Source organism: Diadema setosum, chromosome 12 (genome assembly GCF_964275005.1).
Source record: "Diadema setosum chromosome 12, eeDiaSeto1, whole genome shotgun sequence".
Classification (NCBI taxonomy): Eukaryota; Metazoa; Echinodermata; class Echinoidea; order Diadematoida; family Diadematidae; genus Diadema; species Diadema setosum.
The window spans coordinates 33287215-33347977 of NC_092696.1; the positions used below are offsets into that span (position 1 = coordinate 33287215).

The 60763-nt window shown below is 37.0% G+C and overlaps 3 protein-coding genes across 4 annotated transcripts; 2 read left to right on the forward strand and 1 right to left on the reverse strand.

Moving 5' to 3' along the window:
* Positions 1-5075: 5075 nt before the first annotated feature.
* LOC140236231 (patatin-like phospholipase domain-containing protein 4) lies at positions 5076-10203 on the forward strand. Its single transcript, XM_072316196.1, has 6 exons — positions 5076-5183; positions 6862-7069; positions 8129-8248; positions 8846-9076; positions 9346-9411; positions 9862-10203. The coding sequence occupies exons 2-6, from the start codon at positions 6884-6886 to the stop codon at positions 10201-10203; spliced, it is 945 nt and encodes a 314-aa protein (XP_072172297.1). The 5' UTR covers positions 5076-5183; positions 6862-6883.
* Positions 10204-15656: 5453 nt separating this feature from the next.
* LOC140235637 (ropporin-1-like protein) lies at positions 15657-26376 on the forward strand. 2 transcript variants are annotated; one of them, XM_072315647.1, is made up of 6 exons: positions 15657-15788; positions 17367-17534; positions 18452-18575; positions 20135-20296; positions 21945-22120; positions 24139-26376. In XM_072315647.1, the coding sequence occupies exons 2-6, from the start codon at positions 17395-17397 to the stop codon at positions 24206-24208; spliced, it is 672 nt and encodes a 223-aa protein (XP_072171748.1). In that variant the 5' UTR covers positions 15657-15788; positions 17367-17394; the 3' UTR covers positions 24209-26376. The 2 variants fall into 2 exon arrangements, with proteins under 2 accessions (XP_072171748.1, XP_072171749.1); XM_072315648.1 differs by having other exon boundaries at positions 15726-15788; positions 17364-17534.
* Positions 26377-28150: 1774 nt separating this feature from the next.
* LOC140235644 (uncharacterized) lies at positions 28151-55350 on the reverse strand. Its single transcript, XM_072315653.1, has 19 exons — positions 55313-55350; positions 54627-54701; positions 52288-52432; positions 51045-51145; positions 48243-48263; positions 47617-47643; positions 46465-46532; positions 45605-45756; positions 44090-44193; positions 43081-43091; positions 41758-41896; positions 40799-40883; positions 39708-39790; positions 37116-37232; positions 36159-36388; positions 34687-34885; positions 32869-32967; positions 31277-31324; positions 28151-30546 (listed from the first exon to the last, which is right to left on the reverse strand). Exons 2-19 carry the CDS (start codon positions 54669-54671, stop codon positions 30451-30453), a joined length of 1770 nt encoding a protein of 589 aa, XP_072171754.1. The 5' UTR covers positions 54672-54701; positions 55313-55350; the 3' UTR covers positions 28151-30450.
* Positions 55351-60763: the final 5413 nt, after the last annotated feature.

Here is a 60763-nt window from a genome sequence, read left to right on the forward strand (position 1 = left end):
TCCATCATCAAAAAAGAAAAAGACAACATGATTCAAAATGGTACAAGTTGTAGATTTCTCTTTCATTCGCCTGATAAGGACTTTTTTTTCAAATACAATGTAAAGTATAAGCACGAATGATGACATAAAAACAGAAACAATGCACTTTGTCATGGCAACAAAAATAGTAAATAATCATAACGATGGAAAACAGTGTTCTACTAAAAAGCCAAGCTTGTAAGACATGGAATGCTGGAATAAAACAACGACAGCACCAATTTGTTATACCAATAAAATATATTCTGTTGATGGAGCTCCCGCTCAACATATACATGCAGCAGTATATCAGAGTTGCTCACAAGATTTTTTTTTTGGAAAACTAGAAGGAAAATAAGTGCATAAAGTTGGTTTTGTTTTGTTTTTTGCATTCCTTGATCGTTCTGCTTATAAGTTATCTTCAATACATAAAAGTAATGTAGCTTCCTTTCAAGAATGTGCCTCTACGTCGACTTTGATAGACCTACACCGAAATCATGAATGATGAGCCCTGGTGAGACCATTTCCGTCCAAGACATCCCACTAATGCATTTCAAACGCTCCACGTGCTATCTTGAACTACCTTTATGCCTTTAACGCTGTAAGGATATAAAACGCAATAAGGATACAAAATTATGCCTCGAAGAACACAGACACTAAACAATGAAATTTAGTATGAAAAGGGATGCGTTTGTCTGTGTGAGACAACTCACCTTCCTGGTATGCTAATATAGAACTGACTTCCCACTGGCTGCCCTATCCAGATAAAAATTGACTGAATTGACAGACTAGGCTAGATCGTCCCGAACAAGGGATCAATCCAGGTTACGTGCTGCCTCGCTCGGAATGCGTTGCGTCTCCTTAGCAACGGCACACGCCGAAGACCCGCCATAACCTGGCACACAACTCGGATCGTTTGTCCCTGGAGAGCGGTTGACCTATTAAATCACAACAGAGAACGGGGAGGATCAAGGAGCATATAAAAAAAAAGACACCTGCTCGTCCAAGGCTTGCTATTAGATCTTCTCTTCATCATTACATCGATTCACAATACGTTGGTTTTTACATCTTAGCCAGCTGCAATGATACTCCAATATCAAGTCAATACGTGTTAATGAATGAAGATATTGCCAACCGCTGCGCGCTGGTTTGAAGTGTCCATATCAAGCTTGCTATCTGAAAAAAAAAAGTTCAGTATGAGGCCTCTCCCTTTTCCTGTTTTATTCACTCCCTGTGTCCGTTTCATGAAAGTCATATGAAAGACGGAAGACTTTATAAAATGGGTTTTACTTCTCTCTGAGAGTCTCTTATACCTACTATGAGCGACTTTGGCCATTCTACGTAAGACATGTAAGATTTATGTTAAAGACTTTAATGTGATGAGTTCATGAAACGGACCCCCTGTTTAATGCCCTCTCTCATTCACTCTTAACTTTTTAAAAATAAATATCTATCTCTCTGTCTGTGTCTTTTTGTTTGTCTGTCTGTCTCTATCTCTGCCAATTTCAATATCTATCTATCATTCTATCTGTTTACAACAATGTTTTTCTCTCTAATACATTTATGTGATGATGATTTCATTATGATCATAATAATACTATTATTCCCTTTCTTTCTCTGTCTTCCTCTCTCTCTCTTTCTCTCTCTCCCTGTCTTTCTCTGTTTTGTTCAATTTTGTCTCATTTTCCTTGTCCCACATGACGTAACACTACAAGATTATTATTTTCATCTTTTTGTCCGAGTTGCCATTGTTGCATTTCGATTTTATATTTGTCAAACATCCGACCATTCACAGCTTTGGTAGAAAAGAAAGTTTGCATTTAACTACTATCAATATAACAAACAAAAGCTGAATAAAAGTTTTATGCATTTTCATCATGAAGATGCATTTTCGAAGTTAATAACTCTGACAAAGATGATGAGAAAGATCTAGTACATAAAATCACCATAGCTAACTCAGGAAATGGCAGACATAATTTTGAAATGTCTTTGTATCAATAGCAAAGGTATCTTTTTTTCAATCTGGTTGCTGTTGTACGATGAGAAGAAAGTGTGCATTTCTTTTCTTGTCTTTCCTATACATCAGTTTGACAGAGACAACAAGAGTGTTAATGCCATATTCGATTACAAAGCATTATCTGTCGACTTTCAATTGTATCATGATTTCTCATTGTTTCTCTGTTTTGGCTAAGTTTTCGACACTGAATCTTGGTTTGATTGAAGAAAAAATGATTTATTGCAATCCATTACATTTCATGCAAACACATTTAAATTCGTGCGCAAAATATATCACATTGAAAGATTCAACTCTCTTTAATACAGCTTTCACATATTCAGTATGCGTATTCGGACATTTCAACATCAAAACTCGTCTAGACAGCAAACAATTCCATAAGCTCTTAATTGAACTGGCGTTAAGAAATGAGTTGTACAAATCACATAATTGCCAGCAGGCGCTTATGAAATCAAAGAATGTGGCAACTTGAGCATGGAACTGCTGCTATCAGGGCGAACAAAATCCTGGTACAAATCCCAGACGTATATAACATCCCTGAACAAGAATCTGTGATCATTAATTTGTCTCTTTAACCCCGCTCTCTGCCAATGAGTCAAATGTGCATAAATTTCACTATGCAAACCAATGGATAGGAGATTATTGTGGCACTCAGAGGATTAATTGACTCAGGCTTGAGAGAAGACTGATATGCTCACAGCACCCATAGGGCCATGTGTTAACAATACTGTAAAGAAATGAATATAATTATGGACTATTAATATACCGATGAACATAAGAGATTAATGGACAAATAAGATGGATTGTTAGATAAATCAATAATCCAGTAGGTATTGTATCCAAAATCTATGTAGTCATGGGTTATATGAGATCTCTGAAAAATATGAAGAGTTTGTTTGCAAAAACCGATAAGTCCATTTTTGAAGATTTTGAAGTACGGTCTCTGTAATAAAGTACAAAATAATACCTTTTAAATGATATATTGGTCACTACATATAAATGTACATTTTGGAAGTTATGGTCAAAAGAATCACAAATTTTCTTGTTATTCTCTTTATTTTTTTTAACCTTTAATCGCAAATATCTCCATTTGGCAAATATGGACTTATAGATTTTTGCAAACAAACCCTTCAAATATATAATTATTATGAACATGTAACGTTTATAACGCAACATGCTATTCACGACACTGTTTGAGATCTTGCAGACCCAGTGGCTCTATGATTATGTCACAATAATGTTTCAAACTACTGCTCCCTGTATGTAAAACATGACGTGAAAAAAAAAAAAAACATAATAACTGCATATAGCCAGAGCAGCTTTCACGAGAAGTGCTATCGATTTACACACGAACTTTGGGCTCAATAAAAGTTCTGAATACTTGCATGAATTTGTATATCCTACATGACATCTTGAGCGTAAATGCTGGGTTATCAAACTTATGTGATCCGATAAACAGGTAGTGGTGTATTATTTTAATAGTAATTTTCTCTGGCCTCCTATGCCTAAAGGAAACGGAGCGTCTAATTACTGTGCTACAAGGCTTGTACGGTGGTTCCGTTGGGTAAGCCTCATGAATAGGGTATAAACCGAAGGGGTACCTTGCTTGTCTGTTTGTTCGCTCCTTGAACAGATACATAAAATCGAACAAAGAAAGAGCTGGTTGTGATTTTAGAGAGAAGCTAAAGAAAGAGATTTGGAGGTGAGTTCTGTTTGAGCTGTGCCGTTTACAATTGTCTTCCATTTTCGTTCTCCCCTCCCCCCCCCCCCCCACTCCCTTCTCTTTTTCGATGTTATGGACGCCATGCCTTTGTGTATATCTGTGTGCCTCTGTTGGTTCTACGTCTGCTCTGTGTCAATAGGTCGCGGTGCTGCGCTGAGGTTTCATATAGGCTTAAAGGTCGAATTCCTCAATATTACCCAGCATTGAGGAGAGTTTTGAGCAGAAAAGGTGTTATTGTGATCATGCCGTGGAAAATTCAGACTTCCCTCAAGCACTAATAGCAAATGAGAGGCATTGAATATTTTATTAAGAGTAAACAAAGACTGAATAGTATATAATAGTGTGTATTTCTTCTTTTGAAACAAACAATCGAATATAGTGTGAATTCAGCCTTTTTCACTTCGCATAAGGCTCTTTGAAAAAAAAAAGAGACTTTAAAAATGCAAACATACACAATTTCACATACGGTGGTCGATTATAACGATTTCAAAATCTTCAAAGACATGTTTTGTTTTGTTTTGTTTTGTTTGGGTTTTTTTTTTGGGGGGGGGTATCGAAGTACGAAAGATACCTATATGCTCTCGAACGAAGGTGAGAATATAAAAATGGATAAGGGTGAAACTGAAATATTCATAAGTGTAGGGAAAAGTGTGATTAGGTGTCATAGTTTTCAGCGTGGCAAATATCGAGCTCTAAAGTTTTGGTGGGTTTTTTTCCAATCTCCATCTCCATAAATACCCTTCAATGATGTTTTGTTTTGACTGTCTTTTAACCTGTGAGTTTTTTAACTTGTGAGACTTGAAACGAGAGCCTATTTAATGGACGTTCCACGAGCAGAAGAAAATACTATAAGTGAGTGTATTTTGACACCTATATCCCTCCTTTAATGCCGCACGCAACGCAGCGTCAATCATGCATGGATCAAAGCTATCTCGGTTCAGACACGGTGAGGCAAAATCACGGCAACCGACTCGAACGAGCCCCGAACCCTCCGGCAACATCCCAGGACCAGGAGTTTCACTCTGGCAGTCGGTGTAGAATGTCATCGTTCACATTGGTATAACACTATATAATTGAGGACAGATATTTCATTTCGATATATACATGGCGACCACATAATCCTTTGACTAAAGGGCAACAGGTGATTATACAAATATTGACCGTGCTCGTCTAAAGCTGTCGCTGCAAATATAAATCAGAAGGCCCGCGCGGATATAGTATGTGAGATAGTTCGTCGTGTTTGTATATCTTCTTCCTACAGTGCGAAATATTGTGCAATGACAAAGGATATAATATCGCCCGGGTGCTCAGGTTCGCGGGCGTAGCAACGGATGATTCTATAGCGTCCGTTTCCCGGGAGACCGACGCGGTAGTGAATAGTGACTGGCGGACTGTGATTGACCTGCGTTTTAGATATTCTTTCAACGCGAGGTATGTGTACATCAATTTACGTGGTGTTTAGTGTGTTTATACTCTATAAAGATAGTGTATACTGCTAGGCAAATGGAAAATGTCGGTGTCCATTTTATTGACCGAGTGACTCATAATCAGAAGCACGTGACGAACATAGTAGGCCCTAATTCCTAGTATCTATTATCGAGATCATCATTACATTTTCTTTCAAGAGAGGCATGCATATGTATGGGCCATTCACCAGTCCTTGCAAACAAGAACAATTGTAAATCATACCATTTCGCTTCATGCTGGAAGTTACTGATCCACTGTTTTAAGAAAAAAAAAATGGAACTGATATTGTTTCCCTGTAAGTGTTTCTGCTACTGAGTGCACTTATAATCACAATACACGCTTAAAACCAATTACCTATCAGTTCCAATCTATGTAGGCCCATAGCCTTTCGTCTACTGTCACGGCAACATGTAGGCCTACCACTTAAAGGAAAATTGATAATGTACGTTGTTACGATAGATTAGTCAGAGGATGGCAAATTAGAATATACATTAATATATATATTTTTATGATGATCCTACTACAGAATAATTAATGACAATTTCAGTGATAAATTGTCAATACGTTTGATTTGATTTGATTTGATTTATTCACAAAATGCGCATACATTCATTATATACAAACATGCACATAGTTTGTACATGGAATATGTTATAATCACATTTTGTCTGGATTGTCAGATGCTATAAAAAGCTTGACTGGGACGTCAAGTAGGGACAACTTATAGACATAATTTCGTATATAAACATCATTTTTCTTTTAAAAAGTGTATTATGCATGCACGTTCAATGGATTCATGGACAGGGAAATGAGAGAGAAGAGAGAAAGGAAGAAAAATAAAGAGGGAAACTAAGAAGATGGGAATAACTTCATGACGATTAAAGGTATACAAATTAAAAAATTTAGGCAACATTCAAAGTCTCGTTACGTGCTGACAAAATAAGCCCATGAACCTGGGGGTGCAGGTAAGAACCATGCAACTGGGATTGCTTCATCATCCTCCTTGTATAACTGCTACAGTATACTGATAACATTGATGAAAACCATGACATTACTGTGATAAAATAAATAAGATACAAGATTATTTTTTTATTTTTTCTCTAAGAAAAACATTCTGGTTTGCTTGGTTGTAATGGTATAAGGCAATTACCAATGGTAGGCTATCCGTTGATTATAAGAAGAAAGCCGGAGAAAACAAACAATATACTTCAAATTTGATATCCCTGATCTTGTGCTGTAATGTTCTCCATATTTTTGTCATAGCTTTTAAAGAAAAGTATCAACATCAGTCTGCTTCTGGACAATATAATATTGTATGAATGAATACGTCTCAAGAGGGGATTAGCACTGTAGGCCTTTCTGCACTCTATAAGAAAAATAAGTTCAACTTTGCATCTTTACACCATTGTCACATTGAGAGAATTTTTACAAGTGCAACTTTGTACCTTTCAGGACAGGAATGTGCAAAGTTGCACCTCAAAGATGACCCCATTGTGATAAACGGGTCTTAAAAGTGAAAATTTGTACCAGTAAAGGTTGAACCTGTTTTTTCTTCTTTTGTATATAAAGTGTGTTCTTTTTCATCAATTTGTCCCGATACCTCAAACAATAAAAACTTTACCACCTGAATTGTGAATCGCAGAACTAGATCCATCCAACCCACCATGGAACGTGGCCCGTATCGACTGTGCTTTTCGGGGAATTCCTTCTTGGGTCTGTACGACATCGGCACGGCCGTGTGCATTCTCGACCACGGCAAACGAGTGGTCAACGAGGTGGCCAGCTACGGGGGAGTCTCGGCCGGGGTGATCGCTGCTGCCATCATGGTTTCCGCACCGGAACGTCTCTTGGTGATTGTTTGATTTAGTCTTATTTCTGTATTTATTACAAAGTGAACATAACGTTATAAAAAAAAAAAAGCGGTCAAAAATATTTATACATTGGGAAAATGCATGGAGGCCTACCAATCATACAATAAGCGTAAATCGCAGTAATTCATGAACTACTGGCAAATTATTCATTATTCAAATCATTGTGATACACATACATTATTATTTCATTACAAGCGCATGTATAATAATAATAGATTCATTCAAACATACGTACACGCACGCATACTTACATCATACATCACAGTATGCAGAATCCTTAGACTTAGCGGCGCATAGTACATTAAAAGATTGTTGCGCTAGATATTGATTCTATAGTAATCGTTTGGCGTCGTTTGGGGGTACTTACTTCTCTCTCTCGTTATAAAAAAAAACACCAAACAAAACATGCCTACATTATCATTAGCTCAAAGCAATTACATTCATGATATTCATATACACAAACCAGTAAGGGGATTGAGAAGCAATATCAATGGGTCTAAATTTACAGTTTAAGGACGTTAAGGTTAAGGACGTTATCAGGATATTGTTATATCATGCTAAACACGCAAAAAAAAAAAAGCTTCAAAAGTTAAAAACTTTGTAATTGATTTTGTTCTGGTTGATTGGCTTCAGTATTTGTCTAAAGTTGATTTTGTTTCAGTGGAAATTCTACGTAATTAAATTTCTGATCCTTTTAAATACAATAAAATGCAGCATAACATGATAGAGTAAGTTAAAGGACAAGTTGTCAAGGTTGAAAGGTTATCTTTCCAGGATGATATTTACTCATGCTATGGTTGCATGTTTTCAGTTCCATATCCTAGAAAAGTGGCACTTGCCAAGTGTTTGCGTGATTATGTGTCCGCGGGGAATGAGAATTCCGAGACGTATAAAGTCATGCTCATGGAAATGCAAATGAATCTTTCCTATGTATACCAAACGAAAGATGATCAACAATTCCATGGAATGATTTTTTTTTTTCAATTTTGACTCGTGTTGTGAGATGATGTGTTCTTATTTCTGTCTTTGTTTTTGCAGCAATACTTCGAAGCTGTAACATCGCTGTCAACCCGTATCCACAGTCTTCCCCAGGGTGCAATGACCCCTGGGTTTGACCTGATGCAGGAACTACGTCACATATTGTACACAATATTAAAGGTAAGGTTTAACACTGTACTCTCGAAACTGTCCATGCGGTTGATAAAAAAATATGTAGAACCTAAGTCCATGGTTTGATATTTTCCAAATTCATCTGAATGTCATGTTTGCTTAATTGTGTTGGTAAGAAATCATGCATTATCACACATGCTGTAAACATGTCCACGTGATGCATGGGCCAATGATTAAATCGGACATGATAGCCACAATGCAATATGTGTTTTCGGTTTGTTTGTTTGTTTTTGTTTTTTTTTTTTGGGGGGGGGTTATTCTAAAAGTGAATAATTTTTCTTTTTGCCCACAGTAAAATCACTTTTTACTCTGATGTTTAAAATGTTACGAGACAAGGCTGGAAAATGAAAATGGCTGGATCCTCGCTGAAGATTCTACCTTACATCAATAAGACCACTATATCACCACTGTTATAATATCATTATTTCAACCTTTCTTATACTCTCAGATCGGAATAGCTAATTTACAAAGAGGTCGTTTTTTGATTCAGCAAATCATACTATATCCGTTGCAGACTAAATGGCAACTTATGTCGAATTTCTAGCATAACCAATCACCAGATGTCGCTGCACTTTTCCTTTAAAGGAGGACTGCCATACGGTCTGCTCAAATCGACTCCATGTCCCACTGCAAGAGCTCGTGACGACAGACGACATTCCCGTGCACATGCGCAGAAGAGATGAGACCCTGGAGCAGGAACTTCAGCCTCTCAGACCGCCCGTCAAAACGGATATCGTGAGGCTTGCTGGGAAGGATTTCAAATTCGGGCAGAAGCACGTTGTCACAGAATTCTCAACTAAGGCTGCGTTGATTGAGGTATGTGGACCAAAATTTTCCCATTGTTATCTGTAGGCTATCACATTCTTGTTCTGTTTGATTGTCAATAAATTCAGATTTATGAATGTTTGATTCTGCGGTAAAACTCAACCCCAATTTGTATATAAATGTAATTATCATAAAGACAATGGAGGTCTCTATGCATTATGTATAATCAGAGAGTGAAACTGTGTCGTCTTGAAGCTAATGTGACATATTATTTTGTCTTTGCTAAGCTCATTTTCTATTATTATACTTCATCCTTCCAGACGTTGGTGGCAGCTGTCTTTTACCCGTCATTGCCATCTTCGACCCCGCCGCAGATCATGGGAAAGGTGAATATGAAATCTCGAGTCGTCTGCTATTACTTTGCATTTTCAAACCTTAAAAATCACAGGAAGTTCGTAATATCAATATGCAAAATTAGGCCCTTCAGAACCAATATAAGCAGAGGAAGAATAACGTATTGAAGTAACTTCAATTTGAGCCATCACAAACTGGTATGATATTATTAGACTTTTCAAAATAATCTCCACAAACTGACAAAGCAAAGAGTGTAAGCGATCTCTCGCATCATTTTGCAATGCATCATGTGTTTAAGTGTGCATGTGTGCATGTGTGTGTGTTTTTGTTGTTGTTGTTGTTGCTGCTGTTGTTGTTTTTGTGGGGTGTATGAACAGATAGTGATGGAGTACTGGTGTCATAACACATCACCATCAGGTGATAAAGATCGTTTTGCATCAACGTCATTTCAGCGTCATTTTGCTACTTTTTTTAACGGGCAGTATTACATCGATGTCACAGCGCTGTCTGGTACACCTCGGGATGGCGCCGATTGCGCCTTCCCACCAGCGGGTCACGTGATCATGGTGGCGCCGAACAAGGCGGCCGGATACGCCAAGACGCCGGACAACCTCACACTCGGTCTGCGCGACATCAGCCGAGAGAACCACCAGGCCCAGCCTCAGCACATGTTCCGGCTCGGTGACGGACTCTATCCGCCGCGCAAGGAGGAGATGGAGAAGCGGTTCCTGGACGGCGTGCAGGAAGCAAAGGAGTTTCTTCGGAAATTCCGAATGTACGATGAAGGACATGATAGCTTCCCATATAAGAGCACGATATACTGATGCCACCAAGGGTTTTATCTCTATTCTGTGCGGCGAACTTGTGAAGATTCGCCATCCACCTTTCTTCAAAAATACCGTGAAAGGATATGACACGTAGATACACAAACAGTGCATGCTCGTCGACGCATAATATCCACAGTCACATTATGCTCTCACCCTGCTAGGGATTGGTCAATTTATGACATATAAACATTATTTCTGTGTTGTATGCTTCATTTATTTCTCCACCGTACAGCAATACAAGAAAAAACTTCACTTTGATATCTGTGCGTCGATAATAGAAATATCACTGATATCGTGTTTCATGTTCGAGTTTATCATTTGTGTGACAGCGTGTGTGGATGAGGAGGGGCGGGGTGCCAGATAGTGTACCCTAGACGGAGCAACTGTCTTCTCTCGAAATCTTCATTTTGTTTTTCCTTTTCAAGGGAGTATTTCAGAATTTTTGACAATAATTTTAGCAAAATTTAACAGAAACAACGGGTGGGTGGAATCTTTTTGTTATTATCAGCCCAGACGTGTTATAGTGTGAATTATGGCATCTTTTCTGTTCAGCATGTGCGTAATCTTATTAATTCGTAAAAGGATATGTGTTATTTCACGTGTATCTTCCTCTCGATTGGGTTTGTATTTCTATATGAAGAAAGAAAAATGTATAGCATCCACTTATTTTGTGCCCATTGCTGCTCCAATATAGACAGCTTCCAGGTTCGCAATCAAACACGGACGAAATATTGTGGGTGCTGCATTTCCGTCAGTATATCATTTGCTGACACTTTTTTTTTCTTCAACCATAATGTTTTCATCATTAGAAGCTTTTTGATATTATAAGGACTATCATGGAAGTGCACGTTTCACCACTTAATGGTTCAAGAATGGCACGTATGTATGGCTACATGAATGATAAGCAAGATCTGCGGTGCCTCTAGGGGGAAAATGCTTATAAGAAGATGCAAGAATTTAAAAGACCTCCAAAACTCCCTTAAGTTCTCGTTTGTGCGTCGGTCATTGGAGTCATTTGGAAGACAGTGTCATTTGCAACGCAGTATAATACTTTGAACGTTTATCAAGAACTGGTCACCCGTTCCAAGATTTCACTTTCAAATTCTGGGCTGAGCTCTGTTTATGTCGCGAATTTTGTATAAAACAATGCAATAGGACTTGAGATATCATGCGTTGTCTGTCCCTTGGCATTTTAGGTCGTCACCAAACAATTTTAGTTGTGTATTCAGGGAGGAGCAAATAAAGCAATTCATTATTTTTTGTTCCGTCCTACTTTATCAATGAACATTATGCCGTTAACGTTCTGAAGTCAACAAAGGCAAACTATTTTGTTGATATTTTGCTAAATGGTGACTCTGTCCAACCCAACTCAAATAAAAGAGGAAATCTACCATTTTTTTTTTAATGAATAGTGTCTTCCTGTGCAGTGCATCTCAATCGTTAATTATTTGCAAATAATCACAACTCCCGGTGATATTAGTTGATTTGTAAGAAGTGTATTTTTCATACCAAAATTTTAATCTAATCTAAAATGATAACATCTAGTGATACACAATGATTGTGTGCGTAATAAGGTGTTTGAATAAATGTGTGTGATTTCTGATATACTAATCGATGTGCAGATTATATGGTTTCATTGTCGTTAAGATCATCTGTGACTTTTTCTTTTAATTTCAAAAGAAGCGATTATGCTGTTGTTTTTTCATTTCATTTGATTTTATCTATTCTCTGTATGTTGTTGGTGATATGGCATTGCTTTGCAGCTCCTTATTTTCAGCGTTATCATCAAACATTATAATACATGAAGGCCTATACACATAACATGATACACAACATGACTATATGTCGTACAATTTCAACAATTTTCATTACACATAATGTTATATACATCTTTAACTCAATTGTATACCTTTTGTATCAACAAGCGTGATACATTTCCATGTCGAATTGTTGATAACAATAAGCAAACAACTTGACTCTGAAATAACCGATGGTAGATTATTTTTTGAGAATACATTCTTTCATGACCTTGTGAAACAAAGCAGATGATGAACATTGCAAAATCGAAAAAAAAAAACGAGGTTTGATGCTAGAAGTATGTAGCAACAAAAGATAGATAGAGAGAGAGAGAGAGAGAGAGCAAGAAATGATGCTAAGATGAGTTATGCTAATTTGGCAACTACCTATGTACTGATCAGGACATTTCTATATTAAAGTCAACAGGAGCGTATGGCCTGTAAAGTGTGCTCGCTTTTGCTGATAAATCACAAATGAGTACACACGCACACATACACACACTTTTTTTTTTATAATATTCTTTTATTTGAGTTTCATTCAATGTGAAATCCATATTAACAATAAAATTAATACATCCACCAACAAAAGAAGAAAGCAGCTGTATTCTTCTTTCTTGTGCTGCTAAATCATTTTTCAAACATGCAGTACAATATATTTGATTCTTTTTACCAAATCATACCCTGTTTTTATAAGGGAAATGACATAAAAATCTACATAATTCTCAGAAAAAGCTATTTTGATCAGCCTAATCAAGCCAATCCGAATGTGCCTTATCACTCACACACCGACTAAGAAATGTGTGCTACTCAATCACTTTTTCACTTAACTTCCTTTTTTTTTTCTTTTTTTTTTGGCAGAGCACGCACTATATACATAAATATATCAGATAAAGTTTAACTCTTAAAGGGAAAAAAAATCTTGATCAACTTGATCAGATTGCTCAATATCCACTTCATTATATAAATTCTCTTACACTCTTTTGAGAATACAGCAGTTCCTAAAACATATAAAAAAGCATTCTTTACTTAACCGAACAAAACTCATCATTTTTTTTTCCATCTAACCTATCAACCACCCCTCCCCCCCCCCGTACAAGCACAAAATAACCACACGCACACACACACACACACACACACACACACAGACACATAGTATTACAATAAATGAATGAAGGGATTGCTTGCTAAACGACTTGACTCCATTCTTGTCAATTTGAGATAGGGCTATTTCAAATTAAACTTGGTAAAAATAAAGAAAATATTGACCTAGGATGTTTTTATGATGACTTCAAGAATATTTTTGTTATTCAACAAGTGAGATACCGCCACGAGCTACACAGTATCCCTTTAGGAAGAATGAAATAAAAACACTCCATTATTATCATTGTTGCTATTATTATTATTATTATTATTATTATTATTATTATTATTATTACTACTACTACCATTATTACTATTATTATCATTATTATTATTATTATTATTTTACACCACTGAAAAAAGTTGTTTTGTTTTGCTCTATCTACCTAGATATTGTTTCGCGATGAAACTATTCATACATAATCACATAAACAAATAACACAAAAAAAAAACAAGTATTACTTCCCCCTTATGCAATATCATGAAAATATCATAACTTTTTAGCAAAAAAAGTTTTTGAGCAAAATAATTTGGCGGGGACATTTCTACACGCGTTTACTAACTTCTGTCTGATAATGGGAAAGATTTGTTTCGTCATTGAGGAGTTTTCACGAGAGATTTATTCAATTAATTTCCAAAATATTTTGCTTAAAATGCATTTATTCAAAAGTTAAACTATTTTGATTAAGGGGGAATTACATTAGTTGATATAAATATATTTATCTATTTATTCATATTTAGAGAGTCAAAATTTGATTAGACCTATAAGAATCATTTTAATGACATGAAAGTGAGGAAGTTTTGATAAGTTAAAAAAAAACAGCAAATGAGAATAAAGTAATATTTTGAATCAGAGAAGTTTTAATCAAACCATTTCTCCGTTTGGGGATAAGGAACATGAATACCTATCATAGACAATAACATGCTGTATGTTGTGAATATTCACCTCAATTCAGATAGAAGACTCAACTGATGACACAAAAGTGGAAATCAGTTGAAGACATGTTGACATAAAATTTGATAAAAATCATTCATTTTGCCATGATTATACAATCGGCTGTCCCCACCCCCTCTGGTCCTGATAAACATGTGAAGATACATTTCACCGCATAAACAAAATGATTGTATGTTATTATTGCTGTTATTATGATCGTTATGTGTATTAAGATTCTTTCAGGTAACAATTAACAACAACAACAAATTAAGCCTGTTCTTTTATGTTACAAAATATGACTCAAGAAAACTGCATTTTAAGGAGGCAATGCTCCTATAATGAAGAACAATTAAGAAGGAAAAAGACAAGAGAATATAAAGGAAAAGGATCAGGAAGTACGAAAAAGAAAAAGAAGCAAAAATAAGATCAAGATGCAAGCATAAAGAAGCAGAAAAGAGGGAGAAAGGACAAAAAACTACAATTATGTCGAATGTCATTGAGCAGGGCAGTCACCATATCATATACACTCAGTAAAAAAAAGACACTTTTTCGAGTTCATACTTTTCTTAGAAGATTTTGATGAAAATCGATGTATTATATGCCATATTAAAGGTAATTTAATTCGATATTAACCTAGTAGGTCAATATGAAGCGAAACTGTATACATGGGTGAACACATCCATTTTTGTCCTCCAAGGCACAAAAGTAAAAATTGCAAAAATTTACATAATTTATATTGTCTTTCATTTACAAATCTTGAACGGCCTTTAAAATAACAATGATAACAAAAACCGTTTAATACAATAAGAGACATGAATGAAATAGCAAAAAAATAAGTTTTCGTTCTCTTTATCTCTCTGTAACCTCAAACAAAATCGAAGTGGGAAACTTAAGAATTTTATGACAACTCAAACTTCAAATGATATAGGGAGTAAGGGCACAAAGATTATTAAATGAACAGAATATCTTTGTTTCATTCATTCAATATAGTTATTAAAGAATTCATGAGACAAATTGAAGAACCAAATATAATTTACGATTTTCCTAATTTGAGAAGTCAAATCAAAATCCTACCATGTTTTCAATATAGGCCTATATGCTTCTTCTCTCATTTCATTTGAATTTGGATTTGAGAGAAAGCTTAATTTTCCTTCATTATTTTTAGCCTTTATTGATATTTTTGGCTTCAAAGATATTTTAGAGATTATAGGTATATTTTTACAACTGAATTCATTTTTTTTTTAATTGTGTTAAATTTATCTTTTGTTCTTATTGTTTCGTGGAAGAGCATTTACGCATTAATGACAACTTGTTCATTTTTGCAATTTTTACTTTTGTGCCTTTGAAGAGAAAAACAACGGTGTTCACTCATGCGTAAAGTTTCCATTTTCATTGACCTATCACGATGATAGCCAATGAAATTACCTTTCATATGGTATATATTCCATAAACATTTAGGGGGGGGGGAAATCTAAGAGAAATGTAAAGTTGAAAAAGTGTTTACGTTCTTTTTTGCTGAGTGTAGATTCGTTTGTCGAGAGTCGGGTGGTCGAGGGCACAGTTCTGTGGTCGAGGGCCATGCCACACGTACCGAGGAACAGTGCGAAATAGCTATTGCGCATGCTCAATCTTCAGTGTTGCCTTGTCAACGCAAATTTCCGCAGGAGTATTGCGAAGTCACGACGCATCCAATTTTATCAATATTTTGCAAGGTAAGCATTGTAACGTAATTCAAAGCTTGATAATTTGAGTGTAACATCGCTAGATTGTAATATCAGAATTTTTATTTAGTTGACCAAAGAGATGACTATGAAGTTTAGTTAAAACTTCGATACGATCAGATTTTATGTACAGTCCCACATGTGGCAAAATAGTGATGGTTCCATAACTTGACCGAACGGCTCCAACGCAACGTCAGCCGTGTTGTTATGTTAGGTCTTAAGACTAAATTTACTGTTAATTTACGTAACAAGTCTATCAGAATGATAAGAATGAGTAGTAATTTGCCTGCTATTAGTAGTATCACTCGAATTTGTGTCCTGCAATATATATCTTCTTGCGAATTGGAGCCGACGACGGCCTATTTCTCGGCATGAAATTTTGCCGAAATTTTCACTAATTGCCACTGCATGCTCAACAAAACCTCAACTGGCTGTGCATTCAGCAACATGGCAATGAATGACGCTGTTGGGTCTATAAATTACTACAAGTGAGTTTACAGGCGAAATCTTTCGCTTGCATTTTACTTTCGAGTATCCTGGCTCCTCGCAAAATTCACTTAAACCTAACACTAACAGTTAAACGTGCACTTTTATGCATGTGAAAGTTTCTGATTCTTGTTCTGCTCTAGAATCTATTTATTTAGAAACCTAACAATAAGTTAGAACATCTCTAGAACTAACTGTTCACGGTAGAGTCTGTTGTTGCCGCATAATTTTACATTAAGATTATTAAAATTTGCTGTCCTAGTTGTCTACAGTGAACTAACATAAATTCAGGCTATCTCTGTAACGTTAGAAGTCTAAAATCTAGACCTACAATCCACATGTTTCATTGTACTGTAGGTCCTGCACTGTAATTAGATTTTAGAGATCTAAAAATTAAGAATCTGAATCAAAGTGTCCATGATCTATTGTCTATGCTTAGACCTAACGTTAGTGTGTTGCAATGCAATGATTTATGTAACATATTTATTGAAGAGTTCTGAAAAAAAAAATGTCTTGCCTTGCTTGTAACTTATAACATTTCACTGCAAAAATGTTATCCAGTCACACTAGATTACAACGTGCATGCATGCGTTCAAAGTGTGTGGGCCCTATATACACTAAGTTTCAGTCACATGAAATGCTAATGTCATTTCAAATGAGTTGATTAATGATATTTGCAAACTAGTCTCTAGACTAAGATTTTTTTTTTTTTTATGAAAACATTGTGGTTTGTGTAGGATATGATTGTGGTGCTAGCAAGTCTGACAGGAGTAATGTTCTTTTCCTTCTCCTCATCTCTGACCTCTTCCTCTTCCCCTCCTCTGCTTCTATAATCTCCTTTACTTCTCTTTTCTCCCCCCCCCCTTTTTTTCTGTTTTCATCTTGTTGTCCATCATCATCAGTGGTGTTGTGATATACATGCTCTGTAATATAGAAGTGATTTTTCTTCTTTTTTTAAAGGAAAATTTCGATTGCAAATAACTGAAACAAAGTAAAAATTTACCCACATATTTTCAGGTTTATCATTCATAAGACATCTACATGTATGACATGCAGTTGTCCTTCATCTTATATTGTCAGCAGATAAATCATTTGAGAGACCTCTTCCAAGATGCCAGGAGTTGGTGATGACGTCCCAATGTACTGCTCGCAGCAGATCAACATTCCCCCAGACCTTCCGGACATCATGAAGCAGTTCACCAAGGCTGCCATCAGGACCCAACCTGCCGATGTTCTTCAGTGGTCCGCCGCGTAAGAACCTCCACTCATATTACGCCTATAGATGTCCAAAACTCCTTTCTTGGATGCTCTTTTGTGAGAAGATGTGGTTTCAGCAAAAGCAATGTGTACTGCCCTCATACTGGGATTTGTTACATGCATTATTAAACTTTTTTTTTTCCTTAACCAGCAATATAAACATTGATGTGCCAAATGATGTGCAGAATACCAGTTGTTTGTAAGGTACAGCTGTATTTAAAGATGTAATGTGTAGTTCTTGTTGTGCACAACCTAATCAGAGTGGACAAGATTTGATGTAGTACATTGGTATCGCATGCCTGTTCTTAACCCGTTGAGGACGGTTTGATTTTGCTACAACACGCATTTCCCATAGACACCTGCCCGAGTATACTCGGGACTCGTCCTCAACGGGTTAATGTAGATGGGTACGTTTTCATTGTATTATCCACTGTGTGGATGGAGCAAAATGCACACAGCATCATATTGGATGAAGTTTTGCAAACAAATTTTATTTCCTTCCATTATCAGTTGCTTGAATTGACAACAACCCAACCAACAAGATCCAAAGCATGTTCTTAGATGGCTTAAGTGATACAGCAGAAACCACTGTACTGTTTATTGTGTGATATGTCCTGTATATAACACTGTACTTCATGTACATGCTTTAATACAGTGGACTCCCGTTATAACAAATTCCCCTGGATTGGCAGTTTTCTTTCCTTATCCTGAAATGTTGTTATGTAGAAATCTCATTATTACCAAACAAATAAGCAATAAAAAACAAAACAAAGAGAGGATAATGTTGTGGCCTGAATTTTTAACTAGTTGTAACAGGAATTTCGTTATAATCATGTTTGTTATTAGGGAAGTGCACTGTAGTGGATTCATGGATTGTGGATAACGTTTCTGAATTTTATTATCCATTCCAGATATTTCCATGCCCTGTCAAATGGTGAGACGCCACCAGTGAAGGAGAGGCTTGAGATGCCAGTGGCGACGCAGAAGACAGACACGGGACTCACGCCGGGAATTCTCTCAGTTCTTAACAGACAGGTAAAGAGGCTGGTGTTGCCTAATCACCATCAGGTCAATCAAGTGAAACAAATTAAAAACACAAACAAACGAACACCCACTCAAAAAAAACCCACAAAAAACACAAAAAAAAAACACACCAACAAACCAACATAGTCAAGTCCTGAGGTAGCAATGGCTTACACGAAAAGGACCAACCCTTTCGGTGTCATGTTACATTGACTACACCCGTGCCATTCATCCGGAGCCCTTTCTTTTCTTTTCTTTTTTTTTTTTTTTGTTGCCTAAACACTGTGTTTGGAGCGTTCTTGCTTTGAAATATGTTGATATTTTGTGAATAATGATAATAACAACAAGATGAAAGTAATAATTTGTGTCAAATTGTGCATCAGGAGAAGAACACAAAAAAAAAAGAAGAAAGAAGAGAAGATGATGAAAGAGAAATGTTAAGTTGTCCCGTTCCGTACTGAATTCTGAAATTCCCATAGACTTTAATACACAGACCACCAGGTTCCCGTATGGAATGGGCTATTGTAAAAGTGGTTTCTTTCGCATACAGATACTTTCGCGGTTTCCATCGGTGCTGACTTTTTTGCGTGTGTTTAAATTCGCAGTTGGCAAAATCTGTGAATTCACAGTCGGCAAAAACTTTTATTTTGCACATGAAAATCCAAATTATTCTTTTATTTATCAACTAGAAATTAAAATCAAATGCAGGCTTACGAAACCCCGTCTCTCGAGTACTTTATAACATGCTTGTACCATCATTGCGCGGTATCACTGTGTGTGTGTTGACCATCAATACACTCAATGCGCGGAATCTTCATGTGTGCATGTGTGCAATAGCGTTGTAACAAGTGGTGAGTTCAAAACATTTTCGCGTGATGTTAAATTCGCGGTTCAACCGAAAAGCGCGAAAATAAAACCACCGCGAAAGAAACCACTTTTATAGTATCTTATTGTTATAATTGAAAAGACATAGCGTGTGTTCAAGCGATCAAAAGCGAACCGAACCAACGCAGACCGTACCATGCTATGCTATATTTGGAGCATTTGAGCCTCTGTTGAGAAAGTGTACCTCATGAGTTGCTTTGAGAGGGAGTAACACATTTTGTAGCAAGAAGGTCATTCACCTGGCGCGCTTAAACTGCTTACAGATGTCCTGAACAAAAAGAATGAACTCTTTGCATTACGACGTATGTGCATGTTACGCACATTCTTCACATGCGAACTTGTGATCCCCTTTTGTCTTGATTTACTTCGGTATGGTACACTTTAGGGATCCAAGGGGGCATCTCGGGTGCCCCCTATTTTCGCCAGACACTGTTCTAATGAATTTTTTCAGTGGATTGGTACAATGTTGTCACTTCCTTGTTGCCCCCCCCCCCCCTTTCAAAATCCTGGATCTGCTCCTCTTTGACGCAGTTTCGGTATTGTTTGGTCCACTTTGGGAGAGCGCTCAAACGCACCCATTAAAATTTGAAAATCACAGTATGGGTGGGTATGAGCAGCTTAGTGGAGGTCTGCATTCCGCTAGTGCCTTTCTAGCTATAAATGATAACTACTTTTTATCCTTCCAGCTTGGTCCCAAGAAGGTTGTGACCCTGGCTGACCTTGAGCAGAAGTGGAAGGACAACTGTCTGCCAAAGGAACGGATGTTCAGCCTGCTACACATCGGCAGCTTTGGGGATGAGATTGAATGGCTGAAATTCTTCTCACTGGCCTGCTCTGCTCTTGCTGGGGTACGTACATGTGCAAAGCAAGACTGTCTCAAAGCTTGTAGTGATTGTCTACTTCTTGAATTATCTGTTGATACTGATAACTGCTTTTGCAGTTCACGGTTTGATGGAAAATTTTTTCCTTGAGGTGATATGTATGAATTGTAAATGTTGTTCAAAAGCAGCAGATTGGTAAATATTTTGAGATATTTGAACAAATCGGACAAGTGATAGGAGAATTGTGACTACATGTACCGTGTGAATTATGAGAGAATCAAGATTGAACCACATCACACAGCAGTCTTTCATATGGGCCTTTCAGATTATTATCCTCTTTTTAGAATAAATTGTCATGATTGTGATGTACTTAGGCTATATTCTATTTTAACAAACCTCTGGCTTTTACTAAATTGTATACATTTTATGAACATTTTATTCTGTATTTCCCAACGATTTTATTACTTAATAAATAAGTAAATTAAATAGAATTGAATGATGCCAACAAGTGCTTTGTTATTGCAACCAAGAAAAATGGCAGTAGTCCTAAATATACACGAAGGTATTGCAACTACTATATTGGAGAAATTCTGTGATATATAATGTTTACTGTATTTTGTGAGCAAAGGTGCATAGGTTTTTTTTTTTTTTTTTTTTTTTTTTTTTTTTTTTTTTTTTTTAACTGAGAATTGACTGAGACAAAGCCAATGCTGACCTTGATTTTCATCATGTTTCTGTGTAGTCATCGCCAGAGCCATATAGAAAGAGGGTCTGGCCGACTTGTAAATTGGATGCCATGTCGTTGCCCAGCATATTATGAGTTACAGGGTTAGTGTGTACGCTCTGATGTAATAATGAAAACCTACCAAATACTGTATAAGCTACAGATATTTTCGCAAATTAGAAGGTCACAGACATTTTCGCGAGATGTTGTTTTCGCGAATTGACACCAACACTATCTTGCATGCATTGTTAATAGTCTAGTGTATGGCGACATTTTCGCGTGTTGTTAAATTCGGGATCCAACTGTGATTCGCGAAATTCACGAAAATTAAAACCTCGCGAAAATAACCACTTATACAGTAAGGAGTAGTGAACAATGGGCACTGCATATGGGCACAAGATGGTAACGACATGGCTCCATAAAGATCACGGGACCCCTTTTGACCAATCACAGGCTTCAAAACTCAGAAGCTGAAAACCGAGTTGGCCAGGCTCTCTTTATATGGCACTGATCATCGCTATTGAAGAAAAAAACAAATGTAAGATATTGTGCGACTGTGGGTAGCTGGCCTCTAGCAAGGCTTCGTGATGAATGAATGTGGCAAAAAAAAAAAGTTCAGAAAAAAAAGTCTACATCATGGTCCTTTTTTCCCTTCCAGAACATCACATCAGCATTTGCTTATGGAATAATAATCTACCTCAGAATCAAAGACAAGTTACCAGCACCGATAAATTTAGATCCTTCTGGAAAATGTGTGTTTTTAAGTTTAAGCATGGACACAAAACTCCATAATATTTCAGTGGTAATGCTATCATACATGTACGTGTAGTCTTTCCTGTTCTTGAGCACAAAGGGACATACGCATATTATACACGTAAACTACATGCTATTCGCTATGAATATAAGCATTGTTAATTATCATATTGTTGTCATTATCATTATCCCCTCCAGAACATCACATCAGCGATGAAGGTGATCTGTGAAATCCTGACCAAGGATCCCGAGGGCGGGGCAGCCAGGATACCCTTTGAACTCTTCAAGGAGCTCTACACATACCTTGCTCAGACTGACGGAGAGATCTCGGAAGAACAGATGGAAGGCGTTTTCACATATCTGCAGTATCACGTGTAAGGCTTAACCTGTTGAGGACGGTCTGATTTTGCTACAACACGCATTAAAGTCCCAGACAGATGATTTCTATCTGGATTTTGTTTATGTTGTTTAGTATACTGTAAAAGTTGAAAATTTTGCTCTTTTCTTACCACATGAACTTAGCACAAAAATATATGTTTTATCAATTTATGTCTTGGATCTTGAAGAAGGTCTATTGTAGGGGTAGAATTGTTATGTTATTTGTAGTTTTCTTCATGTTTGCTAGTCCTGTACCAGGAGTGAATATGCTTGGGTAGTACATGTTTGAACCAGCTACCTTTTACTGTGGTATGTGTTGCCAAAGCCGTTAACCGACGTGGCAGCGGTGAGCTGTCTGAAGTGCTCGCTCAATTATTGCGACTGTCCGCAGAATTCATCTTACCCAGCAACCAACCATGAAATTTCTGCTCTTACAGTAATTTGTGTAGCAATTTATTGATCTTATGACAGACTTTCTACCAGCGACCACGATAGTCATTTGTAAATTTGATGTTAAAAATCAGCTTGTGCAATCGTTTTTACCTCCAGATCATTAATTCTTTTTCCCAGTGATAGTGTTGCTTGATTGCACATCTATTGACAGACATGTATACATACAATTAACTTAAGGGCTCTCTGTTTGCTCAGCCCCACCCCCCCCCCCCCCTCCCTTGCTGTTGCTTTTTTCACTCTTTCCCTTTCTTTATCCTTCTGGTGTTCCTTATCTTCTTTGATGTTGCCTCCCTATTCATCCTTTCCTTCAATGGTTGCCCCCTTGATCCTCATGTTCATTACTGACCCTCCTCCACCTTTTGTCTGTCCACCCTCCTGCTCTAATCCCCCTCCCTTTACCTGCTGGGCTCCTTGCCCATGACTTCCCACCCTCTCCTTTGTTTTCTTTGTTTTGTGTACCCAGCCTGTCCCTGTCTGTTCTTGTTGTGTGAAGTCCTTATATGTGATTGCTTTCCCTGCTTGTTTGTCATTTTGCCTCTGACGAAGATTCTGCTAGGATCGATAGCTCAGGCCCCTTTTGACTCCATTTTACTTCGTTGGCTCACCTTCATTGGATAAGCAGTTTTCAGCAGCTTTTTTTGCTACATACAATTAACTTATAAGTATTTTCAATGATCTCCCCGAAAATATTAGAATATTAGACAGTTTGTCTTCCTGTAGGAATGCTCTTGATTCAGTCGTAAATTTTCATACAGGTACTCATAGTTTATATTGAAGTGTTTGTTTAACCAGAATGAAGATAATCACCTCAGATGATTGTTGGTATTTTGTTGTATTGATATTGATTTTAGATTTGCTTAGTCTTTGTTTTGTTGTGGTTTTTTTTTTCTTTTTTGATATTCATATCACCTCTATGTATGTTTGATTTGATTTTGTTTCGTTCTGTATCTTTGATTTGTTCTGTTTATGTCAAATACTTTGTTCACGACCTCTCTGAAAAACAGCCTCTTGGCTGATCGAGGACTTTTAACCCCGTGATTAAATAAAGCAAACAACCAAACAAACATACTGTAAAACTTCTGACAACTAGAGCATTTGAGGACTTGAAATTTGAGTTAACATGTACAGTATATCTGACATGGGGCTGCCTAGGATAAAGCTATGAAGTGATGAGAAACACACACACACAAAAAAAAGAGGGATGTTTTGTAATCTGTAACAAAGTTAGTGGTTTTGTTCCACTGCTATTATTTGACCAAACCAGTACTTACTAATTCCTGTCAACTATTAGTAACATTTAGTAATCGTTATTATTTATAGCAGATGACTACTGGTTAGCCTCATAAAATTCTGCATAAAATGTAATGTGTGCTTCTATGCCAAACAACCCACAAATTTATATTTATTTTGGTTATATCCCAGTAATTCATCTAAGAATGATATAGTAAGTTTTACACAGACATGTTAGCAGATGTTCTTACTGTATGTAGTATTGTTATCTCAAGCGTACTTCGATGGCCTAGCTTTAACCTTGTGCTCAACATCTTTTATGTTTCTACAGGGACAAACAGCAAGGTATGGTCCAGCCGAGGAATTTCCTGCATCCTGACTGCCCAAAGCTCGGTCCGTGAACGTCGCTCCACGGCAAAGATGCGATCAAACTTCCCGTAAATTCTGCTTTTTGTTAGGGAATGTTCAACTGAAACACAGTTTATTATATGGAATGCCATACCGAAATCTAGGAGCGACAAACATTTTTAACCTTACCGAGACTGTTGTTTTAAATTAACATACCAGAATGATGGTGCACTCATGCTGTAGATAAGCAGGCTTCCTTCTGCCTTGCGTAAACCATGTGTTGTGTGTATTGCTTTAACCGGTAATTCATGACATTATATACTAGTAGCCATCACTGCATGTGTATTGCATGTCGCTTGCTACCAAATAACCATAGACTTTTCATTATCAAAGGACATCCAAACTTTGCCATATGTGAGATGCACAAATGCAGCATCGCAATCTTGACAAACTCTGTATCAACCCTGTGTTCATCATGTGTACACCTCATACCGTGTACATACATATTCATGACCCTTGGTGTTTGATGTACCAAGGCACTTGATAGCTATTTAATGCCTGTGTCTATGTCCAAGTGGCGATATACTGTAAAGGTACAGTACGTACAATCTTGGTGTTGCCTTTGAAATCACACTGTTTAATTCCCATCATATATATCTAAAGTGAAGATGATATTATGCATTCAAGGCCACACAACCATATAAAGAATAAACCTCAACAGGATTCAGGAAGTAACGTTTGTTTTTTAACTGTACATTGATATAATAAAGCAACTGCTTCTATAGCGTATTCAGCCTCTAGATTATGGTGACAGTTCTGTGGGCTTGAAGAAATTATTTCGTTCAGTATAAGTGATCTTAGCAGACCTTGAAATAGGCTTTCACACGATTATCATTATACTCCAGTCACTGCTATTTCATTTACGAGACAGTGGCTGGATGCACCTTGTTCATGTTGCCTTAAATTTTGTGTATTGTTGTGTCAAGGTATTCAAACACATGTATTCTATAAAACCAAAGTGTGAGAAATGCACCATTTCCTGAAACGTTTGCCTCTGCTACTGTTCAAGTGCTCACTTGGAAAGGGAAAATTCGGGAGATGAAAGCATGACTTAATCAGACCAGACACCTAGAAAGCCGTCACAGATTTTGGATTTATGAGTAAGGTATGCATTGCATGCAGGCACAAGACAGGATTTAAAAAAAAAAGGGGGGGGGGGAGGGGCAGGAAGACCGAAGAATGGCATAATGATCGCTTTACCATTAAGGCAAACAACAACAGTGCAAGGAAGATTTTTATGCAAATTTTATGGTTGGAGTGGTGATAAGAAGGGCACCAGTTTTCTTACAAAACCATTTTATTTTAAAGGATGTTTTATAATGCTTTCTTACAAGTGTACTTAAGTAGGAAGGATTCCTTTGTCCAACACTTGATGATTTGTATTCGATGAAGAACTGCATTCCTGTGTTGTGTGCACTTGATATATATGCATTTTTATGAGCCTTTGATAAAAGAAATTTTCAAAAATATTTTGTATTCATTTAATCACAGCCTTTTACATTCATCTTGACTGGTGCATCTTACTTCAATGAAGCAGTGCATGTCAGTGTGTATTCTATAATGCCCAGATAAATGTTGCATGTTTGCATGTGTATTAACGTAACTGCATGGCACATGTAGCAAGAAAAAGTTGTTGAAAACTGCTAATCCTATAGTGGCGAGCCCAGTAGAATATTAAACTAGAGTCATAAGGGGCCTGAGCTTTTGATTCTACGACAAAGATTATTCCATGATCGCAAGCTCAGACCCGTTTTGACTGTATGCAAATGTTTGAATATGAACTTTGACTTCAAGATTTAGTTGTTATCATAAAGAGCTGAAATCATTTATTTGATTCCCAGTTTATCATAAATGTCAGTAGCCAAGTAGGTCCTACTTTATTTTATTTTTTTTTATATTAAGATCGTGAAATACCAGCAGACATTAAACCAAAGTGGGGAATATCAAAGTTCTGTAGGAGTATTTCAGCGTGAAGTATGACCTGGGTAATGTCATGTCATGTTACCCCTAAAAAAATGTTGTTTTTAGCATGGTTAAGCAGTTATGTTTGTACAATACGTTGTATATTCCTTGTATATATGTTTTGAGTTCGAGATGTATTTCTGCTTTTTTTCTTTTCTTTTTTTGCATTAAAAGAAAAGTTTCCTGTATTGAAAACTAATCGTCATTTAATACCTGTCTCATTAAAGTATGTGCTGCATCCACCATACTTTTCTTTATACATGTAATGGTTGAAGTGTAAACAGGGAAACAATTTGTAGTGAGAAAATTTTTGCATGTTTTGCACAGTGATAAAAATAGACATGAAAATGTGCAGAAAAGTCGTACAGAGCACACCGAGGTATTCCTTGCCATTTCATGCAGTCGCTGAAATGTATAGTGATATTTTATTGGCCATAGTCGTAAGTTTAGATAGGACAAGGCCTGGCTGCCAACTCTTGCACAATTCACCCAATTCTGTGTCAGTCTGATGAACAAATCCTTTCACTGAACCCTAAAGAATCAAAAGTAAAAAATAAAAAAAAAAAAGGGGGGGGGGGGGGAGTCTCCAAAGTCCCGATTATGAACATTCATTAACCCATTGAGGACGAGTCCCGAGTATACTCGCGCAAGTGTCTATGGGAAATGCCTGTTGTAGCAAAATCAGCCCGTCCTCAACGGGTCAATACCCCCCGCTTAGAATTTTTTAGATTTTTCCTTGGGTGCACCTGCTCAAGTATGTGTTGAAATCATGACTAAACCGCACCAGATTGTAATATTTAATCTATGTAAAATTATCAAAACTCCCTACCGTACTAGGGGAGACGCCCCCCCCCCCCCAACACCATCCCTTAGGGTTGCTTTTCTCCCTTGCAGTGTCTAACTCCAGACTCTTGCTCAAGGATGCCAGCCCAGCAAGGTGACGTCATGCCCATACAAGACTTCCATTCCCTTGCATACAGTCTTCACTAAAATCCCAGTTTGGTGTTACAGTAGACTCCCATTATAACATTTCTTTGGTTATATCAAAAGTTTGTTCTAACCGAACAAATAAACAAAAAACAAAAAATACATAGAATGGATAATGTTGCGGCCTGAATTTTTACTTCGTTGTAACCGGAATTTTGTTGTAACCGTGTTTGTTATAACAGGAGTGCATTGTATTTCCACATTTCATTCCCCTCAGATCAAATTGATTTTTTAGTGTACCAAGTTAGCAATGATTTCATGAAGTAGAGGGCTGATATATTGCTGAATTAGTGACAAAAAGAACAACTCTTTTACAAGTTTACAAATTTATGTGCAAACTAACAGGACAGTTACAAGGCTATATCATCCCCATGTCTACTTGCACATACAGAGACTGACATCACTGTTTTGCAAGGACTTTCATCAGAGGAATCCAAAACTTTATAGTTTTTCCAATTTGCTTGAAAGTCTGACCTCTTACATTGGACTACTTTCCTATTCTAATGTTAAATGAGACTGGAGTTATCCCATTGACCTCCTAACATTCTGAATTTGGAGAAAATCTGAATTCTTACCATTCCCATCTTTTGTTCTGGGAAGGAGTTTATTTGTCTTGATAATTTTACTACACACTAATTTTGGACCTGCTGTTTCTTTTCTACTTGGAAGCCGAGCCATCCCTATTTTTCAGCTAGAAGGGTTGGGAAATCTAGTTATGGTGCATATTTGATGTTTACGGGTAATTGAAAGATGAGCGAAGACAAGTAAGTACATTTCAGAGACTTGTGTTTCAAGTGAACATTAAGATTTTTAATAGAAACTGCAACATGGAACTCGGAACATCACCAAACTCTTGATATCATTTCAAAGACAGATTTAGATTTTATATGTAGGTGGATAGCGGAAAAAAAGAAAAAAGAAAAAAAAAGATTAAAGCATCTGTATCTCGGTGCTTTCTATAAAAACTAAGAAAAGAAAAAAATATATTTTCAAACTTCTCCAACCATTTTAATTTCAGAAATATCAAAATGAATGAACACAGGATACAATAAAGACAGGTGGACAATGTCTGGCATCCTCTTGTACAACAGTTCAGTGAACTCAATGATTTGTGGGGTTTTTTTCATAACAATGTTGCACATTAACTCAAACCAATTTGCACTTCAGTGATGACTGTAAATGAAAAAATGAGTAAAATATTAAAAGTCTGTGATACATTTCTAAGCATCACAAACTGGTGTGTGACAGCTCTAAAAACAAATGGTTGAGAAATAACAATAACTTACGCATAGAAAAAAAAAATTCTGTTCGACAATGTATAAAAAAAGATTGGCAAGTAGGATAAAACATGGCACAAGACAAAATGTCATGCAAATCTGTATTGAAGAATGACCTTATCAACTACAATTTTACAATAACTGCATAAACCCATATGACTGGTTAACAATAAATTGTTTATGAGCAATTACCAACATCAATTACATGCAAAACTTTTGCAATTCTGAAATGTTAACATCACTGCCAACAATTACAATCTGTTTAAAGTGAACATGTCTGCAAAGAGAGTGATAATTACTATGTGGATGTCAGCTTGTTTGACTTCAATGCTATATACACAATCACTGTTGACATTTAGTACAGCTAGTAAATGTTTGCAATGTGTAGAGGAAGAAAAACATGCTTTGAAACACAGATTTATGAGCAAAGAATTGTGTAAGTCCAACATTATATTTTAAACAGAGTAAATGCTTGTACAGTGTATCATGACATTTGGTAAGATTACTTGTATGTACAGATTAGAACTCATTCTAGATACATGTAGATCTTTGAAATCAGCATGTAGCATTTCTTTCCCTTCTAAGAATTATAGCTGAAACAGAGAATGAAGGAAGCAACTTGAGAAGAGCTTATTAACAATGAACACACAATCATTAAATATGAATCACAGAAACCTCACAAGAGCAGTAAACTTGTAAATAAACGAAGCTAGTTATTCTTAATATCAAGAAGGCAAGCAATAACCGTTAGCACACTGGTAATTGGCAAGAAATGCAGCTGCAAGACAAGATATATCATCTGTACTTTGAATATATTACCTTTAACTTGATATATTAATTGAAATGATATATGTTAGCCTCTGTTAAACCTTCTATTACATATATTATATAGATGAATAGATACAGACATTTGAAAAGACGAGATGGGAACATTGACTTCAAATTTGATAGACAGAAAATAATTGTGCAAATTGTACAAATTTGAGAAATATTTCATGAATGAAAGTAGCTGGACGTTCTTTGCTGAGATAAACTACGAAGATGGACAATGAACATGTAAAAAGGAAAATGATTTATACCAACAAGTTGTGCAAACACCTCACTCAATAAATGGGGAAAAGGCACTTTCTCTATTCAATATCTATTATCACTGATATACTACTGTGTGATACACATACATGGGATACGATTAACATTTTTGCGAAATATTGTGTGTGCATGAAATAAAGTTACCTCTTCCATTGCCCAAAGCTTTATACATATAAGGATAAACAAACCAGAGATGAATTGATTTGTTGAAGTCCAAGGTATGATAATGACAAGATAGCCTCTCATATTTTACAATTTTACATATTTCCCCCTCATGTGTATTGGTTCTCTTTAGGAGGTTCATGCAAAGAAAAGTCCAATGCATCTATCACTAAAGCTCGTCAAATTCCGTTTATAAAAGAAATCAAACAGCACTACTCAATAGAGATAAAGTTTTACAACTGCAGCATAAAATTTTCACAGGCATATTATATATGCAGAAATATTTTCTTCTCACACATGGGATTTTATTTACTCATATATTCCACATCAATATGCAGGTACTCCTTCTGCTTCTAAACTGATTTTACATAAATGTGTTGCCACTCTTTTGAGGTTTTCAAGAACTCAACTCGTATTAAAAAACAATGACTCTAGTCCAGCTACCGATTCCTATGAACTACTTCCATTTGATACTTTCTTTTCTTGTGAAACAAATACACATTGTACGACAATAGCACACTTAAATACTGGTTCCATGCACTTATCGTACTTTTTATACAAAGTTAAATTACAAATTTACTCTTGCTTATTCCTTTAAAACAAATCCCATGAGCTGCAGGACTAATTAATCCGTAACCATTTTGAAGAATGAACAAAGAAAGATTATGCGGTGTATGGATCGTAACACCACAACATATCAAAGCCTGTGAAGATCGAGGTTCCTTCTGGAAAACTTGTCTAGTAGGGGAGAAGCTATGTTAGGCAAGAATGGGATTGTTGACAACACTTGACTTGCGTCTCTTGGTCTGGCTTCCCGACACTTCCTGACTGCAGGACACATCAAAGTTGTGTTTCTGTGGTTGTGATTGTCAAAGGAGAATATAGGTGATCATTACAGAGGGAACAAAAAACTAAAGGTAGAGTGTGAGGTGCAATACTTTCTTCCATTCAAAGTAAGTGGCTGGGCATGATGTCATCGTACACGTATATAGCATTTTTGCTCCCATCATAATCTTTACATCTAATTCAATTTTTAGCACAATGGAGATTTTGAAGTTAAGGGTTAGCAAAATTTTATCTCAGGTACATAACTTCAAAACAGAAACAAATCCATTTGATTTGATTTGATTTGATTTGATTTGATAATGGTTTATTGAAACAAACATGCATAGTAGGCCAAAGGCTAAATTATAATGCATCACATTGAAAAACATATTAATTACTTCAAATAGCATGCATTGTATGGACATTTCAACAATGGCAAATACATATTACAGTAACATAACAAAGAAATATACAGCATCAGATCAAAAACGTTAAACAGTTAATACCAATCATTATATAAAATATATTATGTATATACTTGCTATAACATGTGCATTTTTTTTTCTCTTCCTTTCTCTTTTTTTTTTTTTCCTTCTTGGGGCTTACTTGCTAAACTTGCATTTCTCATAGCCACTTAATTGTCAGAGTATACTTGGGACTCATCCTCAACAGGTTAATGTTCAAACACTGGCAAATTCCAGGAACTGAAATACTCTATGTTGCCAGAACAAACGCTCCACAGAGCAAAGGTGAACTCACCCCATCCAGAGTTGATGCCTTTCTCTTTGCAGATCGTTTTGGCAATTCCTGATTGTAAAAAGAAAATACACAATGCTTTTCTTTGTGATTCAAAATACATAAATTACACGTGTGGTACATGGTATGCACTGCTATGCTTGTAAAAATTTACAACACAGTGTAATGGTGGCACCAACCTAAAACACTGTTTTAGGTTGGTGCCACCATTACACTGTGTTGCACACACAGGGCGTATAACATGATGCATTGTGTGACACAACTGTCCGGAACATTCAGATTCAGATTCATGTTTATTGATCTATGGTAGGACATAGAAATTTTGCCTCCACTTTAACATAAATTTGTAAAATAATGCTAACACAATGCACATCACGGATATAGTTGTTTCCATGGCAGTTACTGGAACATAACATATACATAAATCAATTAGAAATGTTTCTGTGATTGATATGCCTCCACAGCGTCACATCATTCTCCAAACAAATTTACAGTACATCCAAACAACAACAACGTAACAACAGTTTGTCTATGATTTGTTGTATATCCTTTGTGTAGAGAAAGTATGTTGTAATGGAGATAATTGGATCAGGTATTAAAATTTGGACATGATCTATGCTATGGCAGGAACCCTTTAGTGTGTGTCAGGTTGCAAGACTAACGCAGGGATGTCAGTTCCCATCAAAGAGAGTTTTGCAGCCCTCCCCATGAAATTCTAATCAGATTCCCAAACTAAGTCAATTCCTTAAAAGTGAGAAAAGGCAATTATTGACTGTGAGACTTGAACCTTCAAGTTACTACTTGCCAGGCAAATGACGCAACTACTTGGGCCATATTAGATGTTGGAAATGTGCATTACAGATGGAAAAGAACATCCGACTGCCTTCTTCATGCTGTATATGTAATTCACGAATGGCAAATCAATGACATGTGATTCAAAAACTGATTTAAAAAATTTCATCTGCAGAAGAAATTCAACTTTGATAGAGGCCCACCTGAAATCCAATGTGATCTCTTATACGTATGTGTACATTCAACATTAATATACACTAGAAAGAGTAATATGTGACCCGTGCATCACAAAACCAACAAAATGTCGCACGCGCTGATTTTGTGTGAGGACCGAAAATAGGTGAAATGGGTCAACCCAGCCAGTCTTGAGTTTTTCATATTTTCTGAAAGAGCAAGTCTTTTTCTACCAACAATATGATAGAGTTTGGGATCATAAAATGAACAGGAAATTGTGTTTTTAGCAGATTTTCTCAAACACTTTTTGGTAGAATAGTGTGATTAGGTGTGTTTTATAGAGTTCCCTTCTCATTTCTTAAAAACCCTGTCCGTACTCTTCACTTTCAGCTCTAATAACTTTGGAAAGGATAATGCTACTGCCAAATGAAAGGTGGCATTAATCATCTACAGAATGTGTTGATAAAGCATACTCAATTTTAGCTTTAATCTGATAATCCCTTCATTGTTGTTGCTGCAGCGGTTAACATCCTGTTTTTTGTTCCATTCATCACACTGCTACCATGGCTTCGTAAAGATTAAGCGCTCAATATGATGTCAACTTGGTGACATCAGAGTCTAACCTTCACCTCAATTACGGTGACGCCATCTTTTCCAGATGGCCTCCTAGAGCGGGTCCTGGACCCAGATACGTTGAGGCCAGCTGCCTGCTCAGTCAACTTCTCAACCTGAAAGTCAGAGAAAATGAATAGAACAAAATCTGGTTAAAATAACAACAGAAAAATAACAATAATGAAGGCATACGTACAATACTTGGAAACTATGCCGAATTCTGTAAGGCCAAAACAGTGTGGTTACATGCTGAAATCTCTTTAAATTACAGACCTCCCAACCTTTCTTGACTGAAAAATAGGGATGGTTTGGCTTAAATGTAGGAAAGAAAGAGCAGTTCCCATAAAAGTGTGTAGTAAAAAATTATCAAGAGGTACAGGAAACGCCTAATGAAAACAACAGGATGTGGTCAACATTAAGATTCTTTCCTCCAAATTGTCAATGGTTGGGAGGTCTGTTATTAGAAAATTTTACTAATACCTGGCAGCTATGGAGGAGGATAGGCAACATTTGTTTTGTTTTCCAATTTCTGTGTGTGGGGCACCCCACTCCACCAGCTTTGCAAATCCTATGTTTGCCTGAAGTGAAGGAGAAACTTATACTTGCACATGCTGCAACTCTTTTAGCCATGGGGAATTTCATTTTTGTTCTATGTTTTTCTTTCCTTTCCTCCCTTGAAAAGTGTGATATGTGCAGGAGACTCCCATTGTAACAAAGTCCTTGGGGCCAGAAATTTTTGTTTAGTTATTATGAAATTTCATTACATCCAAACAGTTAGGTTTATAAAGATATATATACACAATAAATTTGGAATATGAACTTTTACTTTGCTGTAGCACAACTTCCGCTAATATAACCATGCATTATAAGCGTATTCTTTATAACGAGAGTGCATTGTCCAAATGAAAGGTGTCATATATCATATCGTCGGTTGAGAATGAGAAGGACTTTAGTTTGCCTTGAACACTCTAAGTTTAGTGGCAAATTAACCCCCTTGTCATTCTCACCCGCTGATATTAACCCATTCCATTCTTAATTCTGAAATTCCCAGACGTAATACACACACTACCAGGTTTCCGTTGGGAACATGTTAACCCGTTGAGGACGAGTCCCGAGTATACTCTGGCAAGTGTCTATGGGAAATGCGTGTTGTAGCAAAATCAAACCGTCCTCAACGGGTTAAGATACTTTGGTCGTGACACTAACATGAGGTGTTCTGAGGTACATTGTTAAAGGGAAGATAAACCCCAAGAACAATGTGGATTGAGTGAAAGCAGCAACATTAGTAGAACACATCAGTGAAAGTTTGAAGAAAATCGGACCATTGATTCAAAAGTTATGAATTTTTAAAGTTTTAGTGTTGGAACCGCTGGATGAGGAGACTACTAGAGGTTATGACGTATGAGTGGACTACAATATCAAGAAAATATAAAGAAAATACTAAAAAAATCAATTTTTCATGAAAATTACAAATTCCATCAACTTGATATTGACATATGTTAAGGGTAGCAATTATTCCCCCTGCTTTCTGAAAGCGGTTGGTCCACTGCTCTTTCATAATTCTAGAAAAGTGAATTTTTGTTGAATATCCTTTATATTTTCTTTGTATTGTTGTCCACTCATACGTCATATCCTCTAGTAGTCTCCTCATCCAGCGGTTCCAACACCAAAACTTAAAAAAATTCATAACTTTTGCATCGATTGTCCGATTTTTCTCAAACTTTCACTGATGTGTTCTACTAATGTTGCTGCTTTCACTCAATCCACATTGCTCTTTGGGTTTACCTTCCCTTTAAAGTTGTCTTTGTGAATTGACCCAAAAATTCATAGTGTACCTCTGTCTTTGGCGCCTTCCTCCGCTGTAGACCCTTCCTGTTCTTCACATTTTCTACGGCCACATCGTCGTCCTGATCCTTGCTCTGCTCCTCCTTCCCATCATCCTCTTTGTCTTCCTTCTCTTCGTCTCTGTGCTTGGTGAGGTATTTCAGGAAGCCATGCGTCAGGATTCGCTCTCTGTTGACAATTTTCACCAGCCTGCAAGAGAGATCATGAAATCATTGAGCAGAAATATGAATCGAACCATATCCTACGTACATCAAAAGTTGCAAGATTGCTTTGAAAAAACATGTACATGTATTATCATGTATCTTGCCATTGCATCATAAAATCACTATGAAGTCATGGTGAGCAGAAGTATAAATCAAACCGTGCCTCACTTTCAAAGTTATGAGCGCTTCCACAAAGTATTAACCCTAACTAGGCCGGGGGGGGGGGGGGGGGGGGGGGGGGGGCCTCCGAGGCCCCCCCCTCGACGTTCCGCGCGATGTATCGCTAACGCGAAAAGCTATCGCCGCAATGTTTCATGACTTTTTTCTTTTGAGTCTCCCGCATCTTTTGACACCAAATTTGCAATGCCCGGGTGTGCGGTTCCGAAGTTGCGCATAAATATGTATGTGCATGTTAGACCAAAAATTGCTCAAAAACGTGAATTCGTGTACAATTTCAATGCAAACTGTGCTGACAGGCAAATTTCATAAAAGTATGATTATTTGGGGGTTTTATTGATTAAAATCAATTAATAACATATTTTCTTGATCGGAACAATGTCGCGGACAAGTTTCATCGAAAAAACAATGCAAAACATAAAGTAAAAAAAACAGAGAAATACATAAGAAATTCAAAAAACAATAAAATACTTTTTTTCTGATGGCACAATTTCTTTCTCTCATATTTGCTCAGGACATTAAAAAGAACGTTCACACAAAAAATGTGCCCATTTTGAGCTCTATTTAGTGATTTATACCAAATTGTCTGATTTCATACATCATTATGCATAAATTAGCATAATTTAGCATAAATGATATTTTTTTTTAAAATTTAACTTTGTGATACTTTAGATTACATCATAGGTAATGTGTGTGCCAATTTTCGTCGCTATCACGCGGTCGACAGCCGAGATCTGGAGGGGGGGGGCCTGGGAGCCCCCCGGCTCTATGATCTTCCTAAATAGCCCGGCCTAGTTAGGGTTCAGGCCAGCCTTCTACTAGGACACAAACTGGATAAAACTATTTCAGCTGCTTGAAGGGTCACACAAAAAGAAATAAGGAAGAGGGAACAGAACACTGAATTAATTCCTGGCAACAACAACATCCAAAGAGAGAAACAGAGTACCCACTTTTAGCTATCAAGATAAAACAAAACAAAACCAACTGAAAAAGAACTATCAACTATGATGCTGGTGTACATTTTCATCTTGAATGAAAAAAGAAAATAGCACATAAATAAACCGCTTTGTGATAACACTCACTTCTTCTTCTTAGAGTCTGATGCACAGTATCCCTCTCTCTCCAGCCTAGACAGAAGACCCTGGGCAATACCGACCTCAATAGCCAGCCTCTTGTGGAGGTTGGGAGCAGTGATGCGCTCCATCTCCGCCACAGCCTCCAGGGTCCGTCTCCACAGGCAGGTGGCGCGGACCTCAGCCGCATTGAGCTCACTCAGATACGGGTCTGTGGGACCACAGTTAGGATCACCAACCTGGATTTGTTTCATTTAATGATAGATATAAGTTTTTTCTGCTTAATTGAGACATTGGCATATACATCTTGCACTCACATCTCATACACTACAGAAAATGCATCTAAATACACGTATGCTATACCTGTCACAATAATGATAGTGAAATGCTAAACACCAAGAGCAATACATGCCAAATGGTGCAGACCCTTGTGTGCGAATGCATGTGCATCATAAATGATAAGATTTCATGACAATCTATTCTCTGACACGTAGCTTTGTAACATCTGCACCAAGGACATCTATGTGAAGACAGAATTATATACTTGGAAGTGTAATTATGACTAGTGGACCATGTAATTACCAAAAAATAAACTCTTTTAACTCCAATTGCTTTCCTGATAAACAGACATTCAAGGTAACAAAATCCTAGCAGTCTAAAAGTCTGGTATAACTGTATATGCCATAATATTGTACATATATTTCAAAAGTGAGTATTTTGAGCAAGTTTTAATTGCAATTTTTTTCAAGAATCGGGACTTCCCGACAGTTTTACGAGTGGTTAAATCGCATTCATGGACTACAAAAGAAGAAATGTACGCATGCACCTCACATTTTGATATGTCAGGTCAGATTAATATTTTTGCTTGTTGTGAAATTCAGGAATAGCACGCACCCCACTAGTGAAATCCGTGAAAATAAAAACTGTGTGAAATATATGCTGTATACGATATATATCATTACTTACCTTAGCACACTGGTTACAGAAGTGCTTTTCTGGGACATCCTTCTCATCGGTGATCATGAAGCAGACAGCGTGCTGCCAGTAGCGGCAATTCTCACACTGGATCATCAGTCCATCATCCTATGGAAAATTATTTATATCACTTAAAGGGATCGTATACTTTTGGTTGAGACCTAATTTCAGGTTTCTAACATTTTTTGGTGAGATAATGAGAAACCTCTTATGAAATATGACAGAGCATGTAATTCTATGAGGAATTCAACGTTTATTTGATGAAAATTGGTTTTGAAATGGCTGAGATATCCCAAAAAGAGCGATTCCAATAAAGTGTGGGACCCACACTTTATTACTATTGCTTGGTTTTACTTTTGTTTTGGATGTTTCAGTCACTCCAAACCCGATTTTTATCAAATAAACTTTGAATTCCTCTTAAAATGGTATGCTCTGTACTATATCATTAAAGTGTTTTCTTGGTATCTCGCAAAAAGTTAAAAGCCCAATTTTCATCTCCACCAATACTGTACCATCCCTTTAACTTGTAGAACTAAGGAGACAAGGCTTGTGTCTTCTTGTGTTTAAAATACCCTTTTCATTATACATATGCCTTCGTACCTAATCCTATCTTCACCTTACATACAGTGGACCCATTATGAAGAAATCCTCGGGATCAACCGTTTTTTGTTGGTTTGTTGGTTTGTTTTTTATACAATGCACTCCCGTTAACGAGCATGGTTATAATGAAATTCCGGTTGCATCAAAGCTAAAATGCAATGGGCCACAATATTACTCGCTCTACGTTTTTTATTGCTTACTTGTTCGGTTATAACAAAACTTTTATATAACGAAAGAAAACTTCTGGTCCTGAGAACTTCATTATAATGGGAGTCCACTGTACCAAAATTGCGATATAAGCAAACGATTAAAAAAGAAAATAAAACAAAAAACAAAAACATACAGCGCATAATGTTGGGGAATCAATTTGTACAATGTTGTAACCAGAATTTTATCATGATGGTGTTCTTTAACTACAATGGGAGTGCACTGTACTACTTCATCAGTTTACCCTTGTGGAGCATTTGTGACCGTGCATCACAAAACGGAACAAAAAGTCGCACGCAGTGATTTTGTGTGAGGACTGAAAATAGGTGAAATGGGTCGACCTAAGCAATCTTGAGTTTTTCACATTTTCTGAAAGAGCAAGTCTTCTTCTACACTATGTTAACGTTTAGGATCATAAAACAAACAGAAACTTGTGTTTTCATCAGTTTTTCTTGAACACTTTTTGGTGGAATAGTGTGATTCTGTAATTCACATAGAGCCCTCTTTTCATTTCGTGAAAACCGTTTCCATGCTCCTTTCAACTCCAATAACTTTAGAAAAAATAATGCTACTGCATTGAAAGTTTACAATAATCATCTACAGAATGTTTAAATGAAGCATGCTCAATTTCAGCTTAATCTGATAATCCCTTCATTGTTGTTGCTCCAATGGTCAACATTCTGTTTTTTGTTCCATTCATCCCACAGCTAGCATGGCTTGGTAAAGATTAAGCACTTGAATAGACTGTACTTGATCAGAGCCTGCTTTCTCATTCACACTTTCCAGAGTCTGTCCTTTCTTTCCAATAATTTAGATAGGTTAGGAGAGTCCATTTGAATTGAGTTATACATCATTTTAAAGCTTAGAGTCTGCTCTTTCAGAATCTGCTCTTAACTAAATATCCTCGTCTGGTGACTTTTTGTTAGTTTTGTGATGCAGGGTCACATTTAACTGTTTAGCTTGATCCAGAATCATCAAAGTAACAAGCAGATTTTTCTAAACCCATGATTTTCTTTCTGAGATTAACATAGTTTTTGCATTATAGACAGCAAATAACTTGACAATTTACAAACTCCGTGTCCTTATAGGCAGAAAGGTTTTGAAGACCATTTGAGCTGAAGTTGAAGAAATAATAAAGTTTTAAATATATGAACAAATTCATTATGAACAACTTCATTACTCTGCATTAGTGTTGACATTCATGATCTGCAAAATGCTGTATATACTGCCCCCTTGTCATTTTGTGATTGCTCTTTGCATATCTGCCAATCCAAGCTGCTGCCTATGTACGACATATAGACAACTCTTGTTATAACAAAGTCCTGGGAATTGCCATTTTTCTTTATTTGTCTCAAAATTTACTTGTAGCTGAGCAAAATCATTTTGTTATAAAAAAGATATGAAGAGTTTGTTTGCAAAAACCGATAAGTCCATATTTGCCAAATGGAGATATTTGCGATTAAAGGTCAAGAAAAATAAAGAGAATAATAAGAAAATTTTTGTTTCTTTTGACCATAACTTCAAAAATATACCTTTATATGTAGTGACCAATATATCATTTAAAAGGTATTATTTTGTACTTTATGACAGAGATCGTACTTCAAAATCTTCAAAAATGGACTTATCGGTTTTTGCAAACAAACCCTTCATATATTGACAATAATTCATGGGGCTGAATTTTTATTTTGTTGTAGCGAAACTTTCATTCAAACCATGTTCGCCAGAAGTGCTTTGTAAACAGCACTTTACACACAAAATTAGGCTTAGTGTATGTACCTCATTGGAGCCACACGGGCACTGAGGGATGTTCTCTTCTTCATCTGCCATGGTGCTACTCTGGGAAGCCTCATCTCCTCCACCTGTGATTGGTGAGCAAGAAAATTATGTAATGCAATGGTACTTGCATATTTGTAAGATAAAACATTCTGTGAGTTCCCAGGAGTTTAGTTTTTTGATGATAGCAAACAAGAGTGCCTTCATTTTTCTCATAGCTGAAGATGAAAGCTTTATAATAATAAAAAAATCAACATTTGTTGATGTTTTGTTTTGTTTGCACACCCTTCTGAGTGTTTGATTGGCATAGATGCCTGAAACTAATTGTCACTAAATAGATATTACCTGATTTCCTTTAATAATTTCTACTATTTTGCCATTGCCGCCAGTTTGACTGAGGCAAATTGTAATGCCCGAGTGGGTTGGCCAACTCACAATAGGGTCAGGCGTGGAGAAAATTATCCGAATGCTGATGAAAAAGCATTGCAAGTTAAACTTTTTATGTGCCACGTTCGCACGCCTGACTCAGTCGACAGCGTGCCAAGTTCGCATATTCTGCTCAAATGCACAAACCCAACCAAACTGATCAAAAAACGCCAAATGTCCCAGTACATAAAAAGCGTTTCTTGCAATTCAAATCCTGTCACATGTAGCTTGCATTTTCCGTGGTGGTTGACTATCAAGCAATATTCCTTACTGGATTTGCTAGTAAATTCAAAGCTTCTGTCACTGTTCTGTGAGAAAAAGTCATAGGTCTACAATAATGTAGCTTCTGGTCATTTTAAAGAAACACAATCATAGACTTGTCAGGCAATTAATTTACATTGAAACAAACCTTGGCCGTTTTTCTACAACTTTGTACATGTCCATAGTAACAAAAATCTACGAAAGCTACACTGATTTGAAAAACAGACTGTTTTCCCAAAACATGACTGCGTTGCTGTCTCAGAATAATGAGGCACACAGGGGGTTTACACCGTGGCACATAAAGAGTTAACAGACATATTAGCACTTATTGGGGTTTAACAGCTATTAAAGAAATGTGATACATCTGGGAAATAAATCTAAAAGGAAAGAAAGACATCCAGCCTCACTTGGTATATTGGGACTACTGTCGGGCACATCTTGTCCTGTCTTCGGCTCTGCAATCTTTGATTTCAGGCTGCCAACCTCACACTCCTGTGGGGAGAAATTCAGAAAGTATCTCACAGTATCGTTACAGCTCCCTTTTCAATGACACAAACTATTTTGCTCCTGCGAAGTTGCTCCGTTCATGTTTTCTCCATGGACTTCATAGATAGGGTTAGGGTTGTGATAGGGTTTTGGGTTTAGTTCGATGCGAAGATTAGGATTAGGGTTAGGATTATGTTTGCAGGTGAGCTTTATGTTTGCCTTTGCGTGCAGATTCATGGGAACAATTGTCCAAGAGGCAAATGTCATGGAACCCCCTTTTCTCAAATTTGCTTTAATCATCTATGAGTTTGTTCAGGATTTATTCCTTCTTTTTTATGTTTAGAGTGACTATTCATTTCTGTTCTTTCCTCATTTATAATCAAATCTTATTCTACAACCAAGCAACAGCTGTGATATAGATTTCCTGTTGTTACAAAGCTATCTTCAATACTGCCAAAGTGGAAATCTTCATGGTGTGGAAATCTTTATGCATTTCGTGCAAGCAGAAACCAGCCCGAACATAAAGGCATGCAAACAATTTTGCTTGTTGTTTGTACCACTTTGTAACACTTTGATTCCACAGAAATAAAGACACCCAAAATTCATCTCACTTGACAGAACATGAACAATTACTTGTGCCAAAATATCTACTTCTACAGTAGTGCTGTGTTTTGGTGGTGACACTTTTACATTTTTATGAGATACCCTCAGATAAATCCAGGTTGTTTTTTCAATCATAACTTTATACTGTGAATGTGCTTTGAATGATAATAATCAAGTCTCTGTAAGCTACAACCATGTTGAGGAGAATATTCATACTTTCACGAAAACATCCATGTACCTTCCCAGACAAGTTTTGCAAATGATAATGCAATTATACCTTGTCATCCTTCTCCATATCTTCCATTTCCAAGTCTTCCAGCTCCTTGTCACATCCTTCTTCCATCTCTTGGCTCATTCCTTCTCCCTCCTCCCTCATCTCAAACTGCTTCTTGTCCGTGGTAATCCTCAGCTTCACGCTGCAAAATGGGATTCAAACAGAGTACATGGAGTAACTTTGTAGACATATCCTTTAACTCTTTATGTGCCATGGTGTCAACCCCTTGTGTGCCACATTATGCTAAGATAGCAACGTAGCCATGCTTCAGGAAAACATTGGTTTTTTTTTTTTTAAATCGGTCTAATATCTATTTTAGTTACAATGGACATGTAATGATCAAAGTGGAAGCGAAATTCAAACTGTGCTTTGATGTAAAATGTATTACAAATATATGATTTTTCTTCCTTTAAAATGACCAGTAGCTACATTATTGCAGAGGCATTACTTTTGCACGCAGACAGAAACGGAAACTTAGAATTTACTCGCAAATCCAGTATATGGAACACCCCTAGAAAGTAAATCACCTCATATTATTTTAGTTACGTGTGACAGCCATGGAATCCCGACAAACACTTTCATTGTAATGCGGCATTTGGCGGTTTGTCGATAGGTTTGGGCGGGTTTTTGCGTTTGAGCGGAATATACGTAGTTGGCACGCCGTCGACTGAGTCGGGCGTGCAAACTTGGCACATAAAGAGTTAATTGTTTCACTGCGATATTCTATTCATGATAACATGGACTTAACTTTCACATAATTCTCACTTTTTAAATCAAGGTAAAAGAAAGAAGCAATGTTTTGGACACATAAGCAAAGTCCTTGAGCAATGTTTCTATTGGTTTGGGACAAAAAAAAATGAAGAAACTGAGATGATTTGGCTTGACATGACCATCCCTACAGAAATCCAATGTATGTCACCACTCACATGGAATGTTTCCTAAATGCTGAAAAGAGCACCAGCAACAACCCAAAATACTGATGGTGCAAAGCAAATATCATTCAAACAAATTTTTTTACCTACACTCTATTACGTTCCACCTCTCTCTCTTTATATTGTGTTACCAAAACTTTCAAATATTATCTGGAAATCATTCATGTACAACTTCCATTATGATTATTTCTCAATTCATACTGAATGAAAACATATGCTCATAGTTCATAGTAAATGACACAGTCTCGTGATTGCTGAATATTGCAAAGAAAAAATGTAACAAGAAAAAAATATATATTATATTAAATGCCTCTGGCGACACTCTGTGGCAGAGGCATAAAAAAAAAAAAAAAAGCATTGATAGCATGCATGGAGACAAATGACTGATACTCACGTGTGGAAAGGCTGTTGATAAAGAAGGACAGAGAAATGAATTACAAGCATGTTGAGCAAATATCTTTGGCAAGCTTGAAATAAAGAGGCTGACAAAAGAACCGTAAGCAGAATTTTGACAAAGCAGAGCTTTAGAAAACTTAGCATGGAACCTTCTCGACATCTAAACCCATTGAGGACGGACTGATTTTGCTACAACACATAAAAGTAATTTCCCATAGACACCTACCTGAGAATTCTCGGGACTCATCTTCAACAGGTTAATATAGCCTAGCAGCCATTAGACCATTCTCAGTTGAAGAATATATTGATCATACTCTGAAACATGTCAAAATCTTCTTGATATCTATCAAGCTTTTTTTGAGGGGGTCATTAACACTATTAAGATGGCTTTCACTTTAGCTGAACATTTCCTTTCTATTGTAAGAAAGGGAAAAAAATTAAGGACCTTTCCTAAGTACCATAGAGAGGGGATACCACAGCTATTTTTCATGATTACAATAAGTAATTGTGCACACACATCCAGAGTAATATTGGACCAGGTGATTCTAATGGACTGACTACAGGACTTCTTGCAAAGAATGGAGAACTTTTTTTTTTTTTCTGGATAGAAATACACATTAAAATAATACCTTTTGTAATATTTTTGTAAGTAACAACAAGCCTTTCATGTTAGCACTATGTAGTGCTGTGCCATGCAATCTAATGAAGATGAGAAACTCTCATGAATACATTTTTGGTTCTCTAGACATAAGCAAGCTATTTACCCTTTTCTGTCTAGAAGTTTCTTGCAAACTTAACCTCTTTTAGCTGAAGGAAGCAGCACATTTTACATCACTTTGCGTTGGTACAGATAACACTGATCATGGCATAATCTATGGAGACTAATTTCCAGAATAGAGTTATGCAGGGATGATAAGAAAGAAATGATTTTGTTTTGTTTCTTTTATGGACAGCCTGGGTGGTCGCGGTGGTATTAGTTCAGAATTACATCTCACACACATACTTACAGTGGATACTTCCCCAACCCTCAGGTTGATAGGCTCCTCTTCATAGGAAAAGCGATCTGTGTCAGATGCCTTGAAACCAGGTGGCTCATAGTCTGTTGGTGTGACTGTGATAGGAATGAAATAGCATTGACTTTATTACATTTCTGTACCTCTATTGCCACCCGCTGCTCTGCCAACTTCATTTTGTATTTTTGAATTAATGCTCATCCTCTCAGTATTAGAAACTAATAAAGCTCCATACTGTGTACCTTCTACCCAAATCTTTATGGGATCAAAATGGATCGTGGTTAACTTTTGCTTTATGATTGGCAATACAAAAGTACATCATTTCATTTGTGTTCATACTGACATGGCAATGAGAGAATCTTTACAGAGACTAGAAATACATACAATTTGAACTGTGTGTTATCAAAATGAAGTATCGATACACTCAAATTTTTATGGGTAATTATGCTCTTTTAACTATTTGTTTGTCACATTTGCATGCCTGACTATAGCCGTCAGCTATCAACTTTGCATATTTTGCTCAAATGCACAAGCCAATCGGTAAAGCATGGCATATGCCAGAGTATACTGAAAACATTACAGCCATAGCTTTGTCACAGAATTATACATTGCAACACAACTTGCAAGCCTCTCTGAATCTTTGCTGTACTCTATTTCTAGCATAAACACTGTAAAAAGATGCTTTGAAAAACAATGTTTTCCAAAAGCATTCACATTTTGTGGCCTCAGAAGAATGTGATACACAGCTCTTCATGTGCCATTGTGTAAACTCCCCCTGTGCCACATTATTCTGAGACAGCAACGTAGTCATGCTTTTGGAAACATTTTGTTTTTCCAATCCATGTAACATTTTCAGACTTTGTTTATCCTCAATGTGTAATTAATATAGTTGTAGATAAAATGCCAAGCTTCCCTTCAATGTAAATTGTATGACAAATCTGAGTATTACTTCTTTTAAATGACCAGTGGCTACATTATTGTAGAGGCATTACTTTTTTGCACATAAACAGTAGAGAAAGGTAGAATTTACTCCCAAATCCAGTCAGAAACACCGCTTGATAGTCAATCGGCCGATAAAGTGCAAGCTACTTGTGACAGAAATGGAACCCCAAGAAACGCTTTCACCGTACTCTGGCATTTGGTGATTAATTTATTGATCAGTTTGGGTGGGTTTGTGCATTTGAGCAGTTCATATGTGAAGTTGGCACGCCGTGGCAAATATTATAAAGAGTTAATGAGATTCTGTGAGAGCAAGGTAGGACACTGGAATACTGTAAAAGTTGAAATTTTCGTGGTGTTGAAATTTTCGCGCATTTCGCACAACCAGAAACTAGCGCGAAAATAAAAGCACGTGAATATTTTTGCCTACCATATATTCCAGTAGTTGAAGTCTTGATTTCGTGGAATTAAAAACACGCGAAACTCTTCTAACCCCGCTGAGCGCGAAAAATTAGTCGCGCGAAAATATCCACTTTTACAGTAGGGGAACGGTGAACTGAATGGACGTACCATCATCATAGTAGAGAAGCTTCATGGTCATCATGACTTCATCAGGCAGCAGGCGTAGGGACTGTGTCATGACCAGGATGGTACGCAGGAGCTGTAGGGTGGCCCGCTTGGTTTGAGCCTCTGTGTGGGCCCCGGCCATCTTCTCCTTGTTCCTGGTGTAAAAGGAAAGCAGAGTGAGGAAAATTAAATGCTGTGCTTTAATAGGCAACTGAAGAAGCAAGCAGAGTGTGACAAACAAGATTCTGCACAATAATGATACTCAGCTATGTTTCAACAGTGGCTAGCTATCACCTTTGAGAATCAACTCCACGTACAGAGTGTCTACTGTAAAAGTGGATATTTTTGCACGACTAAGACATAAACTACTGGAACATTATGGCAAGCAAAATTATTCGCATGCTTTTATTTTCGCGCTGGCTTCTGGTTGCGCGAATCTGCAAAAATTTCAACACCGGAAAATTTCAACTTTTCAGTACTTTGGACATGGAAGGTATCTAGTTGGGTTCTGCAGCAACTTACTTTTTTTAATATGTAACATTTTTTTTTTTTGGTGGTGGTGGTGGTGGTGGTAAATGTAGGCTGCACTTTCTATCAAGAAGATAGAACATTTTGTACCAAGGATAATCACTGGATGTTATGTGTGTAAGAGGATTAAATACATATAATATACACTGCAAATGATTATGCAGAGCACTAATCAAACTCATCGGGTTCATTCTTTACAACTTTCCAGACATATTTCATACATAAAGACATCTACGGCTTGGAATAACTGTGACTTGCTTTGCTTATCTCATCTTGACTAAAATAACATTTTCAAAGCATTTTGTCTTAAGAATAAAATGCAACAAGAAACTCACCTGTAGATATCAACCTCAGGACCCTGTTGACTGTAGCTGAATTTGAATGTGTACGTCTCGATGGCAGTCTGAATTAAAAGTGGTCGATTAAAAGACTTTCATTCGCAAAGGAAAGCGCATCATTTTGATCAGTTTCAGTGGTTGCAGCTGTATTTGAATGTGTTTGTCTCAACAAAGTCTGAATGAACAATAGTCAAGTACAAGACTTTCATTTGCAAAGAAACATACCACTACTTTGATAAATTTGATAAGCAGTATTTCTCCCTTCACAAGTACAATGTAGTATGAAATTTCCTCATAATGTACTTGAAAAAGGTAGCTGGTATCATTAGGCTTTATATGTTGCTTTTCTGAGATTGAATGAAAAATTAATCTGATTTTGTGGTATAGTATGCTAATATCCTTTGCATTCAAAGATTTAATCAATGGCTGTGAGTGCGGTCTACTTTATTAGTAAAAAAATCATTGTTAGTTATAACCATCTTTCTTTACTGCTTCTTAGCTTTATGGTAGAATTGATGATGCATTGCTTGAAGTTCTCACGAACTTACCAAAATAGAGCTTTTCTACTTTATCTGATGAAGAATATAGTGCAAATCTTCTGTGAGCTTATCTCTGTATGAACCACCCCCACTTCATGAAGATTTGAAAATTAGCATGTTACTTAAATCTAAAACTGAATTACTTTAACCTCTTGACGGGCTGATTTTGCAACAACACGCATTTCCCATAGACAGTTACCTGAGTATACTCAGGACTCATCCTCAGTGGGTTAATACATCATGACTTGGCGCCAACATGTACATTCAAATGTGCTTCAAGTTGACAAGGTTGCCAGAAAGTCAGTCTATTTATGATTGTATAATTATACAGATGATCAGTTCATAATGAAGAGAAAGAAGACTTGAAAATGCTAATGCTTGTTTTGAATTCATGTTGTTGTTGTAATTAGTGTAGCAGATGGTATGTTCCATTCATTTTTGACATCAAGTTACAAAAATAAGCCATTTCAGCTTGCATTGTAGCTCCATGCAGAAAGTAAAAAGTCCTAACCCATTTATTACACATTTTATCCTTTGCTGGACAGTACTTAAATAGTTATGTCATGTATTGCTTTGCTATACTATTACATTTTGTCCTACATGTACTTACATCAGGATCACTTGGGTCCACATACATCTATTGAGGGAAAGAAGGAAAGGCAAAATGCATTTCATTGTCTTCTTCTCATGGCAAGCATTCAACCTTCCACAACTCAATCACCTTTCTATACATATTTAGTGGGATGAAATCTTTTTACTGTGAATATGTTTTTGTTCACTTGCAAATATGAAATTACCACTTTGAGAACAGGTAAAGCCATTTTGCGGGTTTGAAGAAAAATGCAAACTCTAAAGCAGATCATGCATAGACAATATTTAATCTATATCTAATGCACTTTCTATAACTACAGTTGTACAACAACAACAAAAAAGAACCCACCAAAATATACAAACAAAAAAATTGAGTGCAAAGTGATAGATTGTGGGATGCAAGGGTGAATAGTGGTTTTAAACTGCAAACATGAAATTTTGCCTTTTTTCATTACACAGACAGGAATTGTATTCAAAAGTCACACTCGATAGAGTTATGATTATGCCTAGGAAAATATCATTTTGACTAACAGAATCATGATTTTTTTTTGCTAAAAGATTAAGTGATGAGGCATTATTGTGAACGAAGACAATGATGTTTATTATTTGACAATGAGAAACAGTGAAAATGTAGACATCACTTACCCCAATTATCATGGCCCTGAGCTGCACACACACACACACACACACACACACACAAGAAAAATCATGACAAATGAATTTAATCTTTAAATATGGCACAGAAAAAGCAACTGGAATTCCATTGTCCATAACATTGACTACCAATGCTCAGTGTACGACAAAGTATTTCAAAATTATGCAACCATAAAAAGGTAAAAGTAAAAAGGCAAATAAGTACTTGTATCACACTCTGTACAGAGATTTGATTCAATCATATATGAATGGCATGCTACACACAAAAGATACAAAATGTTTCAAAAGCTGACCAATTGTTGTTGGGTTTTCTTTAGTTACTGATATCCTTGCATCTGATTGGCTCAGAGCATGTTTGTCAGTGAAAATTCCTGTCGAACACTTCGTCGCCGGTCACACGAACCGACGAATCACTCGATTTTGGGTCAAATTTTCGATTTTGAGATTTTCAATCATTTCGATAGTAGATATTCCATACTACATATTCTGAAATTCCCAGTGTGTAATTCGGTGTAATTTTTACGTAGTTATCACTTTTGTAGAAGTATGTAATTCCATTTGTGAAAATTATTTGTTTTCCCCATAGACGCATGTATTAATTAAACAATCAGGCGATTCGACAGTTCGGTGACCGCGCGTACGCGCGGTCACCGAACCGACGAATCAGTGCGCATTGACTTGCGTGTAATTTCTGAGATTCAACAGTTTATTGACCGCATGCACAGTGCGCGTACTATGTAATACATGTGTTGACAATGACAACGCTCAATGTACATATCTGCCCCCCCACGGAAAAAAGCAGTAACTGACATTTTTATGAATGTTTACGTTTTTGCAAAAATGAATAGTTTACCCAATGCTCTCCAATGTTAATAGGTCAGTTTTGCAAAAAGAAAAATGAAAGTGACCAAAAATACAATTTTTCACTTTTGCAAAAAGCAGTAACTGCATCCAGTTGATTCAACTTTGCAAGTTTCCCCACGGAAAAAAGCAGTAACTAACAAAGCCCACGGAAGAAAGCAGTAACTAACAATTTAGTCTTTATCATTCAGACTCTGAATAGTCCTTCCTGTATATTTTTTTCCCTAATACCATTTATATTTTCTACTAATTTTTTTTTAAACAATGTAAACAGCAGTTTCTCCCATAATTTAGGAGAGTAGATATAAAAAGATTGTTTCACCAGTAACTTGACTCTGCCCGCAGGGAATCATATGACAAGTTGTAGAAAAAGCTTCTTTCTGGAGACTAGCAAACCTGGCAGACTCAGCGCGCTCAGAGTGCAGAATACGCGTGCAGCAGCTGCATGCGCATAAATTCTGCAGCATACAGTAACTAGCTAAACATTGCATCACATCACAGTCATCACACTTGCATGCACAGTATTGCAGGTCTGGTACAGTCTGAGTGATCATGCCAGTGCTAACCATGCTGTCACACAGTTTCTGCGGTCCAGGCATGCCTGTAAATCTATCATGAATTGCAGAGGAAAAGTCATGGTAGCCATGGCTTTGGCCAGAACCAGAAAATCTAGGTGAGCTGAAAATATATTGAAGGGAGATGAGCACTAGTATTAATGCACTAACGTTAGTCTAATGTTAGATGTAGGCCCTAAAGTTTAAAATAGGTCTACCAGATCTAAAGTTACAGAGTAGATCTAGATTCTAATCTATTGTTTACTGTTTAGTGTTAGACAAAATGTCAGTAGGCCTAATCTAACGTAATAGATCTAGGCCTAGGTCTAGCACTAACATTGGGCATAGATCTGTAGTCTAGCTTAAGTGTAACGTCAGAGTTCGACTAGGATCTAAGACGAAGAGACTTGACTTTATTGTCTAGTCCAGGGTCATGTGTCAGGGGCCAGGCCGGGCACTCCAAAGTTCAGTTAGGCCCTAGGGTACATAGGTGTCTACCTTATTTTTACACAGAATGCCATTCAATCTACAAGACCTAGTCTAGGTCTAGCGATAGGTCCTAGATCTTATAGATCTAGACTAACCAGAAAGTAGAAGAACTTTATAACCTGGTGGTGGTAACAATTCTCCTCCTATGGTCATGTGACATGTGCAATTACTGCTTTTTTCCATGGGGAAAACAGCAGACTCCTGGCCGTCTGCAGTTACTGCTTTTTTCCGTGGGGAAACTACCCAGAATCAAGGGTGAGCCACCGCAGTAATTGCATTTTCCTAAATAACATTTAAAAAATAACGGAAACATAATTTTTTTCCTAGTTATTGTTAGACAACTAGGTATGGTGCATAATCATACCACAAAATTATTTTTGAATGTTTCTGTGTTTTTAAAGAATCTGCAAAAAACACAAAATCGCATTTATCTCAGCTCAGCAGTTATGCAGTTACTGCTTTCTTCCGTGGGGGGGCAGATATGTACATATGGACACACATGGAAAATGACAACGTTCTTTGCAGACCGAAAATACATGCATGCAGCTCTTTGACGATTTCCCGCTTATTTGTTAACAATACAATTCGATCAAAACTTCACAAGTTAGAGCAAGAATTGAAGTCTGATGTACTACAAAAATAATTGGAAATTATAGACATGAAAGTGTAGCAACCATAAGTCAAAAATGGGTTAACTTCAAACGCGATTTTCTCGAATTGTCATTCTTACACAAACGTGAGGGATTCGTCGGTTCGTGTGACCGGCGACGACTTGATGAAATGCTCCCTCCCTGCAAACTAATAGGGCTTTTTTTTTGGTTCCATTTTTTAAGGATATTTGAAAACATCCTAATTTGTCCATGATGTAATTCCATGTCTATCTGCTTACATATTTCTTGTCCAAGGCATCAAAGCAACCTTTCATCCACTTGATGACTTGGCAGGCCCCGGGACATGCACTGTCATCTTTCAAAACTTTCAGGTTTAGATCTGCACACATGTACATCAAACAAACAGATGAATCAGAACCTATGCCAACCTACAGCAGGGTGAGGGAATATTTCTGTCATAGAGTAGCAGTGTTGGAATCCCTGATTTTTTTTTTTTTCCTTTGGGGGGGGGGGGGGGGGAGGGATACCACACCTTGTAAATCATGGATACAAAATCAAAAACTCAGCATCTAACGAAATACTTGCAGAGGTTACCTGGACACTCAACTCTGCAATTCCTCGCATTCCTTTCCAGATTTACCGGTACTTCAACTGGATCAGATGTAGAATTTTCATTGACACAATCTCGTTAATGATAACATTCACTTAACCAGATTTCTTAACTTTTTCTTTGCATTATCATCATCATTCTTTTGAATTCCTTTTCTTTACCTTTGATAACTGATTTACACTTCTTTACTTTTTTATATTCCTGCATATTTTTGTATTCTTTTACATTTTACATTTTCAGTCATTCTCTCATGTACGTTACCTCCCTCTGTTCATTATGATGTAAATTATAGTGAACATTAACTCTTATGTGTGCCACAGTCGATTAAAATCCTGTGTACCACATCATTCCAAGAAATCAATGCATAAGCACTGAACTGGAAAACGTTCTGCATTTCAAAGGCAATTATGTAACTATAGAGCATTTATGCTAGACTTGAAGTACGGGAAAATTGTACGGGAAAAAAAAAATGCATGCTTGGCTGTGATCTAAATTTCATGACAAAGCTGTGGCAATTTTTCTTGCAAATAAATGCCACTATATATACAACCTATAAAGAGACTGCAAAATTGAATTATTAGTCATGATACACCATTTACACATAGTTCTGGGAGGCAAGACATTTTGAAAATACATGTGAAGATACCATTGACAGAAAATCAAGATTTACCCCCCAAAATCCCTATGGAACATCCCTTATTCAGTTACCCCACACAGCAAGCTCTCTGTACTCGTAACATAGAAGTGTACTACAATCTATTGGTTAGTTTGTGCAGAGTTTTTGCATTTGAGCAAAATATGCAAAATTGGCAAGCCATCAACTGAGTCAGGTACATTGTAAGTGAACGCTACACACAAGTTAACAAAAGTTTGCCAACAGGCCATCATGATATTGCTTTATAAATGCTCACCTTCTAACGACCTGTCCCCAAAGGCATGTTCAGGAAAGATGGTTCTCAGGTACGTAATGGTCGACACAGCGACAGCAAGAAGTTTCTTCACAAATATGGCGGACTGCTGGTGGGTGACTTGGTCTGGTGGAAATATTGCTGACCACTGGAATGCAAGCATAGATGCCAAGTTCAAAAAATTTTTATGAGTGAGATTTTTATGACTCAGCATCTCGGCACATGCACATGTGCCTGAGCAAGGGAGCGATGTGACTGAGCGAGGGGAGGTTGGTAGGGAGCTTTTTCAATTTTTAGCTCTTAATGGTGCAAGCTGGTGCATACTTAAGTGACTATTTTTTACTTATTTTGAAAGACAAAAGGGAAATATGCCTTCAATTGCAACTCTCACTTTAATCCTTTAAGCTACACTGTATGCTCCTAATGCGTGAGAAAAATGGGTGTCATGCGTGAGATTGCGAGACAGACCCTAGTAATGCTTGCTCAGCAAGTCTCACTCACAATGCGTGAGACTTGGTAGCTCTGTGCAAGGTTCACGTAAATGATTGACGTTTAATACTGCCTTGCAACAAATGTGCTTCCTTGATGGCATAATTTTGCTCGTACAATTTTTTTACTGGCACATGTACTAAAGTGCCACTGGAGAACTCAAGAATAATTTCTGCAATTGTATCATACATCACTCAGTGTGATTTATTGAATGAATGTAGTTCCATCCCAAATTAGAATCAAGCATTATCAAGCAGAGAGTAGACTTTACTGGTGTATTAGTAACAATGACAATTTAAGGCTTATTATGAACACTTTCCCCGAGCATTTACATTTGCATTTACTAAAGTGAGGAAGAAAATAGGAGAAAATTTGGATTAACTCATAGAAGTAAACCTTTTAAACAATTTTACAGTGCTTGAAATTTTGTTTGACATAGATCTTCTGTAGATTATCTGATAGTTTACATAATTCCAACAGATACTTTTACATCTACTGTAGATATGAAACTCATAGTTTCGGAATAGGTTCTACTGGAAACAACTCCACTAGTCAATGGAATGTTTGAACTCGGGTATTCTGTAATTTAGACTCTGTAGAACTTGGAGGTTTTCTACTTCTAGGTGTAGAAATTTCTAGAATCTTTTAAGAAGATTTTGTATGAAGGGGGTCTACATGTATCTAGACATATTTGCAATGTTCTAAAGCTTAAGAACTTCCCAACAAGAAGAGTACTAGCTACAATCAAGTAGCACTGTCGTGTACACTTTGTATGTTAGACTTTCATTTCACACCCCCCCCCCAAAAAAAAAAGAAAATAAATAATGTGTGAATAGATGCAGAACAAATACAATTTGAGCAAATTCTGATCAACACTAGGAAAATTGTGATATTCTGAAGTTATAATCAATCAAGTACAAATTGGCAAGTCTGTGAATTATTATACGCCTGTTGTGTAACCTTAAACCTTTACCTTCCATTTGACCAGATATTCCATCAATCTCTTGGATTTTATTTTTGTTGGAACAGTACAGTGCACTCCCGTTATAACGAACACGATTATAACGAAATTCCAGTTACAGCGAAGTAAAAATTAAGGCTGCAACATTATCCACTCTGTTTTTTTATTGTTTATTTGTTCGGTTATAACGAAATTTCGATATAACAAGACAAAACTACCGGTCCTGTAGCCCGACCAGATGCCGTGCAAAGAGTACAGCCACTGGGCTGTGTAGAATAGTTACCGGTCCTGAGGACTTTGTTATAACGGGAGTCCACGGTAAGCAGGGCTTGTATTAAGTTGTAAAGGCTTAAAATTATTGTACTAGGACCTTCCACTTGTCTTTCTACCACTACCAGATCTAACGTTATTTCTACAGGTCATTTATAAAGTGCAGTTGGAAATTTGTTTCATGGGAAAATAGAAGTTTAGGGGTCTACCTTATTCAGAGTTGGGCCCTACGCCTACGGCCTCCAGAGCAAATGGGGATGAACTCACATAATCACAGAATTGCTAATTTGGGTTTGTGTTTGATTTATTACAACTTAAAAAAAACAACAACAACAACAAAACAACATAAAACTACAAAAGCCATAACGGGTTAGAAACTAACAATCACATTTTCATTTCCATCAGAACATTAGAAACTAACGTTACCCCATCCTTAATCAAAATGTAACTGTCCTGTTCCTCAGTCATAGTACTGGACTCATACATACAATACATTAGTTAACTAGTTAGCTTAAATTTCTGCTTCCACTTTTTTTCACACAAACTAAGTTAATTGCCAGGGTAGATTTCCCCTTTAAAATTCCCTTAATCAAACTTAATTATGACACATAATATTACCTACCTGCCCTGTTTTTGTCTTTGGACGTTGTTGAGTTGCAACAGCCATTCTGCCAGACCCTGTGAAGTTAGTGTGATACTGATAATGAAAAAAATATTAACGTTTGACCTCGAGGATAATCTCAGTGTGAAGTTGAATGATGGTTGATTGACATCCACGGTTAACATTAGAGAGAGACTTTCACAATTACCTGGTACTTGTATTATTATGTAGACCCAACTTCTAACGTTAGTAAGTGTGATCTTGATCGAATGGTGTGCTAGAAGTAAAAAAAATAAAATAAAATAAAAAAATTAAAAAATAAGATAGATTATAAAAAAAAAAAAAAAAAGCCTAGCCTAGCACCCTAACATTAGGTTTTACCACAAAGATGATGGCCGGTCTTTTTATCGCACTATGACACCCGACAGCTCAGCAACACAAACTCAATCAAGCCGAACCACACGGTTGATCGTTAACACGTTTTATGTTAGTCATTTATACTCATTCATTGGCCCTATAGAACCTATAAATTACTGTTGTAAGACTAGAGGCCAATAGCAAGCGACTTTAATTTGTGGAATATAAAATCCAAAGCGGACTTCACAAAAACATACAACTTCAAGACATTCAACTGGAACAGTAGGACCTACCTAATTCGTTACAGAAATATTGTGTAAAGTTAAAATAAGAAAAAAAAAAATCCTTACAATTTCCTCTTCTCGACAGTGAAGCCAGACGAGACAGTCAGAAGGTCAACTAACGTAATAGCTAGCTCTATTCTGTAGGAACCCTATTGTATAAATGCATACGCACCAACGTACGTGTACGTACATCGTACGTACATACGTATGACCACGGCACGGCGGCCGGCCGCGCGGCGGGCGCGCGCCACGTTTTAGTACAAGTAGTATCACATCGATCACATGCACACGTCAAAGGCCCTTAGCTGCCTGCATGCTGCACATAACTATCCACACCGGTCAATGCGGCGGGATTTATGCGGATGACAATCCGGCTGCTGCTGTCTGCATGCTGCAGCTGCACAGCTGCACGCTGCGCCTGCCTTGCTGCGTGCGCCCGCGCATTATCGATCACATCCGTATTTAATGTATCGCACGCCAAAGTACAGTACCGGTACTTCCAATACTGTCAATCGCCGCCTTTATAGGCCTATGGCTTGTACAATCATGAACCAAGTTTGTGTAGATCTAACGTTAGTCTGCTTTCTATTTTTCATACCGATTTCGCAGGTTGTGGTCACAGGTAGATGTTCATAACAGAAATACCCAAATTTACATGTTCATACAGGCATTACAACATAGAATACGTAAACATTAATAAATACAAACTCGACCACAAACTTTATTGATATAATATCTAATTGATATATCTCTCCGTATCCACGTAGACTTTATCTTACGCACCTATTCTCCATTTTGGGAGATGTTGTCTGCTAAGTCCCGCCATAAATAGACCTAGTCGCGTACTTTAGGGCCTATACTTTTGGTTTGTCTATTTGTTTGTGTGTAGGTGACAGTATGTGTGTGTGTGTGTGTGTGTGTGTGTGTGTGTGTGTGTGTGTGTGTGCTTTTGTTGCTATTTTGTTGTCCACATCATGAATGCAGATGTATATACACTGTGTACCATGAAACCATACTCTGCAGAAACAGGGTGATTAAAGGGATAGTATAGTTTTGGTTGAGACGTAATTTCAGGTTTCTAACATTTTTTGTGAGATAATGAGAAACATCTTATCAAATATGAAAGAGCATGCAATTCTATGAGGAATTCAACGTTTATTTCATGAAAATAGGTTTTGAAATGGCTGAGATATCAAAAAAAAAAAAAAAAGAGCGATTCTTCTAAAGTGTGGGACTCACACTTGATTACGATCGCTTTGTTTTACTTTGTTTTTGGATGTCTCATTCATTCCAAACCCGATTTTCATCAAATAAACTTTGAATTCCTTTTAAAATGGTATGCTCTTAAGTGTTTTCTTGATATCTCGCAAAAAGTTAAAAGCCCAATTCTCATCTCCACCAATACTGTATCATCCCTTTAAACTAAAGAGTAGGCTGCAAAGAAACATGATCTTCTCTTCTTCTTCTTCTTCTTTTTTTTTTATTGAAGATCTAATCAGGGTTTTCTTTTAGTAAATACAAAGGGCCATCATCGTTGCCAGAGTTGACAGAGGTGACTTTATTCAAAGATATAAATCATAGAATCAGCAGGGGGGAAAATATCCATGTAGATCCTGATGAAAGAAATATATTATTTGCAGCTTGATACCACGTTATCGATAAGGAGTTAGAGGAATCATAAGAACATACATGTAATGTCCTTCAGACGTATATAGTGTGGACATGACATTGTGTGTGATGAGGGAAGGGGTATACCAATAGAGCCGGGGATTGGAGTGGACCGGGTACTCATCAGGCAAGACCATTCAAACTCGGATTCCATCCTGTCACATGGGCGTAGCCTATACAGATTTTGTTGTTATATGTCTACATGGCCGGCGGAACCGTGGGGCCGTGGGGGCTCGGGCCCCCACACTTTTTGTGCACCATACAAAGGAATACATTAAAGGTGTCATCACTTTGGGCCCCACACTTTTTTTTTAACCCGGAAGTACGCAAGTGGCAATAAATAGAAATAGATAGAGATTTTGAAGTGTGAGCGTGGTAAGGTTATGTTTTTCCACTGAAGACCTTTTTTGTTTGTTTGTTTTGTTTGTTTGTTTGTTTATTTGTTTGTTTGTTTGTTTGTTTGTTTGCTTGTCAACTAAAGAATCCCGGAAATGGAGGGGAAGACTGAGCTGAGGACCTTTTTTTTTTCTGCTTGTTAGCTCATGAAACCCGGAAGTGGGCCCCCACACTATATTGAAAACGCTCCGCCGGCCCTGGTTTACTATCATTATACTTTAGATTTCAGATTCCAGAGTGTGTTTTGTCTTTCATACATTACATCCCAAACATGTTATTTTCAAGTTTTGCGTTGCTTTGTTGGGGTTTTCTTGCCAAAAGTGTGTAGGGGCCTATAGTACCGGGTTGTAGTGTGTATGTGTGTGCGATTAATTTTGTTTCTTGTTTTATAGTCGTTTCAAAATTTCATCATTAAATATTTTCGTAACCACTCTCACGCCTTGAGCGGCAGCAAATTAGGAATTTCATTTCTGTGCATTATGATTAATTTACCTTGAATGTGCTTTTTTTAGCCGTAAAGCTGAATAGACTACCAACGTCAGTGCATGGCTAGAATTCTATGTAGACCTCGATGTGTCAGTAATGAGATAAGAGAATTGTGTTCTCTGCTGACTCCTTACAGTTGAATCATTATTCTTTTTTTTTTAATGACTACTATATCTTGTTCATTTTTTCCGTTTCTGGCTATGCGAAGTCTATTTGCACGTTGATGATTCTTGTCAACATTTTTTTTTTTTTTTTAATGGTACAAGCGGCTCCGAGCGTCTCTGCCGTATAACATTGACACTATTTTCCCCTCTGCAGGCATACGTGACCCGCTACAACAAAATGGTCCTAAAGTCGCGCACGGTCGAAGCCGTGAAAATCGAGTTTGAAGTCATACAGAGCATCAAAATTGGTCAAAACTTACGATTTTCTGAATTTGACTTATCATTAGAGTCTGACATGTCTTCTATCATCTGTCGAAATTTTGAAGCAAAATGATGAAAGGAAAGACCAAAAAAAAAATGGCGTTTTTCTGGGCCATGTTTTTTGGCGTTTTAACAAAGCAGAAACTGGTTCGAACATTTGGATTGAGCGCCACACAAAGGCTCCGCCCCTAACAACGACCAGCGTGATCTCATTGGTCAGTTTGCCGCTTGCCGCTAACCGAAGCGTGAAGCTCGCACACTGCCCAGTCGACTGGTGCGTGCTGGCGGGGTGCGCTATGCCCAGCCGGCCCAGCCGCTTCTCCTGGCATCCTGGTCACTGATTGGTCGGTGAGGAGACCGCCGACGCTGTGTTTGAATGAGCATTTCGGGGGTTGCTAGGGCTTACCTTCTATTGTCCGGAGGTGAATACTGACTGCGTGTCCCGTGATCGTGATTGCGTCGCAAGGAGAACTTTTAGGGCGCTTTTTTCGAAACTGTGATTTCCCAGACGTCTTGACATGCTCTCTTTTAAACATCGATATCTCCGCATCCGATTATTTTTATAAGATGTGTTATATATCAATTTAAAGCAGAAAGATTAGGGACTTGTGTCATGCAATTTTCAAATAATCGACCTCGCCCGACTTTAGGATCATTTTGTTGTAGCGTGTCACATATATACTTTATATAAAACAAAACAGACTGTCTTAAACAATATCATTCTGCATCTACTCTCTAAAAAAATCGAGTGAAAATATTCACTCTTGAATTAACTTGAAGGAGTGAATACAAAAAAGAGTGAATTTAGAGTGAAATTGGAGTGAATTTTGAGTGAAAATGTTCATTTTCACTCGTTTTAGAGTGACCTCAGGGATCACTCCAAAATCTTCGAGTGATTTAAAGACATTATTCCTTGCAGTTCGTCCATTTTGTTTGATTTTATGTCTTGAGTGCGCAATCATTTCAGGTTCCTCTTACTATTATGCCATATTAAATCTTATAGTATTTCCGCATGCGAACACATTTACTTTTCAATCTGTCACGTTGTAATCAAATTTGTCCTTGACGATTTTGGAGCTGAAAATGTCATTCAGTTTCTTCTAGTAATTTCAAAAATAATTGCTCCATTCAAATTTATCAAGTTGACCAGGTTGCACAGCAGAAATGTACTAACTTAGAATTATGTATGGAGCTTATACTTTTCTCTATTCAATAGCAACATTCTGGTGATGTTTTCATTCCGAATCCTGACTTCAGTCTCTGTTTATGCGAGGGGCTTCTCTATACTGTTTACCTGCTGCAGCGGCGCGTAATGAATTTATTGTTCAGGCGTAGGCCTACAATATGTATAAACAAAACTTGAAGTTGCATAGTGTCTAGTTATTGAATTTCTCATAATTAACATAGATAAGCATCTTTCCTTAACATGGTCAGAACGCTTTTCATCTATTCGTCTTTTATCAAACGAATAAAAAAAAAATAAAAAAAAAAACCGGTCACCCACACAATTGGGTTTTTCACAATATAGTCTGTTCCTTTTATAGCAGCTTCCTACGTGTTCTCCGTTTTAAAACTTCATGTTTTCTATATCCCTTTTTCACAAAATATTCTTTCTATCTATCCCTGCATCATCTATCAATAATACAGTGTATGTTTGTATACAATATTGATTATTTATAAACCTGTATGTATATCAAAGGTTTTAAACTGTTACTTTAACTGCATTGTCACGTGTCTATATTCCCTTTTTGTTTGCTACTTCACTGAGGAAGAAAGGCAAGTACCGCACACGAACCTCACACCATGAAAAAGATTGATAAAAGGAATAGAAGAGTTTGTTCGCAAAAACCGATAAGTCCATTTTTTGCCGAACGGAGACATTTGCGATTAAAGGTCAAGAAAAATAAAGAGAATAATAAGAAAATTTTTGCTTCCTTTGACCATAACTTCACAAATGTACCTTTATACGTAGTGACCAATAAAAGGTATTATTTTGTACTTTATGACAGGGACCGTACTTCAAAATCTTCAAAAATGGACTTATCTGTTTTTGCGAACAAACTCTTCAATAGTAAACAAGAGAGAAAAATATGACTATATAGATTATTTAACTTCTTTATTTTCTAATTTCGACATGATAATGGAACGATTCTGTTGCCTCCCCCCTCAATATTTTGCATGTTTCGTTGGAATACGTGGGATCTAACCACTTGGATCCCCCCCCCCCACACATTTTTTTTTTTTTTTTTTACCCGGAAGTGGCACTAGAAAAATGCAGTTAAGCCCTTGAAAAGTGGCACCGAAATGATATTGCGCTTAAGCCTAGTTTTATTTGTTTGTTCGTTTGTCAGCAGATTAACCCTATAGAGGAGGCACCAGAAAATTGTTCTTGAGCCCCCCCTTTTTTTTTTCTTGTCAGCTGAGGAAACTCAGAAGTAGCACCAGAAATAAACTGCCCCCCCCCCCCCCCCTTCAAGAACGCAGTGCAAAATACTAGTAAAGTTCAATCACTCAACAACTAAATTTGATGCGATGATGATTC

Excerpts from the sequence above, each read along its gene's own strand:
- LOC140235644 (XM_072315653.1), bottom strand. The coding sequence starts at position 54,671 with ATGGCTGTTGCAACTCAACAACGTCCAAAGACAAAAACAGGGCAG. Across the intron at positions 47,644-48,242 it reads TCAGGGCCATGATAATTGGG|ATGTATGTGGACCCAAGTGA; the intron begins GTAAGTGATGTC and ends TTCCCTCAATAG. Across the intron at positions 44,194-45,604 it reads GCTTCTCTACTATGATGATG|TCACACCAACAGACTATGAG; the intron begins GTACGTCCATTC and ends TTCCTATCACAG.
- LOC140235637 (XM_072315647.1), top strand. The coding sequence starts at position 17,395 with ATGCCAGGAGTTGGTGATGACGTCCCAATGTACTGCTCGCAGCAGATC. Across the intron at positions 18,576-20,134 it reads TCTCAGTTCTTAACAGACAG|CTTGGTCCCAAGAAGGTTGT; the intron begins GTAAAGAGGCTG and ends TTATCCTTCCAG. Across the intron at positions 20,297-21,944 it reads CCTGCTCTGCTCTTGCTGGG|AACATCACATCAGCGATGAA; the intron begins GTACGTACATGT and ends TATCCCCTCCAG.
- LOC140236231 (XM_072316196.1), top strand. The coding sequence starts at position 6,884 with ATGGAACGTGGCCCGTATCGACTGTGCTTTTCGGGGAATTCCTTCTTG. Across the intron at positions 7,070-8,128 it reads CCGCACCGGAACGTCTCTTG|CAATACTTCGAAGCTGTAAC; the intron begins GTGATTGTTTGA and ends TTGTTTTTGCAG. Across the intron at positions 9,077-9,345 it reads CTAAGGCTGCGTTGATTGAG|ACGTTGGTGGCAGCTGTCTT; the intron begins GTATGTGGACCA and ends TCATCCTTCCAG.